General features: G+C 42.9%; 1 protein-coding gene and 1 long non-coding RNA gene across 2 annotated transcripts; both read right to left on the reverse strand.

Annotated features, from left to right (window-relative positions):
• Positions 1 to 28,131: 28,131 nt before the first annotated feature.
• Positions 28,132 to 43,803, reverse strand: LOC120937803. Its single transcript, XM_040351297.1, has 3 exons — positions 43,704 to 43,803; positions 29,234 to 29,294; positions 28,132 to 29,125 (listed from the first exon to the last, which is right to left on the reverse strand). The coding sequence occupies exons 1-3, from the start codon at positions 43,801 to 43,803 to the stop codon at positions 28,132 to 28,134; spliced, it is 1,155 nt and encodes a 384-aa protein (XP_040207231.1).
• Positions 43,804 to 59,221: 15,418 nt separating this feature from the next.
• Positions 59,222 to 60,150, reverse strand: LOC120925001. The gene is made up of 3 exons (XR_005746512.1): positions 59,835 to 60,150; positions 59,536 to 59,740; positions 59,222 to 59,399 (listed from the first exon to the last, which is right to left on the reverse strand). It is a non-coding gene; the product is annotated as an uncharacterized LOC120925001 (long non-coding RNA).
• Positions 60,151 to 60,948: the final 798 nt, after the last annotated feature.

Below are 60,948 nucleotides of genomic sequence, written 5' to 3' on the forward strand. Positions count from 1 at the left end.
TTAAGTATGCCTGGGTGTGTTCTTACTGTGGGGGGGGGGGGTGGCCTCACTAGGGGAAACACTGATCTTCTGTTCATACATTGTATGAACAGAAAATCAGCATTTCCCCTGCTGACAGGACCGGGGGCTGTGTGTTTACACACACAGCTCCCGTTCCCCGCTCTGTACCGAGCGATCGCGTGTGCCCGGCGGCGATCGCCGGGCACACGCACGGGAGTCGGGGGCGAGCGGGGGGCGCGTGCGCGCCCCTAGTGGCGGCTAAAAGGCAGGACGTCATAATACGTGATCTCGCCTAGGAGAGCCACCTTGTGGACGTATTATGGCGGTGCGGCGACGGCAAGTGGTTAAATATATTGCTTTATATCTGTTGTAGATGTGAAGCCTTATTACATGTAGTACAATTTAACAAGCAGCAACACATGCATAAGCATTGCAAATGCAAAATGCAAACTTTTATAATTTAGAATGCTGCCATATATAATAGATATGATTTGTTTTTCCAGTACTGTTTTGGAAGCTTGCTGCCTGCCCATTAACTTGGAGAGGGGGATCTTACAAGGAGCTTGTATTCTGGTCTTCTGAGCTGCCTATGCATGTAGGGGCATGGGGCACTACTCCACACCAGTTAAGGGTAGCTCCAGGGTATCGTGGAAGGCAGTGGAGCCACCTTTACAATAGAATCAAAATTAAGGAGAGAGATATTTAGAGTTTTAAAGTTTAAAATAATTCTGCTGAATATCATGTTTTACATGGAAGGTTTATTAACACTTTATTGTACGCTTGTATACCATTACTCACAACACTATTCTGTCAGCTCAGACATGGTTCAATTTAAAAAAAACTACAAAAATGTATATTAAACAAAAAAATAGGCATTCACAACTATATTCAGTAAAAATTAACAGAAATATCACCACACAGTAATCGCTGATCATGGTATTACAGTTAAGGAGAGCTAAGGTCATCAGCTCTTATCAAGCATGCCACATTATAAGAGGTTCCTGGGCTCTCAGCCCCATGATACAATCAAATTAAATGCAACAATAAAACTTTTGGTGGCAAGGTTTTAATAAAAATCCTTATCAGAAGAATCTCTCAAATGGGGAAAAGTGCAATAAACCTTCAGGAGTTCCGAGGAAGAGACCACCGTTCTAGATGAGCTATTATGATCCGGATGTGTTGGGTGCAAGCCACAGCTCACTGCCAATAATCAATGAGGAAGGAAGAAAAAGGCTGCACACCACCAAATGATCCAACGTATTTATGATTCCAACAGAAGATCAATTACAGCCATCAAGACAAGGATGAGGACACAGGACCCAGGAGGTGACACGTTTCACATTGCCAACAGTGCTTCTTCAAACCTATGGTACTACTGAAGCATGGAGCCTTATAAGGCCTCACTCCTCCTAACAGGTGTTGAATAATGCAACCAGTGTATCAAATGCTTGACAAGTAGAACCTCGTCCCACACAGCTGGTAAATCCCCGTGAATAGTACCATTGCATCAGTGCAGCCTATCATGTAAAAAACATACACACAAAGAATGACAATGAAAAACTAAATGAAAAACTAAATAGCATAATTTAAATAAAACCATAATTAAAGGGTTTGTAAAGGATTTTTTTTTTTATCTTAAAAGCTTCCTTTACCCTAATGCAGCGCTGTTTTCATGTCCCCATTGTTCGTTTTTGCTCTCAAGTTGCTGTAATTCTTCTCTGATCTCCACACTTCCTGGTTGTCTGTTTCCTGATGACCACAGTCCTGGGAGCTTTCTCTATGTGGTCACTAATCAAGGAGGTGTGATTACTGTGTGTCTAAAACCCCTCAGCACCAATCAGTTTCGTTTTCCAAACCATCACTGCTCTGTGGCTCTGTATGCTCTGTACATCACAGAAGCAAAATGCAAAAATGAAACTAGAAACTACAGGTACATTATATGATTGATTTTTATCTATTTTTAATCGTTTTAAAAGGAATCAGTTAACTATTATGTCTCTATACCCTGTAAACAGTCATTTCAGCATAATTTTTTTTTATTTACAGCTCCTTTTAAATGACATAACCCAAATATGTGTGGTAGACAACAAATTAGACTGACACATGAACCCAAATTACCAAAAACAATCATGAACATATACTGTAAATCCTATATGAGCTTGTAAAACAATCTCTATCTATCTATCTATCTATCTATCTATCTATCTATCTATCTATCTATCTATCTATCTATCTATCGTAAATTAAATAAAACAACTCATATCAAATACCAAAGAAAAAGAGAAGAAAATCATAATAGAAAATTCATAATGAAGAATTCATAATGAAGAATTTGGTAAATTGGATGATAAAATGCCAATGTAATAGAGGGTAGAGCTAGTTTGAGCTAATAAATAAATATTTCTTGCAGCTCCACCATACATGGCATTAAACCACTATCCCTAGGGACATCCAGAAAAAATATATATTCATATTGATACATTGTTTTAATTTTGAAAGTGTTTTTGTTTTTCTGGATGCCCCTGGAGATAGTGGTTTGATGCCATGTATGGTGGAGCTGCAAGAAAGATTTCTTTACTAGCTCTACTCTCTATTACATTGGCATTTTATCATCCAGCTTACCACTTTTTTTTATTATGAAGCCATCCCCACCAGGAGAAGACGGTGATTATCGCTAGCAGCTATAGAAGCTTCTAGTGATAATCGCAAGAGAATCCGGCAGGCTGCTCGTACCCAAGTTAATCGATCATTCAACTTGGTACATTCAGGAAGGGGCAAATACTTTTTCACAGAACTGTATATAGATAACTCTAATGCCACGTACACACGATCGGTTCATCCGATAAAAAAAGGACCGATGGATTTTTTCATCTGATATCCGATGAAGCTGACTTTCATCAGTCTTGCCTACACACTATCAGTTAAAAATCTGATCGTGTCCAACGCGGTGACGTAAAACACAACGACGTGCAGAGAAAAATTAAGTTCAATGCTTCCGAGCATGCGTCGACTTGAATCTGAGCATGCATGGATTTTTGACCGATGGATTTCCCCACAGACGATGTTTTTTTTCTATCGTTTTTTTAACCATCAGAAAATTGGTTCGTCCGATGAAAATGGACCATTTTTTATCAGACGAACCGATCGCGTGTACAGGGCATTAGACAATTGAGGCATTGAGGCCTAGGCCTATGACTGGTAGCTGGGTTAAGAGGATGGTCATCTTGTCGCAATATATCCAAGGAGGCTAAATGAGGCCAGGCCGAAAAATCAAACCAGTTTTTTCTGCATCTGATAAAATAAAGTTCATAAAGCCCTTCCATATGTAGGTAAAGAGTTTTATAGAAACATAGTAAAGCAATTCTATGTGCAGTTTTTTCTACAGAGAAATGTTTTAAATTTTCTCTTGACATCCGAGATGGTTGGCAGTGTTGGAGATTAATAGGCTTAGATTTAAGTTTACTAAGGACCATAGCCATCAAGTTGAAAAGATTAACCAATATTGGTCAGTCCTACAATTCTGGGGAGATATAGCTTAGACATAGCTATTCCTGGTCTTTTAAGAAAGGAGGATAGCGCTTTGTTTAAAATTGTAATATCCTGGGGTTTTAACCACTTCAACCCCGGGCCATTTGGCTGGTCAAAGACCAGACCACTTTTTGTGATTCGGCACTGCTACGTGTCTCCCAAACAAAATTTACATCCTTTTTTTCCCACAAATAGAGCTTTCTTTTGGTGGTATTTGATCATCTCTACGGTTTTTTTTTTCAATTTTTTACTTTTTGCTATAATACATATCCCCCAAAAATATATAAAAAAACTAATTTTTTCCTCAGTTTAGGCCAATATGTATTCTTCTACATATTTTTGTTAAAAAAAAAACGCAATAAGCGTTTATTAAAAGATAGTGTGAATCCACGCTACCGAAAATAGTTTAAAAAATATATACTGCAAGAAGGACGGTGTGTATATATACTACAAAAAGGTACAGAATAAATAAAATGAAATAAATAGCTGCAGTGGCTGCCCCTACATATGTACCCCACCAAAGTGGAATATAGATTGAAAAGAAGGAGATTAGTAGGTGATGAGGCCTACTGATGGGAATCAGAAATGATAAATAAATAAATACAGTGAATTAAAGAAATAAGGTGCATTAATAAGTACACATATAAATTTGCATATACAAAAATAAATATTAAATAAACCTGAGATTGTGGTAAATATGAAACCAATTAAATAAATAAGTGATTAATATTGCATATACGTTGCTGACGTTTCGCACTACAATCAGTGCTTACTCATAGCTATGAGTAAGCACTGATTGTAGTGCGAAACGTCAGCTGTATGCCCCTGTCTTTGCTGTGATGTATGGTGTTTGATAACTTTTATCAATAAAAGGCAACCGAGAAGGTTTTTCCAGAGTGCGGCTGTCCAAACATTTCTTTCTACAATAGCAATTTAAAGGGGACGTATATATACGTCCATTTGCTCAGCCGTGCCATTCTGCCGACGTATAAGTTTGTGCGGTGGTCGGCAAGCGGTTAACAGAAGCGGAGTGGCTTGAAGTGGATACAATAAACGGCAAAACTAACCATTTTGAACAAATGGGACCTCCCAAAAGAAAAATACATAGGTCCATCCACACTCACATTTTTTTTCAATTAAACTTGGATAATTTAGATTACAAAGATGACAGTAATTTACCTATTCTGATCCCTAGGTACTTTCTCTGGCTACTGAAAAAGGGTAGGTGGAGAGCCATGTAGAGGACTTATGCCGCGTACACACGATTGGAAATTCTGACAAGAAAAGTTTGATGTGAGCTTTTAAATTTTTTATTTATCATCAAAAAAGCCGATCCACGTGTGGACCAAGACCAAACAAACATAACATTCGGGGATAACATTACCCTTCATCAGACAGAAAACAGCAAGATTGTACAGTCACATATACAGGCAAAAAGAAAAACAAACTTCATCTTACTAGTCTGAGACCGAAATCTCTCTTTAAGTCTTCCAATCCCGTGAACCAGGTCCCCACGGGGCGGCTTCCCGACCCGTTTTCCGTTTTCTAGTGAAGCAGGGGAGAAAAAAGGATAGAAGAAAGAGTAGATAGAGGATAGGTAAAGTTAAGGTAAGAGTTGGGGAGGGGGGGGGGGGGGGGCTGCACGAGCATGGCCAACCCCAAAGGCGCCCCTGAGGGCGTAGTGAAGTGTTTAGTTCTCGTTTTGTTTCCTGGTGGATCATGTCATCCCGGGTACTGGGGTACTCCCCACTACTGGTCGAGTCGCCTGGTGGTCGTCCGTTTCTCTGAGTCTCTGTCCCTCCTCTGAGAATCTAAAAATGTTGTACAGTTGCCATGTGTCTGAGTATGCTTCCCTTCGCTGTTGGCTGGAAAGGACTAGATCTTCCATACGGCTGATCTCATCCACCTTGTTTAACCACATAGCCACATTTGGCGGGCGAGAGGACTTCCAGAGGAGAGGCACGCAGGCCTTGGCAGCGTCCAAAAGGTGGCGCACCACCGACTTTTTATATACTCTAGGTGATAAGTCGTTAGCATGTAGGAGGAAGTATGCCGGGTCATCTGGGACTACACTGCCCGTAAATTGCTGGGTGACCCGACGTACCTCACTCCAGAAGTCTCCAAGCCGCGGGCATGACCAGAAAATATGCAGCATGGTGCCTCTATCCTGTTGGCATCTCCAACAGGTAGCTGTGGTGTCAGGAAATAGTTTACTCAACAGGTCGGGGGTCCTATACCACCGCGTGAGTATTTTATAGTTTGTTTCTTGCGTTCTGGCGCATACCGACGATTTATGTGTGAAGCGGACTATGTTTTGCTTTTTGGTGGCTGAGAAACGCGTCCCCAAGTCTTCCTCCCATCTGGCTAGGGCCGGGATCTGGTAGTCCCCTGGCGGTGTGTTCAGTAACGTGTACATCTGGGATAGGGTGTGGGGGATTACCCCAGAGGTATTACATATGTCCTCCAAGGTCGTCAACGGAATTTGTTCGGTCTGAGGTACCGGTATGCTGTTCAAGAAGTGGCGTAATTGTTGTGTTCTCAGGAAGTCCAGGCGGAATACGCCCTCCGGGTCCATCAGTTCCGCCGCTGACTTCCACCTCCCCCCTGCACTAAAATGAGACGCCTGGAATAAGTCAGCCCTCGCCAGGTCGAGAAATCTCCCGTCTTGGGTTCCTGGTTCAAAAAGGGGGTGGCCAATAATCGGTCTCAATGGGGAGTTCCGTGACGAGAGGGAGAACTTTTCAAAGAGTTCTGCACATACTCTAGTCGTCTGTCCTATTAGGGGATGTCGTGAGGTATGTGTGGGGAGTGATGAGTGGCACCAAGGGGCACGTCTGAGGGGAATCCTACACTGACTTTGTTCCACCTGTGTCCAGAGCTTAATGTGCCCATGCCTGCACCAGTCAATCAGCCTGACCAGGTGTGTCGCCCGGTAGTAGGTTCGTACGTCCGGTAATGCCAGGCCGCCATTTAGCTTGGGGAGAGAGAGTACCTCTCTTCGGAGTCTGGACTTTTTCCCCGCCCATAAGAAGTGGGAAAATACCGAGTGTAGTTGACGGAAGTAGTCTCCCGGTATGTGAATCGGAATCGCCTGTAGGAGGTATAAGAATTTCGGTAGTATGGTCATTTTCAGGATATTGCATCTACCCAACCAAGAGTGGAGGCCACCCGTCCACTGTGACAGCAGCTTCCGGACCTCTGCCAGAAGGGGGGGGAAGTTCATTTTATACAGATGTGACATCGAGGGGGGGATGTGCGTGCCTAGATATTTTAATGCGACCTCCGTCCATTTAAATCTAAAGGTGTTTTTAAGCCGTGTGAGCTGGAGCTGTGGCAGCCCCACCCCCATCGCCTCCGATTTTGTCATGTTGATCTTCAAGTTTGAGAGCTTCCCATAAGCCTCGAACTCTCGGAGGAGAGCTGGGAGTGATGTGTCCGGGTTCGTAAGTGTGAAAAGTAGATCATCCGCGTAGGCGGAGACTTTGTACTGTGTTTCTGCAACTTGTATTCCCGTGATTGCGTGATTTTGGCGCACCCGGCACAAGAAAGGTTCAAGAGAAAGTGCAAAGAGCAGGGGTGAGAGGGGGCACCCCTGTCTCGTCCCATTGGAAATGGGGAAAGCCTCCGACAGCACCCCGTTCACCCGAACCTTCGCCGTCGGTCCCCTGTAAATTGCCGCCACCCAATTCCTCATTTTCTCTCCTAACCCCACATGCTCTACAGTGGACATCATAAACTGCCAGTCTACCCGGTCGAACGCCTTTTCGGCGTCCGTCCCTATAAACAGGCTAGGTGTTTTGCCGGAGGAGGCAATATGCAGCAGGTTAAGTACCTTTACCGTGTTGTCACGGGCCTCCCTAGTGGGTACAAAACCCACCTGGTCCAAGTGTATTAAGTGGGGGAGGTGGCTCTGTAGCCTGGAGGCTAAAACTTTGGTGTATAGCTTGAGATCAGTGTTAAGGAGGGAGATGGGGCGGTAGCTTCCGCAGTTAGCAGGGTCCTTTCCCTCTTTTGGGATTACAGAGATTTGAGCCTGTAGTGTGGTGACATGAAAGGATTTCCCTGATCCTAGTTCATTGAACAGTCTCACTAAATGTTGGCCCACTGATGGGAGCAGTGTTCTATAGTATGCCACTGTGAGGCCGTCTGGACCAGGGGCTTTCCCTGGTTTGGCTGACTTCAGTGCCCCCTGTATCTCAGGGAGGGTAATGGGGTCTTCCAGACTTTCCCGTGCCTCAGACGACAGGGAGGGCATTAGGGATTCGGAGATATATGTTCTCATCTCCTCCTGTGTAGGAGGGGGCTTTGTCAGGTTGTAAAGGGAGCTGTAGTATCGGCGGAATTCTCGCGTAATTTGTTGGGGAGTAGATTGTTTCTGTCCTCCCGGGGATAGCACATGGGGTACGTATGAGGCCAGGCGACGCGCGCGTAGAGTGTTGGCTAGCAGCCTACCACATTTATTACCTGACTCGTAGGTGAAACGTCGGCATGTTTGCAGCGCCGCTTTGGCCTTAAAGTGTAATAGGTCTGTTATCTGAGTACGAACTACATCGAGTTCTGCTCCTGACTGTCTGTTCGGTGTCACCTTGTGCGTCGTTTCTAATGTCTGCAATTTGTCCAAAAGCAGGTTCAGTTGTGCCATACGTTCCTTTTTGAGGCGCGCGCCGTGTTTGATCAAAAGTCCACGTACTACCGCTTTATGGGCCTCCCACACTACCCCCACGTCGCTGTCAGGTGTTATGTTGGTGGAGAAGTAGTGTCCCAGTTCTCTCACCATCTCTGTCATAACTTCGGTATTCTGTAGGAGACTCTCATTCAACCTCCATACTGGTCTCTGGTCCCTCGTCTTGTCAAAAATTGAGTACTTCAGAGTGATCGGGGCGTGGTCCGACCACGTAATTGACCCAATAGCGGCCTCCCGGATCGCGTCTAGTTGTCCGTGGGGTAGCAGAAAATAGTCGAGTCTCGAATAGACCTGGTGGGGTTTAGAAAAAAAGGTATAGTCCCTTTCTCCAGGGTGTAGAAGCCGCCAGGCGTCAACCAGTTGCATGTTATGCAGGGAGGCGTCAATCCGTTTAAGAGTGTCACGCGTCAGGGCTGATGTTCCCGTGGATGTGTCTTCGGTTGGGATTAGGGCGGCATTCAGGTCCCCCCCCACTATCAATTGGCCCTCTGTGAAGCGGCCAAGCTGTCTCAGCCGTTTCTTAAGAAATACGTCCTGTTGGGTATTTGGGGCGTAAAAGTTAGCTAGTGTCACCGTCTTGTCTCCTACCTTGCCCTTCAGGAAGAGGAAGCGCCCCTCCCTGTCCGTCAGAGCATCCATGGGCGTCCACGGTACTCTCACCGAGATCAATATGGACACCCCCCTAGATTTGGCCTCCGAGTACTGAGAGTGATGTGCTATCGGGTAAAATCTGTTTTGCAGGAATGGTAGTCTACTTTCTTTAAAGTGTGTCTCCTGTAAGAGGACGACATCCGCTCCCATGCGGCGCATGTCTTGTAACACCATACGCCTTTTTTCGGGCGTGTTCAGGCCCTTCACATTAAGCGAAACTACGGTAAGGGTGTCCATGCTCGTGCAGTAGGGGGGGTGTAGAAGTGGGGGATCAGGAAAAGCTGACCGGCGCTACGATTTGGGCCACGTATTCAACGCCCTAGGCTATTGAAGTGGGGAGGGGGAATGGGAAAGTTAGGGTTAGGTAGTGGGTAGAAAAGGGAGAAGGAGAGTAGATAGAAGAGGAAAGCAAGTTCAGATGGCAGGCTCCAGGTGGGGCCTCCAGATAAGGAATACTAAGGTAGCCAAGATTGGCTGTCTACACTCTTCGGGAGTATCCCGAGCACCGAGTGTCTTCCTAAGTGGGGAAGTTGGGCTAAACAGAGGCCGAGAGCGAGCCCCCGACCCTCTCCACCCATCCCCGGCCAAAACATATATTATGAAAAAAGGTCAAATCTGTAACCGACATCATATACTATACGTATCTATAATTGCAGGACTTTCAATAATTAAAACATTTAAGTGCAGAGAACATAACAATGCAAACAGTGCATACAATGCAATTGGGACATTACGTTACCCATAAGGCCATGAGATCAAAATCCCCAACCCTCTGTGACCGGTACTGCCCGGCTCTCCAACCCAGAACCCGCTCCCCACCCCACCAACCCCATGTCAGGTCAGCCCCCCTCCCGGGGATCGGGCCATAGTACGATAGGTAGGTATGGATGGTCCCTTATATGACAACCCTGGTTGCCTCTTCACAGCGTCCAGTTCTGTATCCTCAGGAGGGGCCATGACAAAATGAATTGTCCCTGTGTTGTCCAGGGGTCCCCAGAGGGGGTGCCCCCATATCTTCCCTCTCAGGCCCCTCGGGAATCCCCCCCCCCCCAGCAAAGCCCCCACGTCCGTGAGAAAGCCCCCCACCCCGGAGGCAAGGTCTCAAAGCCCATGGGGCGCCAGTTGCCAACGTCCTGACTACCGGACCCTGCGTCTCCAGCAGCAACTGTTCTCCCCCCATCAGGCGTCACAACCTACATCAACCTCCCGACCCCACACGTGGCAGTTCTCCTCTAAGGAGGTATATACAGCCCCTGCGGTGGTTCCGTATCTTGTAGTCCAGGCCCTCTGGTGGGGTATCCCTTCCCAAAGTGTCAACGGGGACATCCCGGCCGGGAGTCCCCACATCCGGGTCATCTGAGTCTGCCATGCTGCGGGGGTCATTAAGGGGGGATATCCCCAGTCCGCGGTCAGTCAGGGGGGGGGGGGAATATCAGACACAGGCGTCCAGTGCCACCCACCCACCGGGCATCTGAAACGGGGGTGCAGAGGGAGGCGAAACCGAGGGCCGGGAAGGGGGGGGCAGCGGGGATCAAACCCAGGGGGAGTCACAGTGCATGTAACCCTTACACAGTCCATCGGGGGGGGGATCGGGGGTCATCAAGGGGTACCGGAACGGATCCCCGGGGGATTCCGCGGTGCGGGTAACTTGCGGGCAGTGGGCAACAGAGCAGAGGGGGGGAAGTCAACTGTACGGCCTACGGCCTACTCACGTCCCGCTCCACCTCGCGCAGAATGGCGTCTCCTCCTGCCCCTCTGAGGCCTCTGCATCTGGGGGCCCCGATAGGCCGCAGCGCCGGAACGGCCAGTTTGGCGGGGGATAAACTGTAGCCAGTCCGGTACCTGGATCGGCTCTGCACCCAGGTATCTGAACAGGGCGGGTAGATCTGCGGCGGTCTGGAGCGAGAAGGCAGTGTTGTCCTTGCGAAAGGTGACCGCCAGCGGATAGCCCCAGCGATATGTGTGGCCTGTTCGCCTGGCCAGGTCCAGCACAGGCCGTAACATGGCTCTTCGGCGCAGGGTCGCCCTTGAGAGGTCCGGGAGGATACGTACTTGGGCTCCGTCTACATCGAGGTCTCCCATGTCCCATGCCCGCCGCAGGATGTCTTCCTTTTGACCATAGCGGTGTAGGCGGCATACCACGTCCCGCGGCCTGTCTTGATCCGCCGGTTTGGGCCCCAGCGCCCTGTGCGCTCTGTCCACCACTACCTCCGCCTCCGGGTCCTCCAGGACCAGCCTGAAGATGCTCAGGACCCTGGCTCCCACATCTTCCCCCCCTTCGGGTTCCGGGATGCCGCGGAGCCGCAGATTATTACGGCGGCTCCTGTCTTCTACATCCTCCAGGTGGAGTTGTAACGAGATGGCGGCCTCCTGGTGACGGTCCCGGGCCTGCTCCAACGCCGCTACGCGGTCTGCCAACGAGGAAACAGTTTCCTCTCCCGAGGTGACCCGGTCGGTCAGTGTCGAGACCTCCCCCCGCACCTCCTGGATGTCTCGCCTGTGGGTTTCCTCTAGGCGGAGGATCAGGGCCTCAATGTCGGTTCTGGTTGGTAAGGCCTGCAGTATGGCTCTCACCTCCGGATGTAGGCCAGCGAGCTCCGGGGTCTGTGCGGACGACATGTCGCCTTGTAAGTTATTCTCCGGGGGCTGATGTGAAAAGGTCATCCAGTCCTCCGATCCCCCAGCCTCCAGCTCCTGTTCTCGTGGGGTTTCTCCGTCTGGGTGTGCGGGGCCTCGTGGCTCAAGTAGGCCGGAATCCAGGGGCGACTCCTGTAGAGTCTTAAAATATCTCTGGATATCTCCTGAGTTCTTCCCCGCCGGGGTCCCCCTTGTTGCTGCTCTTGTCCCGTATCTTTTGGCAGTGTTCATGCCGGTATTATTATATATTTGGCCGAAAACAGGGGATCAGGCCGGGAGCTCTGGTGTAAAGCAGCTTCACTCAGCCATGTCCAGGCCACGCCCCCCAGCCTTGATGTGAGCTTTTGGTCGGAAATTCCGACCGTGTGTAGGCACCATCGGACTTTTTCTGTCGGAATTGTTGCGACAAGAAAGGGTCTGTATGCAATTCCGATGCATTAAAAAACAAACATGCTCGAAACCAATTTGACGCATGCTCTGAATCATTGAACGTCATTTTTCCCGGCTCGTTGTAGTGTTGTACGTCACCGCATTCTTGACTGTCGGAATTTTGTGTGACCGTGTGCATGCAACACAAGTTTGAGCCACGGTTTTCTTGTCGGAATTTACGATCGTGTTTACGCTGCATTAGAGTTGTTGAGGGGAAGTACCTCGCTATTGTTTAAATTGATGGGAAGGCCTGAGCATTATCAAAGTTATCAAATCTTTGTTTGATGGTATGCATATTACAAATAGGGTCAGAAGTAAAGATTAAAATGTCCTGAGCGAAAAGTGCCACCCTCAGATCCTCATTACCCATGTTAACCGCATGTAGTTGGGCAATAGCCAACAAAAACCTAGAAAGAGGTTCTATTGCTAAATTGAACAGAAGGGAAGAAAGTGGGCAATGCTGCCTGGTCTCCTATTGGAGCTTAAAGGAGTTGGAAAGGCAGAAGGTTTTTTTTATCTTAATGCATTCTATTCTAAAAAACGAGACTTTACAATCACTTAAATAATATCTGACAGGAAGCCTGCTGCTGCCACTAATCTATCCATGGGAGAGACATACATACTGTTGTTGAAAAAAAGAAAGAGACCTAAAAAGCCTAAGGGGCATAAGACCAAGGAAAGCCATTGAAAGCTAATGCTATCAAAGGCTTTCTCGGTATTCAGCGAAATGATAGCAAAATCATTGGATGGATTTAATTTGTCATGTTCTAAAACTGTTAAGACCTTGCATATGTTGGCAGAGGCGGTCCTTCCTTTAACAAAACCTGATTGTGTTGGATGGATTAAAGTCACCATAGTACCTGCGAGCCGAGAAGCTATGAGTTTAGATAATATTTTAACATCAACATTTAATAGCAAAATTGGTCAGTAGGAGCTGGGTTCTATCGGGTCTTTTCCCTTTTTCGCTTGGAGTTTCATATATTGCTGTTTCACTGTGGGTAGATAGGGACCCCCTGACCATATCCCATTGTATACTGCTGGCAAGATGGATACAATATCCCCTTGGAACTATTTAAAGAATTCAGATGAATTGTCATCTGGGCCTGGAGCTTTATTTTTAAGTAGGCCCTTTATTACATGTGAGATTTAAACTGGTGTTATAGGTGTGTTTAAACGACTGAACTGTGAAGTGGTCATTTTGGAGACAGTAAAATTGTTAAAAAGGCTGAAGCTAACATCTGATCTATGTAGTAGTGTGAATAGAGAGCAGAGTAGAAGGTCTCTCATTTTATTGATATGGGTGGGAGAGGACCTAATATACCTGTGTTGTCTTTCATGGCCATATTGTGAATAGGGGTATGTGGGCCTTTACTTAAAGTGATGCTAAAGGTTTGAATACAGAAATAAAAAAAATAACAAACATGTCATACTTACCTCCACTGTGCAGTTTGTTTTGCACAGAGTGGCCATGAACGCCGTATTCTGGGGTCCCCCGGAGGCTCTCGTTGCTCCTCCCCACATCAGAAAACCCCCTATGAGAAGCGCGCTCTCCGGGGTTACTTTGCGGGCATGCTCCAGTGTCCACCAGTGGGACATTCCAGGGCTCAGATAAGTAAAACAGGGGGGCTGGGGGGTCAGTGACTGTCAGAAGTTTTTTCACCTTAATGCATAGGATGCTAGATTACTTCTTCTGCAACACCTCTACCAAATGTAGACATTTGTACTTTTAATGTCACTGGAAGCAACATTCAAATGAACAGTAGCTAAGTGAACCTGATTTTCTGTATCTATCAATTTAATTTTGTAGGAGAGCTCTATATGTAGCAATATAAGGACTTCTGCATTACGTCCAACTGCCTCAGAGCCTACTACTTTGCCAACCCAAAGTTTTTCATGCGACCAAAGTCCGCAGCTGGGAGGTGCGTCTTCTGTAAAAGGGCAATATAAGCCTGAAGGCTTTTTTATCCTTTTTACAGGGCAGTGTAGCCCCTTAACACTCCAGGAAATAATTCTCACCATATCGGTAGGTAAATGGTGGATACAGATGGAGCTGTCGCTGCGGGACAGCAGAAATTCCAGAGAGGGGATTAGACCTAGGTGTAATTGAGCTTTAGTGTAAGTAAGTAAGAATAACTGGGGACAAATAGCCTCTAGAAAAAGAAGGCAGTGACGAAAGAAACCAGGGTAAAAAACAACCTCAAACAATAAAGAGCAAATGAAAAAACTGTGGCTTCACTTTTTCTCAACACAAAGTAAACACAAACACAAAGTAAATTGCAGCCCCTATTAGCTCATATGGGAGGACATTGTATATAGCAGTCACCCTCTAAATAATTACTGCACTTTAAGTGATACTAAACATACAATGTTTAATTTACTGTACATTTTCACTTCAATTTCTGTATATGGATGATTGCACTGTAATTATTATTATTTATTTTTTTACAAAACATGCAAGTACCTCCTTTCCTAATCAATATACAGTATAGCTGTTATATAACCCATCTCCTTCCCAGCCCGTTTACAAGGAAATAGTGGAAGGAGGAGCTTCTAGTCCTCTTCTGCTGGTCATATACAACAAAAAACTGAGAAAAAAATAAATAATTCATATCAATAAACTGTTTTGAATTGTTATACAAATATATATTTGGAATTAAATCATTATTTATGTTTTTTAAATAAAGTGGTGTGGGCAGATTTCTGCCAGTCACAGGCTGTGTTACACCCCTAAAGCCTGTGTCTTAGAATAACAGGGATGTAAAGCCTCCATCAATCCACATGTAATATCCCACCCCCATTGTGTTTAGCTGGATAGCAGGCATGAAGAAGGATGGAGGGAGTGGAGCGTCATTTACCAGAGTGTATATGCCCACATGAATGACTTTATAATCACATGGGCTGCTTAAATGTTATGGGAGGAAATGCTCAACATTGAAACACGCTGAAAATTAAGCATGTGCACTAGCTGTCAATGGCTGCTCTGCAAAATTCCCAACTGTAGTGGGGACATGGATAGGAGGGGAGACAGAGAACAGCAGGATCAACCAGGTTTTTTGTAGAACGCAAAGAACAAATCCTATAGTGAGCGAGTATGAACAGCAAATAATACAGCATTTATTGATAGTTTTTAATTATGTGGGTTTAATGGTGCTTTAAGGAAAGTTAGCTGTTGCCACAATAAGATCATAGTGGCATTTCTGATACATTTAGAACCAGAATGCGGAAATGGCTAACGCACAATACAATAGCACAATGCAGTTAATATTCAGCATACAGTACAGCCAAAAGTTATGTGAACCAAACTAGACAATACTTATCACAAATTCAAGTGAATACTAACACTGAGAGCAAATCTAAAAACACAGAGCTCAGTCAGAGGCATTTAGTATGTCAATCCTGTGCAGAGATTCTAGGTCACATAGGACGTTCTTTTAGGGGAGCTACGTTAATCCATTGGGAGGAGTGAACTTGAATCCCAAGAAGGAAAGTTGGCATCAGTGTTAGGGGCTTGTATTAAGGCTTCTACCAACCCCAGATAGAGATTTGAAGGATAGTTGTCCACCATTAGACAATTGTATATGTAGAACCTTCGGGTAGGCCAAGGTGAACCTGATGTTTTTTTTGGAAAAGGGTAGAGCATACATGCTGCAAAGTTTTGGGTTAACATGACACTTCCAGGAGTAGTCTGCAAAAAGTAAAAATTTAGGACCTTCTACTGTTGGCGATCTTGCATTGCGGTAGCAACAGAGAATGGCTAATTTTACTCACATAGTTTAAATATAGTTTAAATATTTTATGATCACCGCGCAGGGTGCAGATCTGTCATCCAAGGGAGTACCTAAATGGTGAGCTCTTTCTACCACACAGAGGGAAGAAAGTCCCAGAGCATCAGGTATACTAGAGACACAAATGTTAGAATAGGACATTTGCTGTTCCAATATATCTAGGACGTGGCACTGCATTATCACAGACACCCACAGTCCATCCTGTGTGTGGTGTGCTATTTTTAATAATTCAAATACTAGAGACAAAAAATTCCATAAGGGAGATCAATGATCAACAGATTGCTGCTCCTTGAATCATTTTCCAAGTCCTCTACCCTCTCCAATAATAATTGTTGGGTCCTGGAGTGTTGCTGGATGGTTATATGGGCTTGCTGTATTTCATCCTCTAATATTAGAAGGTGATATTCTGTGAGCCGCTATAAGTACTCTCCCAGCTAATCAATGCCTGCGAGCACTGCCTTTTTCATTACTCTCCACAATGTCTAGAGAGGGCCACTGCCCGGGTGATTTCACTGTACTAAGAGTGACCCAGGATTGCAGGCTAGAAGCACTGCATTTCGTATTTTTGGCAGCCATAGTGATGGACTTAGGGGAACACTTATTTTTTGTGTTTGTGTAGGCTGGTGGGTAGGCAGATTGGAGCAGGACCTGCTCTTATCTAAAAGCCGATCCATGAACAGAGCCCTGTGATAAGCACCAAGGGAGGAAGTAGTGGGCATCTCTGAGTGATTATGAGCTGGGTACCATTAGTCTGTGAGCAGCCTGAAGGTCCAGTCTGAATAATGAGAGAACCTGCCACACCTATGTGTTGATGCAGAAACAGTACTGTAGAGTCCATGAAAAACGTATGTGGTTTCAATTTGTAATTAACCAATGCATTTCATGGGTTCAAAGGGAGTCCCTTCATCTAGGCTTAGTAGCTAAAAAAAAGTGTATACAGAACTAGTGAGCTTTCAAAAGGGTAACAGGATCTGGTAAAAAAAATATTGTTTCAGATGAGGGTTTTGACAGTCAATACAAACGTGGACAAATTTATTGGTAACCTTATTGCTTATTAAAACAATGCTTTATTCCTCTTGGAAAGTCATTAAATTATAAGCAATTGCCTCACGTTTACTTGCATGCCATTAGTACAGGTATGTCACAGAAAAAACAGAGTGCGAAAAGAGATAATGAAATTAAATCTTAAGCCTATTAAAGAATTCTGGAGTGAAACATACTGGCCATGTCAGAAAAATTCTGTCTCAGTCGGTCATGGGTCCTCCAACAGGATAATGTCCAAAAACACACAGATACAATCCAAGAATCGCTAAGAACAAAACACTGGCCTTGAACCTATCTATGGAAAGAGCTGAGATATGTGGTCTACAGAAAGCACCCTTCAAACTTGAGACAGCTGGAGGAGTTTGCTCAAGAATAAGGGGTCAAATTATCTGTTGGCAGGTACATAAGTCTCATTGAGTGCTACAGAATTTGCTTGTTTGCAGTGATTGCGTCCAATGGTTGCTAAAAAATAATATTCTTTGTGTCTATGACATTTTCATTTGCTTTTGTATTTAAAATATTCAGTTAAATTAAAAATGAAAAGCAAAGCCTTATTTTTGCTAGATATAGAATACACAATAAGGGATGCCAATTACTTTGGTCAGTTTTCAAGACATTTCAGAGAAAATTGTGGGCTTTTTTTTCTTTTTTTTTAACATGGAAAAATGTGTTGGTACCATTCCATGTTGTATATGCTTACATAATAGGAATAATAATGGATGTGAATTTTACACAGTTCTACAACAGGCACAAGTTATTAGTATGTCAGATAAGAAGTATTCATTTCTTGATCTATGACTAGTAGTCATGAGATTAAGGTTAGCCGACGGGCAAATTGCACAAGTGCACAAAGAACACTTAGCGCTCTGAGCATTTACTTTCTACAGTTTTTCTTTTCTAAAACAGACTTCCTGTGTGAATATGGCAGCTTTCTTTCAAAGCATTTGTCTCAGACAAGATCAGTCTAGTAGTTAGGATACAGAGACTTTCATAGGAGCACAATATGTCATCAGCTTGACTAAGGAAGTTACATAACTCCAGGCCTACACACAGTATTGATTTTCATTTGTTTTAAAGAAAGATAAAGATCTTGGTTCTGTATGTGAACAGCGAAGAATCTGTAGTTCAACAGTACAAGATAAAATAAAACAAAAACAAAAAATCAGCATGGCATTTCCAAATTGCAAAAGACATTTGTAGTTATAATAATAATCCTCTGTCTGCATATAACATTTCCATGGATTCTTTCACGATTTGGGGCTAACATTTCAGGGCTTACCTGCAGGGACACTTGCATATGAAACCTGGTTAGCACAGCTTCTGTAGTCAGATCTAATAAAGTTATCTGGACAAATTGTGCTGGAGGGCTGCAGGCTTTAAATATTTTACCAGTATGAACAACAACAATGGGATGCTATTGATGGTGAAGGTCAGGGGTTGGGGATGTGTCTGTCTCTAAGGTGCTATGTGAAAGATTGAGAAGATGGAGATTTTATATTTAAAATGTAAATATAATTTGATCTCAATGTAGAATCAGTAAGTGAAATAAAAAAGAAAAAAAATTTAATGATTGAATTGATTGTGAAATGTACTTCTTGGAGTTTATTAAGGAACATAGGATTCAGACATACTTGGGTTATACAGCCACACACAATAGGATCTCAACACTGGAAAAAAATACAGTAATCAGTCTGGCATAATACCTCCCCCTCCCAGCCTACTTCAGCTTGTAAAGAAGCAGTTATAAAAGAAAAAATGTCCCATGATGATCCAGCTTTGGTTGAAAATATGTCAGACCACATCCCACCATGATAAGTATGCCTTGAATGTGCAAAGGTGACCTTGCGGTAAGTGACTTCCTAGCTTTTAACAGCATGGGAATTAATGAACCAGAGAGGCCCCATCTCTCAAAACCTTGGCTTCAAACAGCCATGCTATTAAAGCCAGCAACCAGAAATCATTGTGGTAAACTGATCCTTGAGATAGAATATCTGAACGACCTTGAAGTGGTGTCTACCAGCAGTTTGATCAGGTTTGAGTACTACATCCACCTGGGCCAGTTCAAAGGTTTTAGTATTACTGAAATATTTTCCATTTCAATCCTGCAAAGTAGATGAGGAAGACGTTTCAGGGGAGAGCATACATAAGGTTGTATTGATAACCGAGTGCTACCAGAGCATCCACTGCTTCTGCCAGGGGTTCTCTGAATCTGGAGACAACCTGTACAGTTTGTTGTTGAAAATAGAGGTAAAGAAGTCAACAGCTGGTTCTGAAACACATTTGGGTGCAAGGATCATTCCTCCTGGGCCAGGTACTGCCAGCTGAAGTTGTCTGGGATGTGAATGATTGACAACTCTGGAACAAGAAGCTCTATAAAGGACATAATCATTTTTCACCTCTCTTGCCATGGCAAAACTTCTGTTTTCTAATTCTTAGTGCCAGTGAGTTTGTGTATACCCTCTTTTGTTTGGGAACTGCAAAATAAAGGTGAGGCCCCGTACACACGACCGAGTTTCTCGACAGAATTCAGCCAGAAACTCGATCGGAGCCGTATTCTGCCGAGAAACTCGGTCGTGTGTACACTTTTCGCCAAGGAACCTCGTCGGGCCAAATAGAGAACATGTTCTCTATTTCCTCATTAGTCAATGAGGAAACTTGGCTCGCCGAGATCCTTGGCGGCTTCACAATGAACTCGACGAGCAAAACGATGTAATTTGCCCGTCGAGTTCCTCGGACGTGTGTACGGGGCCTTAGAGTAAAAACCCTGAGACCTTTCGACTTTTGAAACTGATGATAATGCTTTGATTAAAAATGTGCAAGAGCAGCTCAGACATCTGCTAGCCTGTGCAGAGATGTAGGCATGTTAAATAACATGAAGTGAGGAGGGGTAAAGAGGGAAACTCTCTTATAGCCCCTGGAAACTATGGTCCGGATTCACGTAGAGCGGCGTACATTTGTGCGGGCGTAGCGCATCTCATATGCGCTACGCCAACGTAACATAGAGAGGCAAGAACAGTATTCACAAAGCACTTGCTCCCTACATTGCGCCGGCATAGCGTAAATTGGTCGGCGTAAGCCCGCCTAATTCAAATTAGGAAGGAAGTGGGCGTGATCCATTTAAATGAAGCGTGACCCCATGAAAATGAAGGAACGAACGGCGCATGCGCGCGCATGCTCATAGTCAAGTCGAATATACTCCCTAAGATACGATGGCTCAATGCCTACGACGTGAACGTAACCTACGCCCAGCCCCATTCACGTACGACTTACGTAAACGCCGTAAAATACGACGGCTGTTCCCTGGTCCATACCCTAACATGACTCAGGCCTCGTACACACGACCGAGTTTCTCGGCAAAAACCAGCAAGAACCTTGCTGGGAGATATTTTTTTGCCGAGGAAACCGGTTGTGTGTACATTTTCGTTGAGGAAACTGTCGAGAACCTCGACGAGCCAAAAAGAGAGCAAGTTCTCTATTTTATCGACAGGAGTCTGATTTGGCTCTTCGAGATCCTCGACGGGTTGGTTTTCAACGAGAAATTCAGACGTCTATGCTAAGAAACCCGCGATTGCTCAAATTAAAGTATGAGACGGGAGTAAAAGTAGCATTTGTAATGGAGATAACACATTTTTAAAGCTGTAACAGACTGAAAAGTGCAAATCGTCTCGTATCAAACTTTTATTTAACACGCAAACACATGAAATTAGCAAAAGCAGCCCCAAGAGTTTAGCCAGTGGAATCGAACTTCCCCTGCCGTTGTATGTGTTGTATGTCACCGCGTTTGAGAATAAGGAGATTTTGGCTTGACTGTGTATATGCAAAGCAAGCTTGTCGAGTTCCTCGACAAGCCTAACAAGGAACTCGACGAGGAAAACGATGTGTTTCGCCCGTCGAGTTTCTCGGTCGTGTGTACGAGGCCTTACACCTGCTTTATGAGGCTTAACTTTACGCCGGACGTACGCCTTGCGTAAACGGCGTAGATTACTGCGATGGGCGTAAGTACGTTTGTGAATCGGCATATCTCGCTCATTTACATATTCAACGCGTAAATTAATGGAAGCGCCCCTTGCGGCCAGCGTAAATATGCGCCCAAGATACGACGGCATAGGAAACTTACGTCTGTCATATGAAGCCAAACTTCAGGCGTATCTTACTTGCAGAATCAGGCGCATAGATACGACGGCGCATCCGTGCGGTGAATCAGTAGATACGTCGGCGTAAGTGCTTTAAGAATCCGGGCCATTGTCTCTTACGCAGGTATCTGATGTTTAATGACCGGGTAACCGCAAAGGCTAACAGACGTCCTCCCATTTTGGAAAGTTCTTGTCTGCAGGTCTGGGAGATTTAGAGTCCCAGGTTAATCTTGACACCTGGCTTTGGTCTAGGCTTAAAGTTTGAAGCATGTAAGTAATGAAAGTGTCTCTTTTTGGCCTCATTATAGGAAGGAATCTTCCCAGCATGAGGATAATTTAGCTGGGGAAATAAATACTGTTACCCACAACAACTTTCTTTTATGAGGGTGTCCAAGGCAGCCCCAAAAAGACATTGACCCTCAAAAGGCATGCTCAGCAAACACTTGATATTGATGTTCTGCTGACTCACAGTTTAACCAAAAATGTTTTCTTGAATTCACTGATAGGAGGTTTATTTAGGAAATGAGTTAAGTGATATCAACTAACCCATCATTGCAAAGTGGTGGCATATCAGGATGAGCTCTAAGCACTCCAAAAATAAAGGGTCAGTATGAATAGAACCTGGACTCCTAAACAAAAGTCTAATCCATTCCCCTAAGGTTAGACAGGCTAACAACATGGCCATTGCATGTTACAATGCAGGGCCTGCTAGAGATTGTCAACACTTTATAAGAGCGAGACACAGCCCTATGAACAGTGGGAAGGTGTGAATAGTTTATCAGGAGTTTTCCAGTCTTTGAATAAAACTCCTTTGACTAAAGCATAAATCAGAAACTGGGGGGCAGATTCACAGAGATCGGCGTATCTCTGTGCGGGCGTAACGTATCTCATTTACGTTACGCCGCCGCAAATTTTTCAGGAAAGTGCTTTATTCACAAAGCACTTGCCTGTAAAGTTGCGGCGGCGTAGCGTAAATCACCTGGCGGAATTCAAATTCGGCGGGTAGGGGGCGTGTTTCATTTAAATGAAGCGCATCCCCGCGCCGAACGAATGGCGCATGCGCCGTCCCTAAAATATCCCAGTGTGCATTGCTCCAAATGACGTCGCAAGGACGTCATTGGTTTCGACGTGAACGTAAATGACGTCCAGCCCCATTCACGGATGACTTGCGCAAACAACGTACATTTTTTAATTTTCGAAGTGGGAACGACGGCCATACTTAACATTGGCTGCGCCTTATAGACTCAGGGGAAAATTTACACCGGGAAAAGCCTAACGTAAACGTCGTAACTTTACTGCGTCGGCCGCGCGTACGTTCGGGAATTCGCGTATCTAGCTAATTGCAGTTAAGATCCGACGGCGTAAGAGACTTACGCCTGTCGGATCTAAGGGATATCAATGCGTAACTGATTCTAAGAATCAGTCGCATAGATACGACGACGCTAGGCAGAGATACAACGGCGTATCTGGAGATGCGCCGTCGTATCTCTTTTGAGAATCTGGGCCTGGGTTTATTGTGAATGTGCAAACAAACAGTACATAAAAAACACATAGACTGACATGGACAACAAATAACTAAAGCGGTCCGGACACCTAATAGAACGCACCTACTGGAGTTCTCATACGGTCATAATGCTGTGTAAATGAATTGAAAAATTGAAAAAATTAGAGAACCAGCAGTATGTGCGTCCCCACGGGGAGATGAGAATGGAGGGTAGTGGGGCAGTGTTGGAAAACTGACTAATTAGGTCAGATTGCTGACAGACCAAGTCCTGGAACACTATGGAGGTACCATGGATCACCGAGGATAGCAACAATCGGATTGTCCTTTGTGTGGACTATTAAAGAAGGAATGAATTGCATTTACTTCCAAGGTTCCAAAGTATCGATGCAAACGTCTCTATTGGGTGCCAGGCTCAAGGAATCTAGAGAAAATCTGGACTAAGATGCACGTATAGGGTTCAATCAATGTAATAGATACTAAGTAGTTGATTGTGCAACTGTATCCAGAGTCCTTGTAAATGGATATTGCACTGTTCATAGATGCATTGATTGCCACTTGAACACTAAATAATGTGAACGATCTTACCACATCCGCGAGTTTGAGGGATGCTGATAAGTGGCAAGGTTTTCTACCTTCCGTTGGAGATATAATAAACTGGGGGCCCTGATTTTTTCATATCTCCTGCTTGGTCAGGGAATGATTCATGTGGCGTCCGACACAGCGTGACGGACATATCAGGGACAGATGTAAAAAAAAACATAGATTTTTACATACTGTCCCTGGTTTTGCTGAGCCTGGCAACCCTGATGGGGCCCCCTAGTGGCATGGGGCCCTCGGGCAGTGCCAGAGTGACTCAATGATCAGTCTGCCCCTGCTTGTAACAATCTTTTGCTTATGTATTATCACTGGACATTTGTGAAAAAATGTTTTAGGAGAAATGTGGAGGGCAGGGAAAGTTTAGAAGAGTCAGAGGGCTCTCAGTAGTTTAGAAAACACACAATCATTGCATATTTTTTCTGCTTACTTGTTTTTTGTTGAAAGAAACTCTGCACATAAGAAGACCAAGGGCTCAACTAATTGCACCCAGGCATGATGTGACAACACTTGGACCTGACCACTCAGGCAGCAAGCTTTTAAGAGATTATTAAGAGACAAGCCTAGCACTGCATAGTTGGTTGGATGCAGCTTTCTCTATAAACCCAAATATTGTGATGTCACTGAAGACTGATATCATATGATGTATTTATGTTTGCAATAGTATATTGCAGTGGTTGAGCTGAACATAGTAATAAATTACATGTGTACAGCAGTAGAGATGAACATATTTTATTTTATTTGTAGTCGTGCAGGCTGTGGGCTTGAGGCTCTGTTGTAGAAAACACATCAGAGCAGATCACAGACTGAATGTTATATAATACACATTATTGGAGAATAAAAGTCGTTTTATGTTGTAGAAAGTAATTGCTTGATGTTATATTATTTATGGCACAAGCAACCCATGAGGATCACAATGGGAATGATTTGAGTGGCCACCAGGGGCCCTTAGATTCAGGATGGCTTGTGACAGTATGCTCCATTTCTATTTATTGATGTTCACTTTTTTCTACAGTCTGCATGTTTGCCATCTGCTCCAGACAGATTTTGCTAAAGTTAAAGCTGCCTATGGGTATGAGATTATTATTGTCAATAATTAGGATCATAGTGGGAGATGATCACATGTCTATAGGCAACCTGGGACCTCTGCAGACCCCACAATCTACTGATCTTGGAGTAAGAATCAATCTTTCAGTATTGTGTAGACATGTGCACACTGAAATATTTAGTTTTGGAATTTCATTTTCGTCCGAAAAATGTATTTATTTAGTTACTCCTGAAATTCGTTTTTATTTATTTTGTTTCGTTAAAAATGCATTCATCCGAAAATCCGAATGAATTAAGGTTGAATCTGTCATTGAAGGCATATGGTGTCGAATGTTCTAAGAAGATTCGACGGAGTAGCTAAACTGTATGATGCCGCAATCGTACATTTCCGGACGAATGTTCCGCCTACAAACTATAGAAGAATTCTAATGTTGTATGACACTAGTAATAATTATATTTATAAATTATTATTACTAGTCAAAAACATTCAAATTCTTCTATAGCCTATGGGCCGAGCATTTGACCGCAAATGTATGATTGCGGCGTCGTACAGTTTAGCTGCTTGTCGAATCTACTTAGAACTTTCCACAGACACCATAAGCCTTCAATGACAGATTTGACATTTGTATGTTTTTCGCTGCTTCGTCGAATCTTCCTCGTTCATGTCAAATGGTCTGTCTCTATAATGTTGAATCTTTTCTCTCTATGTCAAATCTTTCCTCTCTATGTAGAATAATCTTGGACTAATAGAGTTAAGGTTAGGCACATTTGACCCCAGATTCGATAGACACAGATTGCTATTGTCAGCGTCATGTCGAATCTCCTATCTATATCGAACTGTTGTAGCAACGAAAAAGAAAATAAAAAGGAAAATTTATTACCAAATACTTACCGTAATTTTCCTTTCCTGATAGGCTCCATGGCAGCATACGTGTGGGTTAGCCCCGCCTCCATAACTACCCAATAGGACCCCTCCCCTATAAATCTTTAGCTGTGGGCTCTCAGCCTTGTTCCGTAACTATCCTACTCCACGCATTTTGGGAGGGACTCCTGCTGCCATGGAGCCTATCAGGAAAGGAAAATTACGGTAAGTATTTGGTAATAAATTTTCCTTTTTCCTGACTGGCTCCATGGCAGCATACGTGTGGGAAATAACTCACAAAAAGAAACCCGGGTGGGCAAAAATGCTGAGAAAATAAATTTATTTAACACTGTCCACCGACAGCACTTGTAAACCAAAACTTAAAGAAGACAAAGCAGCCGGTTCAATACAGTAGTGAGAGACAAAGGTATTAATTGAAGACCACGAAGCCGCTCTGCATATAACTTCAGGTGCGACATGTCGTAAGGCTGCCCAAGAAGTCGAGATGCTCCTAGTTGAATGTGCAGTTACTGCCTCTGGAGGAGCCAGGCCCTTCTCTTTATATGCCCTCTGGATGGTCTGAACTATCCAAGTTGAGATGGATCTGATTGATGCCCGCTTTCCTCTGTTCTTTCCATGGAGAAGGATGAAAAGAAAGTCTGTTTGCCTGAAGGATTTTGTCATTTCTAGGTATAGATTTAATGTGCGTCCTACATCAAGGGGATGAACACTTTGATCTTCAGATAACCCAAAGGTGGGCAGGACAATTTCCTGATTTTCGTGAAAAATGGATGTCACTTTAGGATTTGAGCCCAGCATGGGAATTAATACTGCTCTGTCAGGAAAGAAGGTCAGGAATGGTTCTTTTGAGCCCAGATTTCTTATGTCGGAGATCCTCTTAGCTGAAGTGACTGCAACTAAAAAGATGGTTTTGAGAGTAAGGTCTCTAGCTGAAAGAGGTTTATCCGGATTAGAGCTGATCGAGGTAAGATAGTCCAGAACAAGAGGTAGATCCCATTTGGGAAACCTCGGTTTTCTTTGGGGCCTGAGCCCAATGGCACCTTTGAAAAACTGGCGAACCAGGGGATGGTTAGCCCAAGAGATCCCTGTAAACGCAGAGATGGCTGAGACTTGCACTCGGAGAGAACTGACTGCTAAAGGTAAGACCAAGCCCGTTTGTAGGAAGCTAAGGATATCTTGAACCTCTGGGGAGCTAGAAGGGTTGGACCTCGACGACATGTGGTCTGAAAATTTTGACCAAATACGTTCATACACTCTGTTAGTACTATTTCTCCTGGCGTTAAGCAGGGTTGACATGACTTCTTCTGGACAACCTAGTGCTTTAAGCCTTCCCCTCTCAAGAACCACGCCCTGAGGTGCAGACGAGCTGGACATGGGTGCCATATTGAGCCTTGGGAGAGAAGATCTGGTCTGGGGGGAGAGGGATTGGGTCCCGATAGCTGAGGAGCGATAGGAGAGAGAACCAGGGCCTGTTTGGCCAAAAGGGGATAACTGCGAGGATTTCCGCATTCTCTGATTTGAGCCGGTGAACGAACCGAAAGATCACAGGGACTGGTGGAAAGGCGTAAGCTTTTTGAAATCTCCATTGATCCGTGAGAGCGTCTATCCCATAGGCTTGGGGATCCCTGCCCCTCGCATAATACTTCATCAACTTGTGGTTGCACGGGGACGCAAATAGATCCACTTCTGGGGATATTCCCAAGGTTAGAAGCCAATTGAACACATCTATGTGTAGGGACCATTCGTTGTTGTCCAACTGGACTCGAGATAAGAAGTCCGCTTGAACATTCTGAATCCCCGGAATGTATACTGCCGAGATGTTGGCCAGATTCTTCTGGGCCCAGTTCATAATTGGTTCCACTTCTCGAAGTAGGGTCCAACTGCGAGTTCCACCCTGTTTCCTTATGTAGGCCACTGCGGTCGTATTGTCCAGCCTGAGCATCACCGAACATTTTTTCAATACATGGCTGAAGGACAGGAGTGCTTGAAAGGCGGCTCGTAGTTCCAGTATGTTGGAAACAATTCCGTGAGAGGGTGTGCTCCATCTGCCTTGAGCTATCTCTGAAAGGCAATGGGTGCCCCAGCCCAGATTGCTGGCATCTGATGTTATTGTAACCCAAGTGATGGGACGAATTGAATGGCAGTTGCGGAGATTCTTCCCCTGAAGCCACCATAGAAGAGATCCTCTCATAGATTGAGTGATCGTGATGCGCTGACTCTTCCTGGAGGAGACCCATTGTTGGAGAAATCCTTTCTGGAATGGACGAGTATGCCACTGGGCCCATTTCACCATTGGAATGGTGGCTGACATGGTACCGATTAACTTCAGACAATGAAGGGCAGATAGCTGAGGAGCAGCGAATGCTTTGCGGATCCTGCCTCTGATCGTGGTAACTTTTTCCTCCGGTAATGAGATGGTGCCTATTGATGTGTTGAAGAGGGCACCCAAAAACACTAGGGTCTGTGATGGGACTAGATGACTTTTCTCCACATTTATCAGCCATCCGAACTCTTGAAGAGTGGTAATTACTAGATCTCTCTGTTCTATCAGTTGATTTCTGTCTTGGGCTAGTAGCAATAGATCGTCTAAATAATGATGAAGACGAACTCCTTTCACCCGCAGAAGGGCTACGACAGCTAGCAGGACCTTGGAGAACACCCGGGGTGAGGTCATGAGGCCAAAGGGTAGGCAGGTGAACTGTAGGTGCTGGTCGCCTACCGAGAAGCGGAGGTATTTTTGAAAACCTATTGCCACCGGAACATGAAAATAAGCGTCTTTCAAATCTATTGACACTAACCAATCCCCTGGATGGATCGACTGTTGGATGGTTAACAGAGATTCCATCTTGAATTTTTCTTTCCGAATAAACCGGTTGAGATGAGTTAGGTCTATTACTGGTCTCCAAGTACCGTTCTTTTTCTGCACTAGAAATAAAGGGGAATACATGCCTTCGCCTCGTTCTGTTTTTGGTACACTGACAGCTGCGCCTTGAATTAATAAAAAGTTCACGTAGGCCAAAAGGATTTGTTTTTTCTCTTCTGTGCCTGGAAGGTTTGTGGGAACAAACCTGAGCCTGGGGACGCTGTTGAAGATCCAAGTGTGGCCCGACGAGACCGTCTTGATGGTCCAGAAGTCCTGAATAGAGGCCGCCCAAACATGCCGAAAGTGGGAAAGGCGAGCCCCCACCTGAAATGCTTGGCCGGGCCCAACCTCAAAAAGACTTCGTAGATTCCTGGCTGTTAGAAGTAGTGCCTTTAGTTTGCTTCTTAAAGGGATCATTAACACTGTCAGACCAGGCTTCTAAGGCTTTTGAGGCAGCTGCTATAGCCAGAATGGGTTTACAAGCGGACCCTGCTGTCAAGTAAATTCTCTTTAGGTCCGAATCGATCCGTCTTTCCAAAGGATCTTTAAAAGAAACTGTGTCTTCCAAGGGAAGGGTCACATACTTCACCAAACGCATCAACGCTGCGTCCACTGACGGGGCAGTTTCAAGATGTGTCACATCTTCTTGTTTAAAGGGATATAATTTTGTAATCTTCGACTGCATAGAGCCTTTCTTATCAGGTTTACTCCACTCATTAGAAATAATGGCGCCTATCTCCGTAATAAACGGGAAGTAATGTCGCTCCTTGTTGAGCTGTTTAAAGAGTTTTCTCTGTTTAGGGGGAGAAGTAGCTGGATCCTCCAAATTCAAGGCTTCCTTAATAGCTTTCACTAAGGCAGGGACTAAGGCATAATCAAAGCCTATTACTGTATCCTCCAATTCTGAACCACTTTCTGAAGGAGAGGCAGCCGACTGGCTGGCCTGAGTGGCTGCGAAGACTTCATGTAAATGTCCCTGATCCAATAAGGGAATCATTGGGTCTACAGGAGAGTCCTGCTGTATTCTAGTATCTCTCTCCTGCAGGGATTTATCCACGACCCTTTTAACAAGAGCTTCCAGGTGTTTATCTGCACCTCCCCTTTCATTGGCTACTTTAGAGAAACAATGATCACAAAGGGATTTGTTAATAGATAACGAAGCCTTGCACCCCCAGCAAGAGTTTTCCAATCTTTCATCATGGGGGGAGAGATGAGGAGTACTTCTACTAGCATGACCAGTTCTGGATGAACTATGGTGTCTGGAGGATGAGTGCCGGTGATGTGACCTAGAAGACCCGCTGCGACCGTGGGACTCATTATGCTGCTGGTCAGACCTAGAAGGGCTGAGATAAAGAGAAAGAAGAGACACAAATAGTCACACTATGTCCCTATACTCCACTCTCTTCCCCCCCAGCAGGTGCAGAAAAACATGGTTTTCCCCTTAGCCATACCTGTTGAGGGAGGGCTGGCCACTGAGAGGCAGAGAGATGTCCATGTAGACTTGAATAGACACTGTAATCAGGAAAGTGAAAAACGTCAAGCAGAGACATGAGCAAGGTTTTAGCCAAGACTGCACCAGAACACTTACCTAGATGTGGACAGGACAGTACACCGGGAACCGCCGTACAAACGCACGCCCCCAGTGTACACATGTCTCTCTCTCTGCTTTAAGGGCTGGGTGTATGACGCCATGACCGCGTCAGCCGCAACCAGTGCGCATGCGCGAGTCGAGCCTCGCGCATGCGCTAGCCAGGCCTCGCTCGCGTGTGAGCCAGGCCTCACTTTCAGTCCTGGTTTGTCTGCGCAGAACGCAGACAGAACCCGGAAGTCAGAGGGAGCGGCGGCTGGAACGCAAAGGAACCAGTCGCTCACAGGGCAAGTAAAAGACTTAAACAAACAGGAAAACAAACTACACACATAAACACTGCTGCCATGAAAGAAACGATACTGCTCACCATCATCATCAGATCAATTCGGCCAGGGACACACACCGGTCTTTAGATAATAAGGGCTACCTGCACCGCTAGGTATACCAGTCTTGCGCAATAGTCTCCATACTCCAATCTTCAGCGCTATTCCATGCATTCCATACCCTGCTTAACAGACAAGGCTTATTGGAGAATTTATTGGCCGAGCTTGATCAAAGGATGAGTTGTGTGTGTGTGTGTGTATATATATATATATATATATATATATATATATATATATATATATATATATATATATATATATATATATATATATTTTTTTTTTGGGTAGGAGAACCAAACACATGGTCCTACGGAGGAGGACAAAAAAGGAACAAGGCTGAGAGCCCACAGCTAAAGATTTATAGGGGAGGGGTCCTATTGGGTAGTTATGGAGGCGGGGCTAACCCACACGTATGCTGCCATGGAGCCAGTCAGGAAAGCATTTTTTTATGTCGGTTCTTTCATATTTCGGATTCTGCGCGTTCGTTTTCATTTGTTAAAACGATAACGAAAATACCCGAAATTCGGACGAAAATGCATTAGACGAAAACGAATGCACATGTCTAGTATTGTGGCCTTTTTGTGCAGACTGGAGAATGGACATTGGAACTGCTCGCTTCCTATAGCCCTTATGTGGTAGACTGATATTCTCTCTTATTATGTGTTTTGCATTCCAGAACATGCAGCAGGAAGTATTAGCAGCAATAGAGCTGAGCTGATAAATATGTTTGTGACATCTTGACTAGAGTATCTGAGAGATAGGCCTCGTACACACAACCGAGAAACTCGACAGAATGCATCAAGAAACTTGGTGGGAGAGCTTTTTTGCCGAGGAAAACGGTCGTGTGTACGTTTTTCATCGAGGAAACTGTGGAGGAACTTGACAAGAAAAAAAGAGAACAAGTTCTCTTTTTCCTCGACGGGAGTCTCAATTTCCTCGTCGTGTTCCTCTTCGGGCTGGTTTTCGACGAGAAACTTGAGCGTGTGTATGCTAAGAAACCCGAGCATGCTCAGAATAAAGTATGAGACAGGAGTAAAAGTAGCATTTGTAATGGAGATAACACTTTCATGCTGTAACAGACTGAAAAGTGCAAATCGTCTCCTACCAAACTTTTACTTAACACGCAGTAACATGAGATTAGCAAAAGCAGCCCCATGGGTTGTAGCAGTGGAATCGAACTTCCCCTGCCATTGTATGTGTTGTACGCCACCGCGTTTGAGAACGAGGAGATTTTGTCTTGACCGTGTGTACGCAAAGCAAGCTTGGCGAGTTCCTCGACAAGCCTAACATGGAACTCATCGAGGAAAACGATGTGTCTTTTCCGACGAGTTCCTCGGTCGTGTGTACGAGGCTATACAGTATAAACCACCATTGGGTTATTTATCTCATCATTAACTCCAAAAACTATAATATCATATTTTTTAGACTTGCCAATTTACTGATTCTTTAAAGTGATAGTGGCTAGGCCAGGCTTGCGATCTTGATTTGTAAAAACCAACTACAGTGTAAAGTATATGTAATTTCATTTATCCATTGTTTAGCATGGACTCAGCTATACTATTTATAATTATGTGTTAAAATGACATAAAAGTAAAATAGGTAATCCATGCCATGTTTCCATTCCACTAAGTTGTCTTTCTGTACATGTCATTATTTATTTTAGAAATGTGTTTCTTGCATTATCTTGTTATAACCTGTCGATCATGTTTCATTTTGCAACTCTGGAATGTTTTGCTTTGAAGGCCAGGATCTACTTGTCATTCTAAAAAATAATTGCTGGTTGTGTATAACACTGTACTAGCACAAATAAACATACTCTCTCAAGGTGTTTTTTGCCTCTAACAAATCAAGTTTAGTATGCATATTGTAAGGATGTTCTACTTCTATTGGGAGATTATGAGCAATGTTGGAATTTTACAGAATGAGCAGTTCCGTACGGAAGATTAGGGCAGTGCAGAGCTTGTGAATAATTATTGCAAACCAGTCACTCATTTGTTTATTTCAGTGATGACCCGACTAGTACAAGTAGGATCAAATAATGCCTACATTGCCTAGGGATTCCAGGAAATTTTGGTTGAGAGGTCATTCTATGAATATTAAAGCGGTGGTTCCCCTAAAAATAAACTTTTAACATTGCTTTTCCCACATTAATTACAAATGGAATCGGCTGGTTTTATTAAAAAAAAAACGTCCGTACATACCATTTGCTATATTCGTTCTCACCGCCACTTCCAGGTACGATGCTGGCGGTGGGCATTCCTAATTGATGGACAGGCATCCGACCGACGCATACATCGCGTCACGAGATGCCGAAAGAAGCCGAACGTCGGAGCGCATGCGCCGTATAGAGCCGCACCGACGTTCGGCTTCTTTCGGCATCTCATGACGCGATGTATGCGTCGGTCGGATGCCTGTCCATCAATTAGGAACGCCCACCGCCAGCATCGTACCCGGAAGTGGCGGTGAGAACGAATATAGCAAATGGTATGGACGGACGTTTTTTTTTTTAATAAAACCAGCCGATTCTAATCGTAATTAATGTGGGAAAAGCAATGTTAAAAGTTTATTTTTAGGGGAACCACCCCTTTAAGAAGATTAGTATTGAAAACGTAATAAATTGCATGTAAACGTTTATTCTGTTTTTCAGATAAATTATCACTAAGTTCTTTCCTTCCTAGATTTTACAAATACTATTTCCCCCTTTAATAGAACATTACCACATGAGTAGACTTTTATTAACTACTTGAACCTTGGCTTATTTATGTTCTATTATGGCCTCTGCATGCATGCTCATGTAGGTATCAGCTTAAAGTGGAGGTTCACCCGAAAAGTAAATTTTTAACCTTAGATTGATGCTCATTTTGTCAAGGGGAATCAGGTAGTTTTTTTAAAATCAAAGCCGTACTTACCGTTTTAGAGAGCAATCTTCTCCGCCGCTTCCGGGCTGCGGGACTGGACGTTCCTATTTGATTGACAGGCTTTCGACAGGCTTCCGACGGTCGAATCTATCGCGTCACGATTTTCCGAAAGTAGCCGAACGTCAGTGCGCAGGCGCCGTATAGAGCCGCACCGACGTTCGACTTCTTTCGGCTACTCGTGACGCGATGTATGCGACCGTCGGAAGCCTGTCAATCAAATAGGAATGCCCAGTCCCGAAGACCATACCCGGAAGCGGCGGAGAAGATCGCTCTCTAAAGCGTTAAGTACGGCTTCGATTTTAAAAAAAACTACCCGATTCCCCTTGACAAAATGAGCATCAATCTAAGGTTAAAAACATTTTTTCGGGTGAACTCCCGCTTTAAAACGTGGATTGACTTCTGCTTCAATGACTGCTATTACAAAGTTGTTCAGTGCCCATTCCCACCTTTATATTTTGGTGTGCTTTATTGCTTGATGATTAAATCAGTAGAAACAAATCAAAACATGGCGCCATGGATTTTAGTGCACATTTTAATGTTTTTTTACATTGCACCTAATCGTTCATCACTAGGCATGTTAAAGTGGAGTTCCAGGCTTTTAATTTTTATTAAAAGTCAGCAGCTACAAAAAGTGTAGCTGCTGACCCAGAGCTTCACTCCTCTCCCCCTCCTCTCTGCCAGCGCCTCCATTGCCACTCTGGGCTAAACCGGCCGTGACAGCTTTCGGCTTCATGGCAGGGCCTCCGATGGAATTTTCCGTCGGAATTCCTTTCAAGCTGTCTTGCATACACACTGTTAGACCAAATTCCGACGGTCCAAAACGTGGTGACGTAAAACACTACGACAAGCCGAGAAAAAATTAAGTTCAATGCTTCCGAACATGCGTCGACTTGATTCTGAGCATGCATGTTTTTTTCTCCGTCGGAGTTCCACACAGACGATCGGAATAAAACATGTTCTATTTCTTAACTCCGACAGAAAAAAGTCTGATGGGGTCCATACACGGTCGGAATATCCGATGAAAAAATTCTGTCTGACTTTTTTCATAGGAAATTCCGATCATGTGTACAAGGCATAAGTCAGTTTTTTACTTTAGGTCTGCATTCATGTTCCACATCTCTTATAGCTCATTGGCCAGGGGGATTGATGGTATCTAGGGTCGAAAGATTACAATTATGAATAGTAACTAACTACAACGTTTTTTTTTTTTGCGTGGTCTAGGAGTGGAATTAATACATAACCGCATTATTATTATTATTATTATTATTATTATTATTATACAGGATTTATATAGCGCCAACAGTTTACGCAGCGCTTTACAACATCAGGGAAGACATTATAGTTACAATACAATTTAATACGGAATAAGGAATGATCAGAGGGCCCTGCTGGTTAGAGCTTACAATCTAGCATTAATTAAAATGAAAGCTCAGTAGACAAACAAACAGGGTTCCAACTTTCAGTTCTATTGGTCTGCATTCTAACTTCAAAGCTGAGACATGTCCCCATAACCAATGGACAATGAGATTGCACATAGTTAGGCAAAGCTCTGATGTCTGTAAGCTTATATAAACCCACTATTCTGCACACAGCAGTGCACCATATTGAAAGTCCGCCATGTCACTACCCAGTGTAGTACAACCTTGTTTCTTCACCATATATAATGCATTTTTTTTTCTTCTGCATCAATTTGCATTACCCATACTGAAATAAAATGGTATTGCAGACCTACACTAAGACCCCTTTCACACTGGGGTGTTTTTTCGGGCATTTTTCAGGTGCTTTGGCGGTAAAAAAAAAGCCTGTAAAGCACCTGAAAGAAGCCTCATCTGCAATCCCAATGTGAAAGCCTGAGTGTTTTCAGAGCCCTTTCACACTGCCAGCGCCCGAAAAACGCTGGTAAAGCGCCGCTAAGACCCCTTTCACACTGGGGAGTTTTTCAGGCGCTTTGGCGTTAAAAAAAGCTCCCTCAATGGGAAGGGGGCTTTAGGAGCGGTGTATTCAACGCTCCTAAAGCTCTGTAAAGAAGCTGCTTGCAGGACTTTTTTTGATGCCCTACCAGCGCAGCGCCTCAGTGTGAAAGCACTCGGGTTTTCACATTGGAATTGCAGATGCAGCTTCTTTCAGGCACTTTTTTTAACGCTAAGACCCCTTTCACACTGGGGAGTTTTTCAGATGCTTTAGTGTGAAAGCACTCAGGCTTTCACATTGGGATTGCAGATGCAGCTTCTTTCAGGCGCTTTACAGGCACATTTTTTAACGCTAAAGCACCTGAAAAATGCCCCAGTGTGAAAGGGGTCTTAATATTTTAAAATATTGCCATGAAAAGCAGTCAGCAGAAAAGATGTACACGTTTTAGAAAATGTTGGATTTAGATTCTTCTAAAAATATAAGGTGTAGTAACAATTATTTACAACATGCTGTTTAAAGCAATTAAAAAAAAGAAGACTTTTCTTTAAGTTTTGTTCTCTTTCGTTTTTTTTTTTAAATTAACTGTTTGAATCCACAAACTGCTTAAATGGTCATTGATGCCTTTATAGAGAGATTTGAAACTGAGAAGAATGAGTCCTTACATGATGTACAGAAAATAATGTCACAATGACTCAGTTAAGATTCAGCAATGACAACTAGCCTTTCAGTGTGACTAAAAAGGACATGCAGATAAAAGTAACAATTTCTTATAGTAAGATGAATAGAGAAAATGCTGCTATTAATGTGGCCTGAAATCTTAGAGAATTGATACTATCAAAAGAAAATGGGCACTAAAGATAGGCATTACCCTTTTCATCTATGGCTATTAATTCTAGGGACATTGGAATAGTGATATATGAAACCTGACTTACTGTACTAGATTGCCCATTCCATCTTACATTTAAGTTGAAATCTAATTTTAAAACAGAAATATTAGATATGATAAATAATGCCCAGGTATCACTATGGCTTAGCTAAAGGGAGAGCAAAAAGGTTACTTTGCTTCTCCTATTGTCTGGTCTTAAGACTTAGGCCTCGTACACACGACCAAGTTTCTCGGCAAAAACCAGCAAGAACCTTGCTGGGAGATATTTTTTTGCAGAGGAAACCGGTTGTGTGTACATTTTTGTCGAGGAAACTGTCGAGAACCTCGACGAGCCAAAAAGAGAGCAAGTTCTCTATTTCCTCGACGGGAGTCTCAAATTGGCTCGTCGAGTTCCTGGTCGGGCTGGTTTTCGACGAGAAACTCGAACGTTTGTATGCTAAGAAACCCGCGCTTGCTCAGATTAAAGTATGAGACGGGAGTAAAAGTAGCATTTGTAATGGAAATAACACATTTTTCAAGCTGTAACAGAGTGAAAAGTGCAAATCGTCTCTTACCAAACTTTTATTTAACACGCAAACACATGAAATTAGCAAAAGCAGCCCCAAGAGTTTAGCCAGTGGAATCGAACTTCCCCTGCCGTTGTATGTGTTGTATGTCACAACGTTTGAGAACGAGGAGATTTTGGCTTGACTGTGTGTACGCAAAGCAAGCTTGTCGAGTTCCTCGACAAGCCTACCAAGGAACTCGACGAGGAAAACGATGTGTTTCGCCCGTCGAGTTTCTCGGTCGTGTTTCTCGGTCGTGTGTACGAGGCCTCAAAATAATAAATGGGTCACTGCTGTGATGACTATTTGGAGTTCTGAAAACAATGGTATACTTCCAACACAGATGGAAGCTAAGTGTCAGGAAATCCCTGTGAGACGTTTTGCACACAGACATGCACAAGCACATAGCCTTTGCCATAGAACGGCGAACAGGCGCGCGCATGCGCACGAGCGCACGCACATGTACGAGCCTAATTCTCCTTGGCGCCAGACAGCCTATTTAAAGGGTGTCTGGACTTTGCTGACTGATCTTCAACCGTGTTCCTGAATCATTCTCTGATCCTGTGTGTCCTCCCAGTATTTAGACCCGGCTTGCTCTTGACCTTGGCTCTGTGTTCTGTTCCTGTACTGTTGCTCATCTCTGACCCAGCTCCGTTCCTGACTCTGGCTCTGTCTATGATTTGGTGCCTCACTGTCCGCCTGCTGACGAACCTGGCCATCCCAGAGACCTTGCTCCTGTCTATGTTTCTGGTTGTTGTTAACTCTCGGTTACCTGCCTGGCTGTTTCCTGTTCCTGCTCAGCTCATCACAGTCTACTCCAGGCCGCTGAACCCTGCCAAGCCTCCTGCTCCAGGCACTTGTGTCCCTCTTGTTCTTCGGCTTCCTCTGTCTCACCTTCAGCGGAGCCAGAACAGGAGATATAAGAGAGGCCGACCTCGTCAAATCAGTCTCCCATCCGATCCCTGACACTATGATAACTGAATGTGTAAAGGGGAATAAAAGAGCACCACCTTCTGGCTGGATAGAAGACAGCATACTATTAGTATGCATTATATCATATTTAGCTGACTAAAAAAAAAAAGGATTTGTATTTTTTTTTTTATTCTGATCACAATAAAGTTAGTACATTTTTACATAATCATCATATGCTTTCTTTAAAGTAAATTTGTCTCAAGTCTTGGCAATTTCTTGCTGCATATATGCAGATTCTTATGCAGATTGTTTTTATGCTTATATCACATGGATTTTTGGTATCAACATGTTTTTTTTTATTAGAAATTGTTATTTGGAAAAAAAAAGCTGTCTGCATCTGGTAATTGTTTTTATTGCTAATGAATCAAAACAGTAAGTAGCAGCATGCTTAAAACATTTTGAATTGAACATTGTTCTTGGCAAAATCCAGGAAATGTATTGGCTAATTTCATTTGCACTGAATTTTTCCCCAGAACTTGGTAAACGAGGGGAAGCTCTGCTGATTTCTATCATCATATCATATTCAAGCAAAAATGCTTTTTTTAGTCATTTATTTTCATTGTACTCGATTGCATATTTTTACAATAACATGCAATGCAAAAGGGAAATTTCACCACATTCACAAAGCTCTGCGAAATATACCTATACAATGTTTTGTAAAGTGCCTAAACACCTTATTTGCCTTTAGTAAATCAACTTCAATACCTTAAAGGAGTTGTAAAGGAAATTTTTCTTTTTGCTGAAATGACTGTTTACAGGGTATAGAGACATAATAGTTAACTGATTCCTTTTAAAATGGATTAAAAATAGATAAAAATCAATCATATAATGTACCTCTAGTTTCGTTTTTGCATGTTATCCTGCCTCTGTGCTATACAGAGCCATAGAGCAGTGATGGTTTGGAAAATGAAACTAGAATCTCCCAGTACTGTGGTCATCAGGAAACAGACAACCAGGAAGTGTTCAGAACAGAGAAAGATTACAGCAACATCAGAGCAAAAACGAACAATGAGGACATGAAACCAGGACTGCAGTAAGGTAAAGGAAGCTATTTAGCTAAACAAATAATTCCTTAAGTGACCCTTTAATGACTCTAGTGTCCACTTTATGGGCAGACATCCCTTTTCTGCTCTTAAATAGTTCCTCTCTGCAGGAGTTGATTGTTGGCTGAGGTATACTACTGGATAATCTCCTGTATTGATTTACTGCCGCAAGACTATTCCCAGGCCAGCATCAGAGGCATCTTTAAAGAGCAACTGCAGTCTGCTCACATAGTTTGTAATAAAAACATCTTTGCCATTCTGAAGCTTCCCTCCAGCCACTTTGCATATTATTTTATATAAACTGTGATTCTGTACCTACCAAATATGCTGCAGAATCTCCCTCCACTGAGTCTGGCTTCAATCATTTTAACTGTGGGCAGCTGAAGCTGCTGCTTGTCCACTTCCTAGATTTACACAGAGGCACACCTCCAGCTCTGCATTTCTCATTGACCCTCTTATGACTCAACCACCTCCCTTCCTGGCAAACTCTCACATAATAAGGCTTACCTGTAGGTAAAATAAATATCTCCTAAACCTGTACAGTTTAGGAGATATTCACTTTGCATACAGCCGCTGACGTCAGCGAAGGCCTGGCTGAAGGTTGCCATGAATGCAGCCTCATCATTGCCATGAATGCAGCCTCACCATTGCCATGAATGCAGCCTCTGAATGCTGCATCATCATTGCCATGATTGCAGCCTCACCATTGCCATGAATGCAGCCTTTGAATGCAGCCTCACAAGTGCCATTAATGCAGCCTCCCCATTGCCATCAGTGCAGCCTCATCCATGCCCATCTGCAGCCTAGGAGGGGACAGGGAGGGGGGATGAATGGGCACCAACAGATTATATACAGGAGAATCTCCTGTTTACACAGAGGCCTCTTTAATACAAAATCCCACCTCCTATGTTATACAGAACAGTCATCCAATGCCAGTCCAGGAGACAGGACTTCCTATTACAGAGGTCGCAGAGTAAATAGGAGATTCTCCTGTATGTCATCTAACGGCTAATTGTCCCACCCCCTCCCTGTCCCCTCCGAGGCTGCCAGAACGATAAATACGATATATATCTTTTGTGGCCCTCAAATTAATCCCAGAGCGCCATGCTCTGGGATTCATTGGGAGGCCACAAAAGATATATATATATATATCCAAATTACCAGTGAGGCCGCATTAAACCGGAACGCGGGCCGCAATTGGCCCACGGTCCAGACTTTGGACACGCCTGTGTTAGACAAACTACTGGCCTGCTGAAAGTGCAAATGAAAAATGCCAAGAACCATTCCAGTTTTCTTAGGTGCTTGACAGTAATAAATGTGATATCAATTATTTACTACAGTATAACAGATGCTTATTAGTGCAGTCTACAAGTCATTTTCTGATTATATTTACCCACATGCCAGATAACAAACCTGTCCTTCAGGATAGGAATCATAATTGATTATCATATACTTTTTTGTCAACATGCATTTACAATAATATGAAAAGGTGAAAGAGGAAATAGTACATCGACCTGTAGAAGAATCAAAGTTTTCATTATGCTGACTTTCTTTAAAGTCTGAGGGGATTATTTACTAAATCCACTTTGCATTACAAGTGCACTTGAAAGTGCAGTCGCTGTAGATCCGAGGGAGACATGCAAGGAAAATAAAAAAAACAGCATTTTTGCTTGCACATGATTGGATGATAAAATCAGCAAAGCTTCCCCTCATTTCGCATCTACCCCTCAGATTTACAGCGACTGCACTTCCAAGTGGATTTGCCTTCTGTAAATAACTCCCTGAATTAAATTGTTGACCACAAATAAAGAAAACAGCAGTTACATATGAATTCCAACAAATTTTTCAGTTAACAAAGGCCATCAGCTGGAAATCTATGTTTACTGTATATATCAAATAGTTATAGACAATGGGGGTTATTTACTAAAGGCAAATCCATTTTGCACTACAAGTGCAAACTACGGGCCAGATTCACAGCGGAGATACGACGGAGTATCTCAGATACTCCGTCGTATCTCTCAGAGTATCTATGCGACTGATTCATAGAATCAGTTACGCATAGATATCCCTAAGATCCGACAGGTGTAATTGTTTTACACTGTCGGATCTTAGGATGCAGTACCGTGGCCGCCGCTGGGGGGAGTTCGCGTCGTAAACCAGCGTTGGGTATGCAAATTAGGAGTTACGGCGATCCACAACGGTTTTTCGCGTTCGCTCTGTCACTGCTAGTCTAGTTTCCCGTCGCAAAGTTAGTCGTCGTTTTGGGTGCCCTAACTTTACACAGCACACGTATGTGCTGTATTAAGTATGGCCGTCGTTCCCGCGTCGAAATTTAAAAACTCACGTTGTATGCGTAAGACGTCCGGGAATACGTAAGTACGCTACGCACGTCGCCGTTCAAAATAATTACGTCACTTCGCGCAAAGCACGGCGGGAATTTAGAAACGGAGCATGCGCAGTAGGTCCAGCGCGGGAGCGCACCTAATTTAAATGGCACACGCCCATTTAAATTACGCGGCTTACGCCGGAGGCCGCCAGCGTAGGTTTTCATTGCAAGTGCTTTGTGAATCAGGCACTTGCGATGAAAACTTGTGGCGGTGTAACGTATCTACGATACGTTACGCCGCCGCTAGTCTACGTGAATCTGGCCCTACAAGTGCAAAGTGCACTTGAAAGTGCACTTGAAAGTGCAGTCACTGTAAATTTGAGGGGGACATGCCAGGAAAATAAAAAACACCACTTTAGCTTGCACATGATTGGATAATAAAATCAGCAGAGCTCATTTCAGATCTTCCCCTCAGAATTACAGTGACTGCACTTCCAAGTTGTAGTTTGTAGTTTGCACTTGTAGTGCAAAGTGGATTTTCCAATTTGTAAATAACTCCCCAGGTGTTTAGAGGTCATATATAACCAAACAACATTTATCTCCAAGACTCGCTACTTACCTATTTTTAGAGCCCGTTCACACTACCGTGACTTGGGATCCGACTTGTGTAGCCCCATTTTGCCCCAAGTCGCTCGACATGAGAAATTACATGGAAGTGAATGAGAGCCGTCTTACTACACACTACTGAAGTCGCTCCGACTTCAGAAAAGGTTCCTGTACTACTTTACGGCGACTTCTAGGCGACTTGTACCCATTGATTTCAATGGTAGTTGCTTTAGAAGTCGGATCACTGTCTAAACTGAAGCAACTTTACAGGAAGAGAAAATTTATAAAGAAAAGCTGCGCTGCAAATTGAACCAACATAAACCTTGAATTATGCTACGTGCACACAAAACCCCAGTGCATTAAAACTGAAAAAAGTCCATATAGGATGTATCACAGAAGATTGCAGGAAGTGACAGAAAGTTCTCCGAATGGGTAAAGCTAGATATCCAGGCAAAATCTTGTGAATCAGATGACAAATCCACCACCACTTATGTACCAACTGCTTACCAGAGCAAGAAATAAATCAGGCATGTAAACACATAGGTCAATAGGGGTCCTGCATAAACTGTCACTCTCTCTCCTGTTTCACCAATCTTCTATATCAGACCAACTTTCTCCATAGATGTAACCCAGAGGAGAAAAACACTGACATGGTGTGATATCGTTTTAAAATGTTTAATATAAAAAAGTAATACACTCACATGTATGTAAGTTAAGAAGTGCGATATATAGTATTAGCCGGCCGGCTCTGCTGTCCGCTCGTCCTTCCGGGTAGACAGCGTGGATCGTGGTGATGTCAGCACGCCGCTCCTCCCTACGCCGTTTCGTCACCCAGATGACTTCTTCCAGGGGTACGAGCGACGTGCTGACTCGCCACTCTTATAACAATACTTAACATCCGGGACCGCCCAGCTCTGAACCTTGGAGATCGCGGGCATCGGCCGCCATATTTAGGTTGGGATCGCTGGCAGTACTCAAACTGTAAAAAATAGCTGCCAAACTAAAAAATGGGGTAAATATTAAAAACATATAATGCTAGTGGGCATCGACAAGCCCGTGTAGCAAGAAAATAAGCGGCGTATTGACTCACCACTTTTAAAATCAGATATCGCAACAGGAGCCGCCTCCTCTGAAATACAGGGCTGCGTGCATCTGTCGCCATATTAAATATGGAACCCTGCCAGTAATAAAATTACAAATGAAAAATTCTTAATGTATGACATTAATAAACTTCCAAGCTATCCATATAGCTAGGAATAGCGATTATCACAGGGAAGCTACCACTCAATGTGAATTTCTACAAATAGATCCGCAGCCTTAAGAGCCGCGGAATCAGATGTCAGTATATATAAAAAAATATATAAAAATACCCATCGATTTTAATAATCTATCAATGGATACCTATGCTGATAAAAAATGTTGTATAAGGTAAAAACAAAACTGCATGATACTAAAGGATGTCAGAAAGCTCATGATAAAGCGGCCTGACAATCAATATCCAAGATGCAAGATAAATGAATATCAATCATATATATCTGAATCTCAGTGAATCATGTCAGTCTTAAGTATCCCATACAGAGTACAAAAATTGTTCTTTAGAGGAAAAAGCTGTATATAAGCTAGATAATAGCCACACAACTTGAATATAGCTAATTGTCAACAAAAATGTGCTAACATAGCTACACTCATGTGGTCACAACAAAAAAAGCCCATGGATGTAAATGAAGCATCCATTTGGAGAAAAAATTATCTATATAAAAATTTAAATTCTGATATATCTAACCAAGCAGGAAACCGAAAGTCTTCGGATAACCATTGGCTGGCAACCCATCGGTGATTACAAAATAAAAAAATTATAATATAAAAATATGCCCAATGGGTTGGATGTAAATTAACTTGTAGGGGTAAGCCACCATCAAGGCCCAGATGTACCAAGGTTCAGAAGTGGTTCACAAAAGTTAATCACAAGTACACAAAAACTAACCATTATCTATAAACGCGTTAACGTCAGTGTCTATGTTTAGTCCATAAGGACTATAAGTGCGGACTCTGTAAATCCAGGCCATCTCCATCCTGGAGAGTTCCCTGACCAATGAACTACCTCTCCAATGGGGGTCAAATTTATCTATTCCGATAAAAAGGGTCCCCTCAGGATTTCGTTCATGGTATTGGTCATAGTGGCTGGATACTGAATGCTGCGGGAATCCTGATCTAATATTGGTGATATGCTCACCAAGTCTGACATTCATTGGTCTTTTGGTTCTGCCAATATATTGTAGCCCGCATGGGCATTCCAAAAGATACACCACGCCTGTAGTACTACACGTGATAAATGGCTCGATTTTGTGTTCTTTTAATGTACTCGTAGAGTTGAAACATAAGGTTTTCTTTGATTTTATCTTATTTAGTTTACAGACTGTACAATTTCTACATTGATGATAGCCCTTGATATTACGCTGAAAAAAGGACACTTTTTTTGTGGGAGGATCAACCACATTAGGGGCTATCTTGTCCCGCAATGAGGGTACACCTCTGAATATCACCTGAGGATTAGTTGGTAGGAAAGTATTTATGGTTCTATCATTGGATAGTATATGCCAATGTTTTTTGATTATTTTTTTTATGGCATAGTGCTGGCTTGAATATGTAGTTATAAATGGCACAATAGGTCTGTCTCTACTGTGTTTTGGGCCAGACACAAGCAGAGTATTCCTTTCAATTGCAGCCACCTCATTGTAAGTACTCTCCAAAGATTCAGGGTCATAACCCTTCTCCAAAAGTCTGCCCTTAAGTATGCCAGCCTGGATTTCATAATCCTTCAGGGTAGAGCAATTCCTCCTCATCCTTACAAATTTGCTCTTTGGAACCGAGTTCAACCAATTATCATGGTGACAACTTCCTTTGGGAATAAAAGAATTCCTATCGGTCTTTTTAAAAAAAGTCTTGGTCTGATATAGATCATTATCTTTCATGATAGTAAGGTCAAGAAAGTCAATTGAAGAGAAAATGGTTTTCTCAGGCAAACCCCTCCCTCCCACAGAGCTGATTATTGTTTGATTGGCCACTGGCAAAGTCACCTGTCCTGGAGATGACTTGAAGTCGCGTTGTAATTCGCTCCAAGTCGTGTTGAAGTCGTCTCGCAAAGTCGAGGCTGGAAGTCGTGTTGCCCCTGTGTGAATAGGCACTAATGCCATTCCTCCGAACAGGTTGTCGCCAAGTAAGTCACTTAGTCAAGGAGAGGAAATAAAGGAAACACTACCCTAGAAAAATATTAATACAAAAAGTGTTAGTACAGTTTTATTAAAAAATAGTAACTTACATTTCTAAAAAAAAGAGCCCAATGTAATTTATTACATTAGGCTCCGTGCACTACCATATACAATTCACTAGATGTTCTGCAAAGTAAGATACACAACTGTGAATAAGGATTTAATTTGCCAACAGTAATAAGACTATGCACAGTTTTTATCAGTCTTTAACCACTTCAGCCCTGGACCATTTTGCTGGTCAATGACCGGTCCACTTTTTGCGATTCGGCACTGTGTCGCTTTAAATGACAATTGCGCGGTCGTGCGATGTGGCTCCCAAACAAAATTAGCGTCCTTTTTTTCCCACAAATAGAGCTTTCTATTGGTGGTATTTGATCACCTCTGTGGTTTTTATTTTTTGCGCTATATACAAAAATAGAGCGACAATTTTGAAAAAAAATGAATATTTTTTACTTTTTGCTGTAATAATATCCCCAAAAATATATAAAAAAATTTTTTTTTTCCTCAGTTTAGGCCGATACGTATTCTTCTACATATTTTTCGTAAAAAAAATCGCAATAAGCGTTTATTGATTGGTTTGCCCAAAAATTATAGCGTCTACAAAATAGGGGATAGTTTTATGGCATTTTTATTAATATCTTTTTTTTTTTACTAGTAATGGTGACGATCAGCGATCTTTATTGTTACTGCGACATTATGGCGGACACTTCGGACCCTTTTGACACATTTTTGGGACCATTGGCATTTTTATAGCGATCAGTGCTATAAAAATGCATTGATTACTGTAAAAATGCCACTGGCAGGGAAAGGGTTAACACTAGGGGGCGAGGTAGGGGTTAATTATGTTCCCTAGGTGTGTTCTAACTGAAGGGGGGTGGGACTGGCTAGGGGAAATGACAGATCGCTGTTCATACATTGTATGAACAGAACATCAGTAATTTCTCCCCCTGAAAGGACCGGGAGCTGTGTGTTTACACACACAGCTCCCGGTTCTCGCTCTGTAACGAGCGATCGCGGGTGCCCGGCAGTGACCGCGACCGCCGGCACCAGGGGCGAGCAGGGGCCCCTATTGTCTGCAATGCGAAATGACGTATTGCTACGTGATTTCGCGCAGCCGAGCCGACCTGCCGCCGTACAACGGCGGCGGCTGGTCGGCTAGTGGTTAAAGCGGTTGTATAGGTTGTATGGCACGTGTAAAGGAAAAAAAGCATCGCATACTAGCTCATTATGAAATACTTACCTTGAAACGAGGCGTTGTTACCGCATGTGCGCGGGAGACCTCTGTCCCGGCAAGGTCCGTCGGCTGCCGGGCCATAAGCCAAACATCCCCTGTGCGCATGCACTGCTGCATTCAGCGGCTAGTTGCGAGGGGAATATTTTTTTTTTTACCTACAGGTAAGCCTTATTATAGGCTTACATGTAGGTAAAAGTAAAAAAACACCCTATACAACCACTTTAATGGAAGTTCTCTATTTTATAATGAAACTTTACTAATACTTGTCCTGATTGCTTCACCCGCTCTATTCTCTGTTTGAATAAATGTAAAGTTATGACAACTAATTTACATTTAATGGGGTTCTGCTTCAGCCTAGGGTCAGTCATTAAGGAAGAAGATACTTAGCAATGTGGCCATGAGTATGAATCAAGAATGCAATCACCAGCACTAAATTAATTACCATAGTAACCAACTGCTATGCAAATGTTTTTTCTGACTAATACAGAATTTCACAATAAAGAGAGGGTTCAGGATGAATAATTCAGAGAAAACTAGTTTAGTCTTTTCATTGTCGCAAGAAATACGAAGCAATGGTTGCTGGCAGGGCAGAAACAATGGGGTGAACTATATTATAATAAGAAAAATACATTTTTTTTTTTTTGCTTCTGTCTGTGAGCTGCATAGAAATAAAACCATATTTGGCCTTGCAAAATAATAGTCTGTAAAATGAGGACAGCATATAACCTTATATAAATTCTGTTCCAAAAATTAGGGGGTTCTTTTTTTTTTCTGTATTTTAATTTAAATAATCATGACTTCTGCTTTCCAAAACAAAACTTAATAATGAAAGAATGAGGGAAAGCATTCGGTGATAAATGATGAATGCGTAGAAAGCAAAGAAAGCAACGCACTTGATGTATTCTGTTTATGAAACTCTCCCAAGTGGAAAGCATGGTAAAGTGCATTAGGTTTATTAAAGAAAAATCCCCACTGACACAAGTGTGATTGAAACACAGAGCTTTGTTTGTATACTGCGTATTACTTGACATCTGCAACAAGGAGATGCTGTAGGATTTCCACTGACAGACATGATGAAAATACAGCAAAAACAAATGGGATTTGATAATATGTAAATGAGCCTGTAAGCTTAGGGTAATTACGTTGGCAGGATAAAAAAAAAGTCTTAAAGCTTAATACAGAGAGACATACATTTACCAGGACATTTTGCGGCGCTATACCGTAGGAATTGAGGCGGTTTTTGGCTCCTAGCGGTGCGCTTTTAACCCAGGCTAGCGGCCGAAAAAGGGTTAATACCGCCGGCAATGCGCATCTGCATCTGTCTGGCGGTATTACTACGTTGTCCCATTGTTTTTAATGGGAAGGAGCAGTGGAGAAGCGGTAAACACACTGCTCCTCTCACCGCCCCAAAGATGCTGCTGGCAGGACTTTTGGAGCGGTCCCGCCAGCGCATCGCTTCAGTGTGAAAGCCCACAGGCTTTCACATTGAGACTGCAGGGCAGGAGTTTTTCAGGCAGTATTTAGGCGCTATTTTTAGCGCTAAAACATCTGAAAAACTCCTCAGTGTGAAAGGGGTCTTACAATCGGGAGTCAGTAGGACCAAATGCTCCACTTCCTTTTGTTTACAAACAAAGCGACTGAGGATTCTTTTTTTTCATTCAAATTTATGTTTATTTTCAATAAAAGTACATACATTTGTACTAAAACAGCAGTATACAATTTAGTAATACACAGTAAATAATAAATCCAATGCATTGCTTTACATAGAAGATGTTCTTGTCATAGAAACTGACTATCATATACAGCCATATCATATGCTATCACCATACGGTGAGAGTATAACAGATTGTAATAGTTAAAAAGAAAAGCTAGGTATAACCAATAATTTATAATTAAATAAATAAAAGGATATTTCCATATATTATATAATTCCTTAGACTTATTGTTGTCACACAATAAAAAAAAAAAAAAAACCCCATGTGTGTACTGGGTCTAATTTCATGGAACGAACAAAGGGCAGGATTTCTGTATAACAAAGACCTCTCTGACACCCCCACTGGGAACAGTCTGTGTCCAAGAGGTTAAGCAAACCTTTAAATCCCCCTTTCCTCCCTCCAATAACTATCACCAATACCCACCAGTAACTGTAAATATATATTTTCAATACCCTTAACATACCTAACATCCCCAAAAATTTGGTGGAATCTTTAGATAACTCAAACATAGGCTAATACAAATGTTTATATATATCTTTTTTTTTTTTCTAAACATAACACTCTGAGAGTGAGAAATAACAAGGATGTTATCCTCGTGTAAAAAACAAAATTATCAAATCAAATAACAATCAATGAAAAGAGAAAAAGAGAAGAAAATAAAAATAAAAAGAAGATCAGGGGAAAGTAAAAGGAAAAAGAGATGGCAGCCTGCCTGCCAACGAACAACATAGTCTTATGGATATAAATATCACCACAGCCTTTATGGGATAAAAGATATTCCCATAAATTTCATCCACGGTTCCCATATTTCATGGAAAAGAGTAGACATATCCAACATGGAACAGACCCTCTTTTCTTGTTCCATAATCCATGTAACCTTTTGTTTCATATACCGGATGGAGACAGTAGATTTTTTCCACGCAGCTGCAATTGTGATCCTGGCACCTGTCAGAATGTATAGGATGAGTTTTCTAGTAACCTTGGAGGTTTGGGGTAACATCCCGTGAAGTAAAGCGATAGTGGGGGATTGATGCAAATTACAGCCTGTGACACGTCTTATTATGTTGAACACCTTATTCCAGTATCCACGTATTTTGGGACATTCCCACCATATATGTACCATAGACCCCAATCCCTGACAACCTCTGAAGCAAAGGGGCGAAGTTGACGGATACATGGAAGCCAGTTTAACGGGAACTAAATACCACCTAGTATAAATTTTTACATTAGCCTCTACAAGGGATATATTCACATATCCTTTAATGGATCTAGTATAATTACTGCACCAGTCAGATAAATCCCAGTTGATATTAAGTTCCCTTTCCCAGGCCAGCATATGAGGTAATTTGGTGCAGTTATTAGCAAGCGATTGATATATGATTGAAATATTCCCCTTCCTGATTAAACCCTGATCACAATTACTTTCATAAGGTGTCAATAGTCCAGATATCGAGCCACTATCCCATAGGCTTTGTGCATAGTCATGTAGTTGAGAAAATCTTAATTTTTCTGAGACAGGAAGACCTAGCTTGTCAATGAAGTGTTGTTCAGGAAGTGGACCCGAGCGCGAAAAAAAACGGCCTATACGATACAACCCTTTGTCATGCCACCATTTGAACGAATCTACTTCAATTTTAGAAATAAAGAGTGGGTCTAGAAAAACACTCGATAAAGGTCTGCCTTTAGAAATTAGAGAGGGATTGTTTTTAAGTGAATCCCATAAAACAAAAGTTTGAGAGAGTCGGAGATAAAATAGAAGGCCTATTCTTGGTAGGACTCCACATTAACTCCTCTATCGTTAGATTCGGGGTTGCCTGCTCTTCTATATCTAACCAGTCAGGGCGTTCATGTTTAAGAAAAGTTTCCGATAACTGTGCCAATCTTGCTGATTGATAGTACCATAATAAGTTGGGTACCCCCAGACCCCCCTGTTCAGGTAAGTTATAGAGAGTGCGAGATGTAAGGCGTGGACCCTTATTGTTCCAAATAAACTTGATAATCTTTCCTTGAAAGGATTTTAGATGACTTTTAATTATCGGTATGGGTAATGATCTAAAAAGATACAAAAGCCTAGGGAGAAGAGTCATCTTAACCGAGTTAATTCTACCAATCCAACCTATATTCTGAGTCCCCCAATCTCTCAAATCTTTCTCAAGTTTTCTATACATAGGTGGATAATTGGCCAAATACAAGTTTTGGATGTTGGGGGTCAAATATATACCTAGGTATTTGATATAAGAGGTGTCCCATTTGAATCCATAATTTTCCTTCAGTAGAGAAACTGTGGATTCAGAGAGAGAAACATTGAGGGCCCTAGACTTGGCCATATTTACAGTTAGACCTGAAACCATAGAAAATTTGTCTAAAAGAGAATATAATTCCGGTAGGGATGTAACTGGAGCGGTCAAAAACAGTAAAAGGTCATCTGCAAACAAGGCACATTTATGCTCCATTTTGGCACATCTAACTCCCCTGATGTTTGTGTTTTCACGAATAGCTATAGCCAAGGATTCCATAACTATTGCAAACACCAGGGGAGCCAGAGGACAACCCTGCCTAGTACCCCTATGAATCTCAATAGGTTCCGAAAAAATACCCTGAAAGCGTATATTAGCTTTAGGGTGAGAGTAAAGTGCAGATAAGACTCCAAGAAATTTCGTGCCAAACCCCCAACGTTTCATCACTTCTAACATGAATGGCCATGATACTGAGTCAAATGCTTTCTGTAGATCAATAGAAAGAAGCATTCCCCTTTGATTAGTATCACCAGTCCAACCCGAGTTCAAAATAGAGATCAGATCCACAGCCCTCCTAACCTGATCAGGACCTTGCCTTCCAGCTATGAAGCCTACTTGATCTTTACTAAAATACTGGCCAATGAAAGAGGACATTCTATTGGCCATTACCTTAGTGAGTATCTTAAGATCGTTGTTAATGAGGGATATAGGTCTATAGTTTTCCACCAGGCTATGGTCTTTTTCTGGCTTTGGGATAACCGAAATATAAGCTAAATTAAGTTGCCTGTCTATGGGAACTCCACCGGTCATGTGATTGAAAAATTTAACCATGTAGGGTGTTAAAATGCTCGAATATGTTTTATAATAAGCACTTGAAAACCCATCAGGGCCCGGGGCTTTATCTAATTTCAGGTTTTTAATTACTAACAATACTTCTTCAGCTGATATGGGAGACTCCATCATTTCTCTATGTATTTCAGTCAATTGAGGTAGATTCAAATTGTCTAGAAAATCATCCATTCCCTCTGAAGAAGAATCGTCAGTGGATGCATAAAGCTTAGAAAAAAAATCATGAAAGGCCTCCATTATCTTCCTAGGATTCAGGGTAAGAGAACCATCAGTCATCCTTATTTTAGGGAGAGATCGTGATTGAAATCTGGGAGAGAGTTTATGAGCTAGCATCGGGCCTATTTTATCTTTAAATTTATAGAAATTAGCTCCAGTCCATTTCATATCTTCCCCAGCTTTAGTGGTAAGTACCAAGTTTAGGGCTGATCTAGCTGCATCAAGTGCCTGAGTAGGAAAGTTAAGAGGATCAGATTTATGTTTTTTACGGAGCTCTATATAGTTGTTTTCCAGCTTCCTTATGTCTATGTTTCTTTGTTTCTTGAGGCCAGCGGCCACTTGTATAATTTTGCCTCTGATAGAAGCCTTGTGGGCAGCCCACAGAGTTTCAGGGGACACATCTCCTGTATCATTATGCTTAAAGTATTCTAGAAGAGATTGCTCAATATCCTTCATTAGGGCAGGGTCCTTCAAAATAGACTTATTTAGTGTCCAATGAGACACTTTAGGAGAAGTGTCCTCTCTCCTCAGTAGTGTTGCTCACGAATATTCGCATTGCGAATATTCGACTCGAATATAGCATATTCGAGAAATCGCGCTATATTTCGAATTTCGCGGTGAATATTCGCAATTCCGAATATTCGCATTTTTTCAATTTGATTTTTAAAACAGATCACATCCTATCGACGTCTAAAAGCATTGCTTGTATGATTAGAGACCCTGGGCCGAGTAGCTAAGCTGAGGCGATCCTTTTATGTTGCCAAATTGAAAGAAAAAAACATTGCGATTTTTCGCTATTGCGAATGCGAAAATGATTGCGAATTTTCGATAACTGTGGTAGGAGAACTCTGATTGTCTCTGATGCAAAAGGGGGGGGCTTTGTGTATGTTTCTGTTATGAATATTTGTATGTTTGATATTATTTTTTTTTGTAAGAAGGAAAAAATTGTGCATACCTTAAAAAAAAGGGGAGAATACAGCAGCAACTCAAAAATGTTATACAACATAAATTAATACAAGACAGAAAATGGAGTCGCTCTACAAGAATAAAAAATATGTCTAGTGACAAGACATGTGGGCAAATTATAAAATAAGCAAGCGCAAATAACTTGTGAAATACACAGTGAAACAAATATATAAAGAAATATAGTCCCAATAATAGAAAAATAATCTTTCATAAAAATGTCTTTGATATGTGAAGTGAAAAAAAGTCCAAAGCATGCAGCATGAACGTGTTCAATCTTCAAGGTGTTTGATTGACAAATGGCTGTGACAGATGGATAGAGTAAAGAATCACCACCAATGCAAAACACTTTTTATTTTGTATTGTAAAATATCAAGAATATTCTGAGCCAATCAGAGTGCTCCTTCTGCATTTGCCGAATATTCGCAATTATTTTGTATTGTAAAATATCAAGAATATTCTGAGCCAATCAGAGTGCTCCTTCCGCATTTGCCGAATATTCGCAATTATTTTGTATTGTAAAATATCAAGAATATTCTGAGCCAATCAGAGTGCTCCTTCCGCATTTGCCGAATATTCGCAATTATTTTGTATTGTAAAATATTACGAATATTCTGAGCCAATCAGAGTGCTCCTACAGCATTTGTCGAAATTGCGCAGTAAATATCGCATTCGCATGTTGCGATATTTCGATAAAATATCACGAATATTCTGAGCCAATCAGAGTGCTCCTACCGCAGTTATCAAAAAATCGCAATTATTTTCGCATTCGCAATAGCGAAAAATCGCAATCATTTAATTTCGATAAAATATCCCGAATATTCGAATTTAGCGAATATATCTCGAATATTCGAATATATATTCGAGATATATCGCGAAATCGAATATGGCATATTCTGCTCAACACTACTCCTCAGTGACAATATAACCATCGAGTGATCTGACCAAGAAACATCAACTATGTGAGACTTAATGGCAGCTGGCACGTGATGGTTAGAGATTAATATATGATCTATACGCGAATAAGAATGGTGAGGGTTAGAATAGTGAGTATAGTCCTTAATTTTGGGGTTCAACTCCCTCCAGATGTCAGTTAATCTAGACTGATGTAGAATGCGTGCTACTTGTAGACTAAGTTTAGTCGGTCTGACGATTCCATTGACAGAAGGTTTGGACTTATCCAATCCCGTGTCAAAAGCTAGATTAGAGTCTCCACCCATAAGAATGATCCCCTCCATAAATGGTCGGAGGGTGTCAAGCATCTGAGAGAAAAACTTTTTCTGACCTCTGTTAGGAGCATAATAAGAAATAAATGTGTATAGTCTGCCATCAAGGGTACCTTGTAACAATAGAAACCTACCTTCCGGATCTCCAAATTCTTTAGTCAGGTTAAAGTTACAATACCTAGAAAACAAAATGGCCACACCCTTAGTTTTGTTTTCTGCTTTAGCTAGGTAAAACAATGGAAAGTGGGCATGCATAAAGGAAGGGTTGTATCGTTTAGGAAAGTGGGTTTCTTGAAGGAAAACCACATCTACACGGAGAGATTTGTATACTTGAAAAGCTTTGCGCCTCTTAACAGGAGAATTCAACCCCTGAGTGTTGTGAGTAACAACACTAAGGGGTTTAGATACATCATTCGATCCAGCCATAAGTCTTGTCGACATCTATGAACATGCAGGACCGTACAGATATCATCAATAGTCTCGCAAATACGAACAATGGCAGGCAGGCTGAAGAAACGAAGAGAGTAAGAAGAAAGAAAAAGAAATGAGAAGGAGAGATAATAAGAAAAAAATAAAAAAACATATAGCACAATAAACTATTAGATCGTGCAAGGTCAATTCGTGACCCAGAATGGGGGAAGAGATTGATTCTCCTTCCCTCATTCAAACAAGAAATTTTTGCATAGTCCCAGAAAAGGACTATATTCTTACCCATTGGGTCGACAAAGTGTCGACACAAGAGGTAAGTTGAGGTTCAATACCTCACCGTCGTCAGTTGCCGACAAATTAAACATAACACCTTAAAACAAATTTTAGAAAAAAGGCATTTGAATCATAGGATGACCAAAAAAGAGGAGAAAAATCTAAATAAAAACGGCATTAAACTAGATATGTAATCCCGGAGTCTTCCCTTTTTTTTAAAAAAAGAATCCGGGATAAAATTCATCTGAATTAAAGAATAAGAAATACGTCCTGAGTAAGTCTATTCAATATTCAGGGTGTTTGGTCACCTCCAATTTTCCTGTATTTGACCTTGTTCCATGGATTCTGAGTCGGACTAGTAGGAGTGTTTCTCTTGGTAGATTGAACTGGAGGTGGAGTAGTGTCCATAGCAGGTTCAAAAGAAATAATTTTCAGATCAAACAGAAGTCTTTCACCCTCTTGGAGACTATGGATCACATGGTTCCTACCATTATAATTGAATTTTAAGGCGAAGGGGAAAGCCCATTTATATTTGATGTTTTTGTTGATGAGGGCAGACAATAACGGTTTCATTGCTCTTCTTTTCTGAATGGTATATGGAGAAATGTCAGAGAATATTTGTATGGTATTACCTTGGTATTGAAGATTCTCCTGTTGTCTGGACCGTTTCATAATGTCCTCCTTGGTAGAGAAAAAATGAGGCTTGACCACCACATCCCTGGGTAAGCCATCTTTTCTTAGTGGGCCTAATGATCTATGAGCCCTATCAATTTCTAATTTTATATCAGGCATAGATGGAAGGAGGATTTTCATAATGTCTCGTATTGCTGAATGAACGTCCATAATGGACTCAGGTAGACCCCTAACCCTAAAGTTTTCTCTTCTTGACCTGTTTTCCAAATCATCAATTTTAGCCTGAGCGGCCTCTAGTTGTTCTTGTAGGAAGTGGATATGGTCATCATGTTGTTCAGTTTTCGAAACGTTAGTGTCCAATTTATGTTCCACCGAGTCAATCCTGTTGCCAAGACATTGGAAGTCTGCCCTAATATCTTTAGTAATTTTCTCAGCCGTAAGAGCTAGACCCCTTTCCATCATTTCAGAGATCCTATTATAGAGATCAGCAACATTGAAAAAAACTTCTGGAGCATTTTCAGTATTAGCAGTCACTTGTACAGGGTCATGTGAGGGAGGCACCACAGAAATCCCATGTTCTGCCATTGCGGGTATTATGCCCTCCCGAACTACAGATGAAAATAAGGCTGTAGTTGTAGATGAACCTAATAAAGGAGATGATGAGGAGGGCGGCACATGAGACGAGAACTGTTCTGTTAACTGAGGTTCCACCATAGACACCTGAGGACCTGTAATAGGAGGGGTGTCCATATCAAGGAGACACTCTTTGATAATTGAGTTCTTATTTTTTTTTTTAACCTGTTTCCCCTTCATATATGAGAAGCGCTGTAAAGAAACCGTATCAGTATGAGTAAAGTTGCTTTATAGTTTAGAATCTACAGTTCACTCCAATATCAGCTCCTATAGGTGTAGTAGACCTATAACTATCATCAGTCAATGGGCGTTAATTATGTGATCAGTCCAAACCCAGTTTCGAGCCTTTATAGCAAGTATTGTAAAAAGACCAGCTTCATAAAAACGCCTCAAATTACATATCATGCAGGTTTCATGTTAGCATATAGAATTGCAGCTCATGTCGACTAACATCAGACGGTGCGTTGAAACACCTCAGTAAATTCCCATAGTAGGGATAATCATAGGATAATCCTCAGTTTATAGAAAAGATAAATGTTTTCCAAGGTATTTCATCCAGTTCTGAGGTGATAATTTGACACCCCACAGGGTGTAAGGATCACTGTGTATACCTATACCTCTGTTAATATTATTAGTATGAATCCTGTCAGTGAATCTCCTATTTATCTGGAAAAAATCAAGGTCTCTGCTAGCCTTAGAACAATATGTTTGAATATTAGTCTCCCACATCCACGGTGTTGTAGATAGTATATTAATGACCTATATATGGCTCAGGGTTACCTTATTCTGAAGGCTAGTCTTTTATATGCAGATTTAATGAGGGAAAATTTTCAATTGCTGCAATATCTACCTCACTTTGAGTGTCCTGTGTCGGTATACTGGTAGGCCACAAGATGGCAACGTTACCTCAGCATCAGTAATACCATCTGCGTCATAGGGCCTCCTACTATGCAAACGAGTCCTTCCTCCAGTTTCAAGATGGGGTGTGTGATCCGGATATCACCCGCAGAGTGGAGGGCATCAGGTAAGGGTTTCACTACGATCGGATCGTCAGCAATCCCTATTCCACCCGACCGTGTCTACTTAGGCCATATTATGGTGATTGTGCACCCGTGAGGTAAAAGGCCTCGGTGTCCGTCACTATAGCGGGTAGCTCCTCCGCTGAAGAACGGGTATTCTCCCAGTGGCGCCCGCTCTATGAGTCAGGCAGCCCGGTATAACGTGGATAGGGGTTCTTTCTTGTTTCCCTTCTCCCTTTCTTCCTCTTCTTTTTTTTTACCGCTCCGCCGATCCGTCCAAAATTGAGCTCGGTGATGTCCGAGGCTTTGTAGGCCTCAAAATGGCCGCTGTGATCCTATGAGGGATCAGGCCTCTTCATGTACCAGTGAGCTGGCGAATCATCCGGATCTCCCAAAAAGGAACGATGCGGCCTATGGAGAGTCCCGGGTACCGGATTCTAAGTTTGGGGCAAATAGAATCCTGATTCGGTACCGGATGGCTATCGATTCGTTTAGGACAGGCAGAGCTCCCTCAGAACACGTCCAGCGCCATCGACGTCCAGGCCACGCCCCCGCGACTGAGGATTCTATTCATCTTATCTTAGATGAGTGTCTGATATAGATGTTGATGGACACACACACACAAACAATGGCATGGGGGTTTCCCCCATCCCCCATTCTGTATACATTTTATGGGGGAACACCATGCAAAAATGAAGACATGAAGTCACCCCCCAAAAAAATCTACACCAGACCCATATAAGGCTACATGAGGAGAACATGGCCTCTTCTCCACAACGCTGGCATAAGGTTCATGAGGGTCTGGGGATAGGGGTCATATTGAAATCTGGGATTCCCATTTGACAATAAGGAGGCCCCCAGATAGCACCTCCTTTGTGAATGAGTAAGGGGGACAGACAGTAGTATGTTGGGTAGGTGCAGCATGATTTGGCAGGTAGAAAGAGTCCCCATTTGCAAAGAACAATGTATTGAAAGAACAGGTTGACAGCACAAACAAGCCCGGTGGAGATGCTTACCTTTCCAGGGCCACTTACAACTATGAAGAGAATTGACAGTGGTCAGAAGACTCAAGGATGCCGACAGCATCTGCCACAAGGAGCAAAGTGCAGTCTGGTCGGTCTGACCCAAACAGGAAGCTTCCTGAAAAGGTAGATATAGTCCCTGATCTCTCTCTACTAATCCGGTACCTCTCCCTGTCAGCGCACTGTCCATGTCAGATGGGGAACCTGTGCTTAACCTGTCCACTTGTATAAAACATGTCCTAAATAGAAACACAGCTTCTCTTAACTACCTCCCCCATCTGCATTGCTGCTGCGGTCAAGCACCACCTGCAGTGGAGAATAGAGTCTGCACTTGCCTACAAGTAGGCTGGGTCATTCACAAAAAAATGTAAAGTGTAAATAAAGACAAAGGCCCTTTTCACATGATCGTTTCGATCAGGCCCGTCTGTCAATTTTTCAGGCGGACCTGATTAGACAGTCCATTCATCTTGTCCAATGGACTTGTGTTCATTTAAACCCGCCTACCCCCGATCCAACCAGGCTTATGCCCTGTACACGATCAGAGTTTCCGCCCGAATAAACTCCGATGGGTTTTTCCGACGGAATTCCGTTCAAGCTGTCTTGCATACAGACGGACACACCAAATTCCGACTGTCAAAAACGCTGTGACGTACAACACTACAACGAGCCTAGAAAAATGAAGTTCAATATATCCGATCATGCGTCAAATTGTTTTCGAGCATGCATGTTTTTTTCTCCGTCTGAGTTCCATACAGACGAACGGAATTTCTTTCTAACTCCAATAGCAAAAAAGGGCAGCTACATTTTTTGGTTACTAGTAACTAGTTACTAGTATTGTTACTAGTGTGTATTTTCACTTTTAGTTGATGCTTATTTTAGGTGTGTTTTATTTAGCGCTGTATTTTTTCTGTTCCTCTTTCTAACTCCGTCGGAATTTCCGACGGAAAAATTCAGATGGGGCATACACACGGTCGGAATATCCGATGAAAAAATTCCGTCTGACTTTTTACATCGGGAATTCTGATCGTGTGTACGAGGCACTACAAAAAGCAAATGGAAGAGGATCCATCCTCTTCCATGTAGGTGAATCAGATCGGAGGTAGTCAGGTGTAGACGGACAGTTGGACCATTTACACCTGACTGCCTATAGAGCAGAGTGGGCTTGGTCCATGCCTGCTCTGCATAAACTGAATGCTCTGCTCTGATCAGCAGGGGGTTAGCGGACTTATCCCCTGCTAAGCAGAGCGGATCTGCCCCACCTAAATGGAGCCAAACACAGTTATTGACAAGTCTTAACCTTCCTGGTGGTAATCCCGAGTGTGGCTCGCGATGAATTTTTAGTACCAAAAGTGGTAACCCCGAGCCACGCTCGGTATTACACTGTAGTGATACTTACCTTGTCCCTGCGATCCCCGATGTCCTCTCACTATGTCCTCTGGTGATGCTGGTGTTCCGTCAGATTAGACAACCCTTCATATCTTGTAACGGAAGTGACGTTCTGTCGCCGCCATCTTGCTACACCTCGCACTCAGCCACAGTACAGATACAGTGAGAAGGCAGCAAGCGGATATCTTATTACACCCACCGGAGTTTTGCATTTCACACTTATTTGTAACAATAAACTGAGTTTATATACTAACATACAGTATTTAAAAATAATTGACCTTCTTTTGGTGTTAAATTGATGCTGATCTGATCGAACACCACTGATTTTAAAATTCAACATCAAAACAGTCTGATGGATTTGAAAATACTGGATTTTCTCTATATAAGCTCTGTTTACTGTTTCATGCAAAACAATGTATCGCTTTGACATTCAAAAATACTGCCATAATCAGACCGCCAGGGAGGTTAATAAAGAAAAAATCTTCCATAATATACATCCATCATTTATTATGTTTCCCGGTAATGGAGATCCATGTCTATCAGGATGCCCTGTTAGTAAATAGGGCCGATGACATTGCAGTTGTTAAAGGAGCTGTGGTACCTCCAGCCACCAGTGTCATTAAAGCGGTGTTCCGGGAAAAAAAAATTAAAAGCCAGCAGCTACACATACTGCAGCTGCTGGCTTTTAATAATAGGACACTTACCTGTCCTGGAGTCCGTCGATGCCGCCGCCATTGCGGGTAAGAGAACCCAGCAGTGTTGCCTTTCGGCTTCATGCCGGGAACCCTACTGCAAATGCGAGAACCCAGCTCCTTTCTTCTATTGGCCCAGTGGCTGGGGGAGGAGGAGGGAGCCCTACGGTGATGTCACGGGCCATGGCCCGGACTCCCAGAAGTGGGAAAGGATACCAAAATGTGCCGGGGGGAGGGGGAATCAGATGAGCGGAAGTTCCACTTTAAGGTGGAACTCCGCTTTAACAATCATACATAGTGGGAAGCGGTCATATCTAATAGTGATACTGGGTAAATGTTTGGGCATTACAAAAAATGGATACCTCTAAAGGAGGTGGGACTTTTAGGGCAACAACAAGTATGTTGACAACTGGGTCATAAAAATATAGAAATTTATTACAAAATAGTATTACAAAAATAGTCAAAGAATAAACACTTCAAAGTAGTATGTCAACATCTAAAATAAAAAATTGGAAAAAACTGCTGCTATGAGATCATCATGTACCCCAGCACAAAACTGGGTATATGGATGGTCGTTTCCAACGCGTTTCAAATGCTTTTAGTAATACATCCTTCTTCAGGGAACATTAGCAGTGAGGTTTTTCTGAAAGATGAAATATAAGAAAATACATATATACAATGAAAATACTTGTTACCAGACACAGACACTGCAGCATGTGGACAATAGAGGGGAGGAAATGGGAAGCTCAACATGCAGGGGGGAGGAAAAGGAAACTCACCCTCTCCCAAGCTTGGAGTGTCCAGATCGTCCCCAGAGAGCCCGTGTGTGCGCCGGATCCAATGTGGCCAAGTCAGATGGTATGCTCAATGCCCATAGGTCTCCCCCACTCCCAGAGGGCTCCAAGACCATGAGGGGTGTGTGAAATAACAAACGTATTCACATAAAAAGTGTCAGCAGCCAAGAATGGATATGAGGTATCACAACTAAGGGAAAATTTAAATAAACACAAAGGGTCATTAGACCAATACCCAGCAACAAAACACAGAGTGAAACAAAAGAGCACCAAAAAGTACTCACCACTCCTAATCAGTAGGCTCAGTATGGATAGACCAGCATTCCAAGTGGAGATGAAAAATAAATCAAAAATAAAAGAAAAGAAAAAGGTGGTCAGAGACCAAAATGACCTCCCTCTCCAACAGTGGAGGGTAGGGAAATGATTGCTGGACAAGCCCCTCTGACTCCCTTATAAACTTACCATTGATGATGCAGCCCCAGGTGAAATGAATGATCTCCTTGTAACAGAGCAGCTGTCATTAGTGATCAAATCACTAGCGAGGAAAGCCTAACCACAATAGTCCCTGCCTTCTCCAGATCAGCTGAGCCTGAGAGTAGAGCATTCGATGCAGACACCTATGTCACCTATGTGAGTGCTCATCTCCCCTGGCAGTGGATGGAGGAGCCCTACTAAATTGAGAGGGGGAAGCACTACAGACACTGAACAGGGCATCCGATAGGCCCCAAACCGGGCAAGGTGTTTAAACACACGCAGAGTCTCAGATGGAGACCATAGAATGCTGCAGGCAGGTTGTCTGAATCTGAATCTGAATCTGAAATTATTATTACATGTACATCAAAAATACATTACAATCTTGATAATTACAGTGTAATTATCAAGATTGTAATGTATTTTTGATGTACATGTAATAATAATTTTGCTGTTTGTAAACTTGTGATCAGATTCAGACAACCTGCCTGCAGCATTCTATGGTCTCCATCTGAGACTCTGCGTGTGTTTAACCACTTAACCACCAGCCGCCGTCATATAACGGCGGCAAGGTGGTTGCTTAACTGGGGGTCGCCGTTATTTAACGGCGCCCACCAGAAGCAGTAATGCGCGCCGCCTCGGGCGCGCACACTGAAAATTCTGTTCACAGATCTCGGTAATTGACCGACAACCGCGGTCTTTTACCATGTGATCGCGCCGTCCAATGACGGCGCGATCACAGGTAAACAAACCGGCGTCATTTGATGACGCCGGTTCCTCCCTCCTCTCGCTGTACCGATCGGTACAGTGTGAGAGGAGAGCGCGGATGGCAGCAGCAGTGTGGGATGGATCTGTGACTATTGCAGTCACAGATCCATCCATCCCTGCTCAGCCATCCCTGCATTAACCCCTGCAATACTCTGCCTT

This window comes from Rana temporaria, chromosome 1, assembly GCF_905171775.1.
Source record: "Rana temporaria chromosome 1, aRanTem1.1, whole genome shotgun sequence".
Taxonomy (NCBI): Eukaryota; Metazoa; Chordata; class Amphibia; order Anura; family Ranidae; genus Rana; species Rana temporaria.

What these genes read in the sequence shown, in the direction of transcription:
- LOC120937803 (XM_040351297.1), bottom strand. Translation starts at nt 43,803, where the DNA reads ATGAGGAGGAATTGCTCTACCCTGAAGGATTATGAAATCCAGGCTGGC. An exon ending in TGACCCTGAATCTTTGGAGA is followed by an intron (nt 29,295 to 43,703) that starts GTACTTACAATG and finishes TCCTGATTACAG; the next exon opens with TGTCTATTCAAGTCTACATG. An exon ending in GGCCAGCCCTCCCTCAACAG is followed by an intron (nt 29,126 to 29,233) that starts GTATGGCTAAGG and finishes TCTTTATCTCAG; the next exon opens with CCCTTCTAGGTCTGACCAGC.